Below are 60,130 nucleotides of genomic sequence, written 5' to 3' on the forward strand. Positions count from 1 at the left end.
GCTGGCTTTTGTCCATCAATCAGGCCAAAGGCAATCCACGTGTTCTGGCGCATAGATGTCCTTTGGTTCACAGTCACATCCTTGGCCATTAGTCACGGAGGCGGACGAACGGGCGAAGTCCTGAGTCATTTGTTATCATGGCTGCCCTGATTTGCGTAGATTTTCCTTCAAAGAACTTAGGCAGTTTTCCCGACTGACCTGCACGTGGCGCGGCCCACCCCCAGCGCTCCACTCGACCCGCAACCCGCCCTGGTGCCCGGTGTTTCCGCTGAACTGCGCGGCATCCCCCTCGGCGCCTGTTCACGGCGCTAATTGTGATTTACCGGCCTGCACGCACCGCGACACATTTACGACACGTCCGAATCATAACCGGACGGCCCGCGTACCCCACTTGGCGCTGAGTTACGACACGGCCCGCCGCGGACACAACACAGCTCCATCGGAGCCGCGCGCAGGCGACAAATAATCCGCGCCCAGGCGGCGGAGTGCTGCCATTGCCACGGGCTGCCATATGGCACGGCGCCAGGACGGTTTGAACTGTGCGACTTTAATGGCGGCGCATGAGAAACGGCCCTGTTTGCCGGCTGCTTGTGGATTTGCGTGAAAAATGGCCAGAATAAATTCAGCGAATGCAAAATCCTGCCCTTTAGAAAGTCATGAGTCGGTCTAGAACTGCTCAGTTAAACCTGGCTAAGTAGATGTTTGGCCTGTCGTGGACTCAGCGAAACGGAAATGCAGAAATGTTGGTGGGAGCGTAAAGGTACGAATGTCGGAAATAAGTTCGTGGCCTAGCCTGTTGGTAGAGCAAAAGGCTGCTCCTGGGACAGGAAGATAACACAAATCAGTAATCTATCGACGAGCACGATTTGACGTTTTAACTGTTACGGTTGATCCACTTTAACTGCGCGCTATCTGACGTCCTGACGCAATAACGCGCGTACCATTTTGGGGTCACGCTCATTCCGGCGAGCTTCATCTGGCGTCTTGTATCATTCGCTGATCGTGCTTGTGCTGCCCGCACGGGGCCGGCGTGATTAAATTATCGATTGGTGGCCGTCGCTGCCGGGCTGCCTTGGATCACGTCCGGACGGACCGCGCCTGCCGATCGGCCGCCATCGACCCGATGGCCGGGCCGGTTTGATTTGCGGCCGCGTTTGACGTTGAGTGGATAAACCGTAGCGCTGAAGCCGTCTCAACAGACATGCAAGGGCTGAAGCGTTGATCTGAAGGGCGGTGGGGCTCTTGAACGGGACGGCGCCGGCTAAAGCGCTGGCTGCACACACTGAGGTGGCTTATCCGCCGTTACAGTTGTCCAATATGAAAGTGTCTCCGTTACGTTTATTCTATCTATCCATATCTATCTATGTATCTCCGTATCTATCTCCGCATCTATCTATCTCCGTATCTATCTCCGCATCTATCTATCTCCGTATCTATCGCCGTCTATCATCGCCTGTTTACTATGTGTGACGCACGTACCCAAGTAACATTAGGGGGTATGTTTGTGACTAAGTTTACTGTTATGCACACTTAATAATGCCTTATGTGGTGCTAGAGCTTTGTGAAACTTTTGTCTTATGCCGTCATAGGAGCAACGCCTTCATGAAATAACTTTTTACATTTCAACATTTGTGACAGATAAATGACGAACGACAGATGAACATTTAGGGAATGAACCTGATTATCTCCAGTTTAAAATGATCATGCAACCAAAACGATACCAATGGCTTCCAAATGTCACGCACCAGTTATTGCAAAATCGCCCAAGAATGGTGCAGTGGCTTGGAGCAAAATATTCAAACGGATACAACGCGCCTGCTATACGACGCGTGCACGCCATGCCACGTGCACGCATGTCAAGCGCGCACGTGCCATACTGAACATGTCTTACCCATATTTCGAAGCTGATGGATCATAGATGGTGTGTTTCCACATCTTTGACCTCTGCTCTGGTCGCAATTTACGCAACCGACAATTGCTCGCGCCGCAGCCAGGGCTGACGCCGAGTGGAAGCGCTGTAATAGTAACGATTGACATGTCCACTACGGCGAGTGAAAATTGCACGAAAAACGTGAGCCAGAGTATGCCCGCAACAGGAATGCGGGGGATATAGGGATGCGGGATATAGGGCCGCGGATGATGGGAAGGGGTATGGAATGGGGAATGGAATGGGGAGGGGAATGGGATGTAAATGATACAACTCGGAGCGCGGTGCTCAAAGGATTGACGCCGCACTTCACGGGCTGCATCAAGGCCGAGGGCAGGCGGGGATCGATGCACGAGTCGAGCAGGTGAGACAAAAAGAACTCCCAACAGATACGCAAAATACCCGATGTTGGTGCGGATCTTCACTGTTCTACGAACTTGGCTGCACTGTTCTTAGCCACTAAACAAAATCTAATTGATGAATACCTTTGTTTCTTCCCTTTTCTCAGAACGTCTAGGATAAAGCTTTATAATGCATTTAAAGCCGCACGATTCGAAAGGACAAATCCATAAGATAAACCTGCACCATCTGATTATTATCACCAGCGAAGCGTCCAGTTATGACGGAAGCGAGATCCAGTCGTTTTTTGTAGCCTTTCGGTGCACGTGATCGGCCAGCACTACTGGGCTGGAATCGCTACGATTCTTTAAGCATGGAGACGCGACCATGTGTATGCGTAAACACCTGAAAAGCATTTACAGAACTGAAATATATCGTAGCGCAAGGAATCGTTTGAACCGCAGTAAAAACAGTCGAATTTTCGTGACACTAGTCGTTCTCAGCTGCGGGGTCCAGTGTTTTTCCTTCTCTGTTTGTCTTGGCCCTAATATATGTATGTATCAACGGGGTCCATGTCGTAGAGATGATCTCAGTATTTTCACTCTTGAGACCACCCTGAGCTGGATAATGCAACAGCGACACTCCCAACGATAATATGGCACCGACGCTTCAAACGCCGCTTTTCAGCCCTCATCTTCGCCCATTCGTGACTGCGGCCAGTGACAGCACAGCCAGGACCTTTCGCGGCAAAAGATTTTCGCGGCATTTCCCACGTCTTCTGAATAACCTGCTGTTGCGGACTGTTTGTGGACACAGCAGCCGTCGCGCGATGCGGACTGTGGAGGTGGCACACGGATGTGAATGCGGACAACCCGATGTAGACTGTGTGGACATCTGCATTTGTGGCACACGCTAGCCGCTGTGTTCCGCGTTCGGCGACTTCGGCGATTTCGCCGCGTGTCGGTGGACGCCGCTCCCACGTCAGCACCCATCTCGCCGATTTCGACGATGCGCGGGCCGCAGACCCATGACCAAATTTGCAATGCAAATCGCGCCGAAAACGCGCCGGCGCGGGCGGCGCGTGGCGCGCTGGTCGCGACAAATGTGGCGCACCGGACGATATGAATACATTTGCATGTGAATGGTACAGCGTACGCGCCTCCGCGGTGGGGAAATGTTCTCCTGAATTGAACTATTCAGGGCGAAGGCGATTGTTATTAGAATGGATGTGAGGGCGATTGAGCCTCGAGGGATAGCGCTAGAAATACAAACGTGCGTGGTGAGACCGTGTGTTTAACCTTTTATCTGGATTGATGTTAGTGACCTGGCGGCTTTCAGGGCAGTGGGAGTCAAGTAGGGAGCTGATCAAACTTCTTGGGCGCCGTGGGGGGAGGGGGGGGGGGGCGGGAGGATGTGTCCCTCTCTACCGTCGGATAGGGGGGGGGGGGGGGTACATTCCCCGCTACCCTAGCAAGCTTCTTGCGGAAAGCTATATTTTTCACACAGATTCTTATCAAATGGCACATATTCCCAATTTTTACCATCATGAAGTTATCACAAATCGGAAAGATTGCATCGCTACAAAGCCAGTACAATGCTACTGGGACTCTAAAGGACCCCTCGGCGATATTTCCCCTATGCTGGGAGAGCACGTTAAATGCCACCCGTGCCTGAGGCTCAAAACCAGATTAGGCAAAAGGGAAACGTGAAAAATAACGTTAAATTGTAGTGGACGTTGTGCTTTGCAATATCCTTGAAACCTGAGGTATGGTTGTTATTTTCATACGCTTTTATTGATCATTTCTCACGTCAAAGACCATCTAATGCTTCCAACACTTCTATCGTGATGCTTTTGCAGAAGTTTAATCAATCAAATGCATACAACCCGGCAGCTTTGTGCATGCTTTCCGTTCATTGCGCATCTTAAAATATTTCGCATACAGGTACTTTGCATGATAGTGCCAGGATTTAATATTTCATATACCTGTTACCCACGGTGCTCTATAGAGCAGGAATAGCAATTCGCACGACAGCTTTAATTAATTTCGCTTTTGAAAATATATCTTAATCCAATATCATTATATCTATGAACAATCGTCTTCGCAACAGCTTTGGTGTGATCAAGTTGCAACTAAGAATTAATACAAGGTCCCGATGGTCAAGGTGTCGATTCCTGAAACTTCTTTCAGTAGTAAAATATAATGGTGAACTTATATGAGTCAATAGCTAAATACATAGAAATGAGAGCATTTTCTGAAGTTGCTTCATTTGATCATGTCATGTCATGTCAATGTCAATAAACTAACTGCGACAAGTATGGCTCGAAAAAGAGCATAGCCCCATAAACCAGGAGTTTTAGCAATATATAGTGGGCGATTTCGCAGGAATTATGTGCAAGCTCTCATGATGTCAGAGGAAGTTTGACATGGCTTCCGTGGGGCAGATTTCGGTACGTGCCTAAGAAAATGGTACTGCAGAATTGGCGGGCATTGCGTCGTTTCACTTTCACGGCTCGCTGGAAAATCGGTAAGGGTCTCAAATGTCCCATACCGGACATGGGCATGGTTTTTTAACGCGTACTACACATGAAACCTACAACTTAAAGGGAATGTTCCACCCTTACATGGGGTTTTGAACTGAAACAGCCATCTTGAGGACCTTTTGATACAGTTCACGGTCATGCCCTTTTTAAGGTCCAAAACCCTCTGGTTCCTGACTTACACGCCCCCAAGTGTGGCAAAAGGTTTATTGAGGGATTGTTTCAAAACCACCTCCACAATGATGATGTCATAGAAACGTCATACAATCGCCATGACATTACAGGCTTTTTTTGCTTATGGTAAAAAGCAGCATGGCCGCTGACCCAGTCGCAAAAGCGATGATGTGGCACATATGATATGGAAGGTGATTGGCTGTTAGTAAGATTTCGCTGCTGAATGCGTGCCGCGAACGTTGGGACGTGAGCATTTCGGGTTGTGCGGCACTCCTCGTCGACGGGATATTTTCCTTATATCTAGGCCATGGGTCAAAGTTATAAAAGAGAACACCACTGTCTGCAAAAAGTACACCGAAAACAGAATGACGCTCTCCCGAATGTTTTAAAAAAGAAGATGCGACGATAAATCTGTCTTTTTTTCTCCTGCTGGCTTTTTTTCTTCTTTTACTCGTATATTTCATACGGACAGCTCGGTTGCTGCCGTGTGCACCGGAGCAAAGAACCTCACACGGTTTTCTGGGTTAGCAAGGCATTATGAAATTTGGGAAACATTAAAGAGAATTTAGACATATATTTCTCTAAATATTTCACACATATGGTACGACAAATTTAAATTTTGAACAAAAAATCTGTGTTTTACAAGAAGACCCTCCTGAGCCTGCATCACCATGAATCCCCGCTGGGACTTTGTTTCGAAGGGAGGTCACGGTGAAGTTCCGTAGCTGTGACTGAAGATCTGTGCGGAAATTGTGAGAAAACCTACAAGTTTGACTAGTACCCGCGAGCTGTAGCAAATGTGAGATCACACTTATTTGACAAAAGAGCTGTGAATCAGGGGCTTGAAATGGGCGTGATCACCGGTAGGTGCGTGCCAGTGGCTTGTACTGATGTTAATGCGATAAGAGTAGTGAAGCTCGTAAACTGGAAGAAACACTAGCACCTATGTTGCAGGGGTGTATGCAAAGGCAAGTTGCTACTTGATTATAATCTTGCCAACGTTTAAACCTATTGAAGCATTACAGCACTGTAATTAATCCATCGCATGCCATTATATTAGCAATTCATTTTCGTCCTGTAGAGGCTGGTCTGCGCAGTCATTGATGCACACGTTTGGTATAAGCTCACTTGATACAGCTTTGCGGAATTGTCTTCCCTTAAGAATTCCGAATTTTGTATGCAGGCAAACATCGCTTGCGAGTCATGAATGTCATAGTCTTATAAGATGATATGATAAGATGATAGATGTGAGGGGTTTAGGGGGCTACTGCATCAAATAACACATCCTTGTAACATGATAAGATGATCAGCAACTTGTGAGATGCTGGGTGCTGAGAAAGGTGGAGAAGTATTGCTGTTGGTTTCTTAGATAGTGCTCGAAAATATTTCTATCATGAGCTTTGTGTGCACTAGCAGCTTTACGGCTTCGATGCATCTTGCATTTGCTCAAATTCGTTGCTCCGCGTGCACGTAGACAGTCGGCCACGTGACCACCGACTGGGTTCGCAAATCTCATAGTGCGCGCGTGACTGCTCGCCGGGCTCACGTGACCTCCTGCCGGGTTCGCACCTGCCCCAGCACGTGGGTCACGTGACTACCTGCCAGCTCACTGTGACTACCTGTTCCAGGCCGTTGTTGCAAAAGCTAGGCTGGGATTTTTCTTTTCCTGTGTGTTTGTACTCTATCACTTCACGTTTGATTCTTTGCCCTTTGTATGTATGCTTGTTGTGGTCTGCCATCTGCTGATAAACTCCTTCGCTTCATGCCGGCAGCATCGCCTGTCTGTTCCCAGCTAACGTAAATCTCTCCAGCCATTTACACCTGTCGGCTCGTCCAGGCCACAGTTATTATACACATCACATCAGAGCGATGTCGGCACGTGAGCCGCCCGTTACGCTCAGCACGTCCGACCGTGAACTCGATCCCGCAATGCCGTCTTAGCCGCTCCGGAATGTTCCCGGGCCCGCACGCGCGAGTGCAGAGGTCACCAAGCAACACCCTCGGGATGTGTAAACTGATGCATGCTGCGTATGTTGCAAACGTGACCCGGCCACGGCCGCGGCTCGTACTCGTTATCGCACACGTACTCGTACTCGTACTCGTACGCGAGCGAACCACGGCTATCTGTGAGTATACCAGTGACTAACTGTGTTATAAGATACAAGTCGATCCTCCTCTCTTTAATGAGCTTTGAGAAGATGAACACGAATATTCGGATAGACGTGTTACATGGGTCACGTGACTGCTTTCCAGGCTCGCACCTGACCCGGCACGTGGGTCACGTGACTGCCTGCCGAGTTCGCACCTGTTCCAGCGCCGTGCACCCCGCGCCTCCCCCCCCCCCCCCCTCTCTCACGAAGCCATGAATGCGGAGGCGATCAACCGACGGTCCCCGGTCCGTTGTGCGCTTATTGGATCAGGATTTGCACGGACCGATGCACCGACGGTAGCTCGGGGGGGGGGGGAAGTGAGAGGGTCGCCGCGGAGTGAGAGGGTCACCGAGGAGGGGAGGGTCGCAGGAGAGGAGAAGGCCACCGGGGAGGAGAGGGTCACCGGGGAGGAGAGGGTCACCGGGGAGGAGAGGGTCGCAGGAGAGGAGAGGGCCACCGGGGAGGAGAGGGTCACCACCGAGGAGAGAGTCACCGCGGAAGAGAGGGTTACCGTGGAGGAGAGGTCACCTTGGAGGAGAGGGTCACCAGGGAGGAGAGAGTCACCGGGGAGTAGAGGGTCACCGTGGAGGAAGAGGGTCACCGGGCAGGAGAGAGTCACCGGGGAGGAGAGGGTCACCGGGGAGGAGAGGGTCGCAGGAGAGGAGAGGGCCACCGGGGAGGAGAGGGTCACCGGGGAGGAGAGGGTCGCAGGAGAGGAGAAGGCCACCGGAGAGGAGAGGGTCCACCGGGGAGGAGAGGGTCGCAGGAGAGGACAGGACCACCGGGGAGGAGAGGGTTACCGTGGAGGAGAGGGTCACCGTGGAGGAGAGGGTTACCGTGGAGGAGAGGGTCACCGGGGAGGAGAGGGTCACTGTGGAGGAGAGGGTCACCACCGAGGAGAGAGTCACCGCGGAGGAGAGGGTTACCGTGGAGGAGAGGGTCGCCGTGGAGGAGAGGGTCACCGGGGAGGAGAGAGTCACCGGGAAGGAGAGGGTCACCGTGGAGGAGAGGGTCACCGTGGAGGGGAGGATCACCGTGGAGGAGAGGGTCGCCGTGGAGGAGAGGGTCACTGGGGAGGAGAGGGTCACGGTGGAGGGGAGGGTCACCGGGGAGGAGAGGGTCAGCGCGGAGGAGAGGGTTACAGTGGAGGAGAGGGTCACCGGGGAGGAGATGGTCACCACAGAGGAGAGCATGGCCGTGGAGGAGAGGGCCGCCATGGACGAGAGGGTCGTTGGGGGAGTACGATGGTCGCCGTGGAAAAAAGGTCGCCATGGAAGAGAGGACCCCTGCGGAGTGAGAGGGCTGCCGCGGAGGAGGGGGCCGCCGTGGAGTGAGAGGGTCACCATAGAGGAGAGGGTCGCCGCGGAGGAGAGTGTCGCCTTCTTTCGAGGAAAACAAACATGCGGAAGTGCTGAATAATGGCTGTCACAAAGACACTATATGTGTGACATACGTCACTCCGCATATACGTCATGCCGCGTTAATGATACAAAATAACGCAAGCTATTCAGATATACAAGGCTGATGTAAATATCTAGTTTTATGTCGTCTGCTTGGGAACACTTTTCGAAAGTTTCGGCACTGTCATCTTCCAACAGCGCAACACGCGCCACTCGTGATAAGATAACTGAAACGAACACAATCCAGATTTACGACGTCGCTCGAACTTTGTAAGAAAATGCAAACAATATCTGCCTCCGACAATGCATGCATAAGTCTTCTTCACATGGGAACAAGCTAGGCGCCATCGACGTTTCTCATGGCGTTCCCAAGCATCGTTCATCCAGTGCTTTCCCGCCTTGTCTTGAGTAGCCCGGCCGGCCCTCCGCGTGCAGATGGGCCCCTGATTGCTGACGCCGCGCGTTTCACGCCCGCTGGACACGCGCGTACGGATGGCCCCTATTTGCCGGGGGCCGATTATTCGATATTCAATCTCGCGGCGCGCCCATAATCAGCCCGTCATCCGTCTTGCGGGTGTTCTGCGGCACGCTCTGCCGCACACAATGGACCCGCATCCGGCGCCTGCGATGGACAGTCCCGTCGAGCGTGGGTGGCCCGGGCGCGCTCGGCCGCAGGGGCGCACCCAGCGGCAGTGAGGCGGCGCGCGCAGGTGCGACCGGTAACGACGATAGTGAACCGTGCATGTGTAAGGGACTTGTATGACCATTTTCCCTGCAAAACTCTTGTTTGTTCGGTCATTTGGAATGTATGCAATCCTCAAGTAAACCAGCTACCAAAGCGGACTAGTTATATAACGCAAAAAATAAATATACGATGCACAATTTTAGCCTTGTGACTAAGACAACGAAGGCATTTGTCCCATCATGTAAGCCGGACAAAACAACAAAAAACGAAATGGTTTTCGAAATTAACGCCAAATACCGCCACTAAATCACTACAAGACGGCAGATCGATCACCTGTGTTGTCGGATGACATTTTTTTAAAGATTTGACCCGAACCCTGTGAATGGATGGACCTCAGGGATCAGAACTCACGCTTAGCAGTGCGTGCTGCGTGAGTCCTGACCCCTACCACCCGATCGCGCAATTCCATGTCAACGGCAGAATTTGGTGGTAAAAGCTTAACGTGCCACAATGCTCGGCACGGTCTGTCCTGCCCTCTGACGTCAAGTGACCTTCATCGCGACCGCTGCTACCGGCCGCAGGCCATCCTGGTCAGGGCCAAGTAGCGAGAGCCTAAAGCGCCTCGAGCACACCCGGCCACGGGTGGGTGAATCGAAAGACAGGCACTCTAACCAACTGAGCCACTGGGACGAACATGCATTTAAATTTACTTTCATTGAAACAACTGGCAACATTGAACATTGAAAAAGCGTCGCCGAGATTCGAACTCGCGGTCTTATGTTTACTTGGCATGCATTTTGACCAACTTAGCCATGGCCCCAGCCATCACCGCCAAACACGCGACTGCGAAAAAGTCCCGTGCGTAACTGGCAGCCTATTAGCGCTGCCTTGTGAGGCACCAGATACGTGCTCTTTATGCGGATCGGCCTTCAGGGACACCACCTGTGTGCTTATTGGGTGGTACATTCTGAAACGCCGGATTGATGACTTGGGGGAGCCGCCATCTGAAATCACAGATCTTTTATCTGTGTTGATAAGTGATTTTTTTCTCTCGATCACGTATCTGCGTAATAACAACCGGCGCCATGGCTTAGTTGGTTAAAGCGCCTGTCTAGTAAACAGGAGATCCCGAGTTCGAATCTCGGTGGTGCCTGTTTTCAATGCTATATGGCAATGCAGATAATGATTCTGTTGCCATCGACGAGATGAAGTGAGATGAATCATATTACCCTGATAACCGTATGGAATGGCAGGAAGCGTTTTAAAATCTGCGTTTTCGAAATCAACAGCCACAACGGCATCTCGAACACTACAGCACTCGTCAGTAGTGACAGGTTTATTATTTGCTATCGTATTGCATCAAAAAGGCACCACCGAGATTCGAACTCGGGATCTCCTGTTTACTAGACAGGCGCTTTAACCAACTAAGCCATGGCGCCGGCTGTCGCCTTTGAAACACGTTATCACGAAAAATTCCTCACGTAACTGGCAGCCTATGGGTGCTGCCTTCTGAGCCGCCAAATATGTGGATAGATAACGGTGGTCATGCACACACGTTACACACAATACCACATATACACTACATTGAAATATGTTCTTTTCAATCCAGCGAAAAGACCACCATCATCCGGTTAAGGACATCAGTAGCGAGTGCTCAAAATTGTACAAATTGGTGTTGTAGCTTTTGGAACCGGGTGAGATGCGACACGGCAGTATTACTCCAACTAACGGCACGGCACTCAGCCAAAGATCGTGCATAATCGCTGGAGGCATAAAGCGAAGCCTCATGATTACACGATTCGCTGCGCTGGGCGTGAGCACGGCGGTATTTACACGAGAAAGCCCAGCATCCTGTGTCTTTCGACACGGACGTCTATGTGATAAGCACAAGTTAGAATGGTCCCCAGAAGTACTCCAGATTGCGAAGTGATCTGAAGCTACTTAAGAGTAGGCCGTCTTTTGCATACTAGTAGTGCAACGATGATTTTTTTGTACTAGTAGTGCAACGATGAAAACTTTTGTTTTCAACTTCGGAGCTTTGTAATATGGTGACTATGTGTTTCCATTTGGGATTGGTAGTAAGATAGGGAACCGCTGTGGGAAAAAAAAACAAAAAAAAACACTCCTTTCAAAACAGTGTTTTGAAAGGAGTGTTCCATAAAGCACTTCACGGATTGATTGAATCCGCAGGTCAGATTGGACCGGATCAGAAATTCCTACCAACACTTGGATTGGGACCCGACCGGATTTTCAAATTTGCTAGCTATTGCGATTGATCGGACTGAAAACCAATCAACTGAAAATCATTACTCTATAATTCCTAAACGTTCAATAAACACAACAACTCAGAAAAGTCGACTTAGACCAAAAAATGCTGTACTTTCCAATCCTAACAATGCACAAACAGGCTACATAGAAAATAATTCAGCCACATATTCCTCATGTACGTTTTTTGACCAACAGATCACGTCGGTAAATTGGTATGAATGAGTGGTACTTAGATATGCTGTTATGGAGGAAAAAACCACACACCTTTCAAGGTAACTTGAATATTTACTGATCTCATTTCACGAGCTTATTATAGCATGGCAAACATACCTTCTGACATTGTCAGCAATCCCATTTGACCCCATTGGCAAGCTCTGCATTTAAGAGTTCAAAAAGGAGTGCATGGTGCATGCTTTCTTGGTAAAAAGCACACCACGAAGTTTTTAAGTACGAGCTCCTGTCCGCCAAAAAATAGAAAGATTAGCCCCATATTAACTCCAGCTGACATAAGCCGGTTTAACGTAACTCTTTGCCTGGCCTTCAGCCAGAAGTAAGTTTCCTCACCCCCAGCTATGACTCCAGGTCGCTGGGACAGGATAAAAAAAGCTTTATAACAGCACTACACTTCTGTCCCTGCAGTCACAACCATTGTCGTCATGACCCCCACCGTGTGCACCTCTACTGGTACGAATAAATGACGTTTGCGATTGGCCCAGCGGCAAGGGCCTGTTACCGAGGAGGACACTGGTGAAAGTCTGAACCAGAGCGCCACATGGGTCATGTGATACTGGCATTCCCAAAGTCAATGTGTGCCTCAAAAAGAGCCTCTGTGATTAGAGTCATAGGGTGGAAATCAAAGGCGAAGTAAAGCGTTTCGCTGTATTCGGGTGATTATAGCTCCAGGCTCGCATATCTTATTGCCAATCATTTAAGCCTTCATAGCATTTAACATACCAACGTTTGGACACATTTCTGTGTTTCAAAACATCGCATAACTCAAATGTTGGAAAAAGCAAGGCGAATGAATGGTATTGCCTTCAAAGTGGTGAGCAGGGTGTCAAATGATATGTATGCCAAGGGATCGGTTACATGAAATCGAAATTCTGAACTTTTCAGAGCGATTTCAAGAAAACTGATATTACTGATCAAATCGCACGCTTCTGGTGTAACCATGAGTGACAAGCATAAAGAAGAGAAGATGCTCCCCTTAAGATCTTTTTGCCAACAGTTCCATCGGGTTGTTATGGGCGAGGGCCTGACCATGTTCTCAGAAGGCACCCTCCACAGTTTGCATATGTGGCGCATGAACAGGTAGCGCCCCCAGAGCATGTATATTTTGCCTCAGAAGGCACCACCCATAGATCACATATCTTGTGTCTCAAAAGACAGCGCCCACAGACCACACATCTTGTGTCTCAGAAAGCAGCACCCACAGGTTGCCAGTCAAGAAAGTAATTTTTGTCGGTCACGTGTTTCGACAACGATTAGCCGGCGCCATGGCTTAGTTGGTTAAAGTGCTTGTCTAGTAAACAGGAGATCCCGAGTTCGAATCTCGGTGGTGCCTGTTTATGGTGTCTTACGATAACACTATAATGAATCTGTCGCCATCGATGACATGAGGAGAGGTGAATGATGTCGACGTCAGCGTTTACGGAATCAGCGACAAAACTATTTTAAACACCACGAAACGCGCTGATGGTCACAGATTGAGCATGTGTTATCAGATTGCATTCACGAAAAGGCACCACCGAGATTCGAACTCGGGATCTCCTGTTTACTAGACAGGCGCTTTAACCAACTAAGCCATGGCGCCATCAATGATATTCACAACACTTGACCACGAAAAAAATCCGCGGTGTAACCGGCGGCTTGTGGGCGCTGTGTTCTGAGACACTAGACATGCAAATGAGAAAAAACGGGTTACACATACACATTACATGAAATAAAAAATTTGCCCAACTCTCAAAAAACAACGCGCATGAAATGAACGCTCCACGAGTACCGGCAAACCTGAACAATCTGGAGTGGAATGAATTATTTGACTGGAAAAAGGTTGGTTGAGGCAGAGTGCAAGGAAAAACAATTGTAGGCGAAGGGAAGGCAGGTGAAAAATATGCTCTATCAATGATGACCGTTGGCAAGGGCTCATGGGAAAAGGCCGGTGTGCCGAGAGCGCCGGTTAAGTATGGTCTGACCAAACTGTGATATCAGGCAAACACAGCCAGTCCTCTGATGTCGAACATTGCATTAACACATTGTGTCGGACTAAGTAAAAGGTATCTTGACAAGTTTCTTCAACTAAGCGAGAAGTCATCACCTGGTGAAAGACAACAGGAGCGAGTCCTCAAGCTTGACCACATCACAGATTTGTTAAATGCTGTTATGGAAAACTAGAACTCCCATTCCTTCCAAGGTAACTCAAACTTCTAATGTTCTAATACCCTTACTTATCAAAGCACAGCAGCCACTCTTCCCGATATTGTCAGAAATTTTATTTAACGCCATTGGCAGACACTGCACTTCAGAGTTTAAAAACGGGTTAGGTGTATGCCTGTTTAGCAAAAAGCACACCACGGAGTTTTCAAATGCGAGCTCCTGTCCGCAAACATTAGAACTATTAATTCCATATTAATTCAAGCTGACATAAGCCGGTTTAACGTACTTTTTTGTCTTGCCTATAGCCAGAAGTAAGTTCGTACAGACCCAGCTATGACTTCAGGTCTCTGGAACAAACCAAAAAAGTTTTGTGACGGCAATATGCTTCCTTTCTGCAGTCGCGACCGTTGTTGTCATGGCAACCAGTGCGTACACCTCTGCTGGTGCGAGTAAACGATGTTTGCGATTGCCCCTGCTGACAAGGGGCCTGTTACCGAGCAGCACACTGGTGGAAAGTCTGAACCAGTGCGTCACGTGGATCATGCGATACTTCCATTCCCAAAGTCAATGTGCGCCTCAATACAGCCACTGTAACTAGACCTATAGGATGAAAATCAAAGGCATAGTAAAACGCTTGGTTGGATTCGTGGAATTATAGCGTCATATTCGTATATACATTTTTGCCAAACCTTCGAACTTTCCTTGCTTTTAATATACTGACATTTGGACACCTTAGTACGAATCAAACATCACATAACATGCATGTTTTAAAAAGCAAGGCAAATGCAACGTGTTAATGGTAAGCAGGGAGTCAAAGAAGATTTCTTTCAAGGGATCGGCTATTGAAATCGAAATTCTGAACTTTTCAGAGGGCTTTCAAGAAAACTGATGTTGCTGATCAAGTCGCATGCGTCTGTTGTAACTATAAGTGACAAGTACAAAACAGATGGGTGCTGCTTTTGAGGCTTTTTAACAAAAATGTCATCGGTTGATGTGGGCGTCGGCCCGACGATGCTCTCGGAAGCCATCTTCCACAGTTCACATATCTGGTGAATGGACAGGCGGCACCCCTAGAGTGCATACCTTTTGTCCCAGCAAGCAGCACCCACAGATCACATATTGTGTGTCTTGTAAGGTAGCACCCACAGCGCACACATATGGTGTCTTAAAAGACAGCACCCAGAGGTTACCAATTAGGAAAAGTGAATTTTCGGTCACGTGTTGAGGAACCGGGATTAGGCGCCGTGACTTAGTTGGTTAAAGCACCTGTGCAGTAAACAGAAGATCCCGTGTACGAATCTCGGTGGTGATTCTTAAAGCTTTTCGATAGCACGACAATAAATCTGTCGCCATCGACGAGATGAGGTGGGATGAATCATATAATCGTGGTAACCGGATGGAATAGCAGTAGATGTTTTGAAATAAGCGTTTCCAAAGTCAACAACTTCAACTACATTTTGGATAGCACAACATGCGATGATGGTGATGGATTGACTACCTTTGTTATCGTATTGCATTAAACAGAGGCACCACCGAGATTCGAACTCGGGATCTCCTGTTTACTAGACAGGCGCTTTAACCAACTAAGCCATGGCGCCGGCCCTCGCCCTCCAAACATGTGAACACGAAAAAAAAATCATGTAATGGCACCCCGTAGGCGCTGCCTTCTGAACTACCGAATAAGTGAATGGGTAAATCTGGTTATACATACGCATTACACAATCACACATGTCCCCACATCCAGGCACATGGCTCATTAAAGAAGCGCATTACGAGTACCTGAAACCTAAACAATTTGAAGTTGAACGAAAATTTGACTGGGAAAAGGTTGATTGAGGCTAGCTGCAGCATAAAATGATCGTAAGGGAGGGACACGTGAAGAATCCAATTTTGACAGAGCTGACTGAGACAGTTGTAGTGTGACTAAACTCAATCGTAAGACAGTCAGTCCTCTGATGTCACGCATTTTGTAACATTGTGTCGGACGGAACGAAAGGCATCCTGAAAGATATTGTTTTCAATCAAGCCAGAACACCACCATTACTCGGTAAAAGGCATTGAAAGCAAGTGCTCAAATTTAAACCTATTACAAATCGGTGTTGTATTTCTTGGAACAGGTTGAGATGCGACAAGGCGGCATCACTCCAAATAACGGCCGACACTCAAACAATGGTCGTACATAATCGTTGAAGACACGAACTAAAGCCTCATCATTGAACCACGCTTGATGTGAGCACGGCGGTATTTTTACGCTTCGGACGAGAAAGCTCAGCGTCCTGCTGCTTTCGGGACTCACGTCTATTTGTTACGCAAAGGTGAGAATGGTTTCCAAGGGGCGCGAAATCGCGAAATGGTCTGCAGCTATTTAAAAGTAGGCCACCTTGTGCTTGGCAGTAGTATGACGGTGGTGGACGGACAGCAAATACGAAGATATTGCGCCTAGCTGGGTGCATTGTCAGTATCCAATCTTTCGATCATTGACAGAGCCAATCCCAGTCCTCTTGACTGGTGAAATAAGCTGCATTTGTATATATGCTTTGGCATATTTATGCTTCATAACAGTACACAATGCAGTCACTTATAACACGGTTGAAAATATCGGTCAGAAAGCAGGCGAGCAGCCAGGTCCTGGGATTCTGCCTTGTGAAACACTAAATGTGTGATCTGTGGGTACTGCCTTCTGAGACAAGAGACACGTCATATTTGGGTGCTGCCTTCGGAGGCATCAAGTATGTGCTCGGTGGATCCAGCGGTCTGAGACACAGCATATGTGATCTGTGGACTCTACCTTCTGAGACACCAGCTATGTGATTTGTTGGTACTGCCTTTTGAGACACCAGATCTGTGCTCAATAAATGCGGTCTTCTGGGACACGAGATCTGTGATCCTTGGGTGCTGCCATCTGAAATACAAGATTTGTGATCTGCGAGTGCTGCGTTCTGAGATAACAGCTACGTGATCTGTGCGTGCTGCCTTCTGAGACATCAGATATGTGGTCTTTATACTGTGCAGCCTTCTGAGGTGCCGCCTATGTGCTCTGTGGCGGCTGCATTCTCGCACACCGGATTTGTGATCTAAGGGCTCTGCCTTCTGAGAAACTAGACGTGTGCTCTGTTGGTGCTGCCTCTGCGGGTGGTTACGATGAGAGTCAGTCTCACTGGGTTGCCATGTGCGTGTTGAGTCAGATCAGATCAGTCAGAGTGAGGCAGATCAAATAGCAGCCAACAACCGACGACTCAGAAGACAGCACTCACAGAACACGATTGGTGTCTCAGAAGGCAGCGCCCATAGCTCACAGATCTAGTGTTTCAGAGGGCAGCACCCGCGGGATCAGGTTTTTGCTCCAGTTCGATAAGGAATTTTTTGATGGCCACGTATTTGACATGGCTTGCCGGCGCCATGGCTTAGTTGGTTAAAGCGCCTGTCTAGTAAACAGGAGATCCCGAATTTGAATCTCGGTGGTGCCTGTTTTCGACAGACAGCGATAGCAAAGATAATCAATTTGACACTATCAACGCGTCTCAAGCTGTATGATATGTGGTTGTTGTCACTGAGTGCGGAAACGGTGAATTCGAAATGTGCAGTCCTATTTTATCCTGTTTCCATGATTATACTGTACGCATCACTAAGCCGGTCGATTTTCACCGATTCATTATTAGTGTTATCGTGTAACATTTAAACGAGGCACCACCGAGATTCGAACTCGGGATCTCCTGTTTACTAGACAGGCGCTTTAACCAACTAAGCCATGGCGCCGGCTGTCGTCCTCTAAACACGTGAACACCAAAAAAGTCATCTAGTAGCAGCCCGTGGACGCTGCCTTCTGAACTACCGAATAAGTGAATGGATAAAACTAGTTATACATACGCATTACACAATCACACATGTACCCACATCCAGGCACATGGCTCATTAAAGAAGCGCTTCACGAGTACCTGAAACGTAAACAATTTGAAGTTGAACGAAAATTTGACTGGGGAAGGGTTGATGGAGCCTGCAGGAGAAAATGATCGCAGAGGTGGGACACGTGCAAAATCCTATTTTGACAGAGCTGACTGTGGCAGTTGTGGTGTGACCAAACTCAATCGTAAGGCAGATCCAGTCAGTCCTCCGATGTCACGCATTCTGTAACATTTTGTCAGACGGAACGAAAGGTATCTTGAAAGACGTTGCTTTCAATCAAGCCAGAACACCACCATTACTCGGTGAAAGGCACCGACAGCAAATTTGCGCTTTGGACGAGAAAGTCCAGCGTCCTGTTGCTTTCGAGACTCACGTCTATTTGTTACGCAAAGGTGAGAATGGTATCCAGGAGACGCGAAATCGCGAATTGGTCGGCAGCTGTTTAAAAGTAGGCCACCTTGTGGTTGGCGGTAGTATGACGGTGGTGGACGGACAGCAAATACGATGATGTTGCGCCTAGCTGGGTGCATTGTCAGTATCCAGACTTTCGATCATTGACAGAGTTAATCTTAGTCCTCTTGACGTGCGAAAAAAGCTGCATTTTATCTTTTCTTTGATATACTTCTGCTTCATAACAGTACACAATGCAGTCACTTATGACATGATTATAAGTGATTACAATACAATATCGGTCAGAAAGCAGGCGGATTTCAATATGAGATTACTATGTCGGTCAGAAAGCAGGCGAGCAGCCAGGTCCTGGGATTCCGCCTTGTGAAACACTAAATGTGTAATCTGTGGGTGCTGCCTTCTGATACACGAGACACGTCATATTTGGGTGCTGTCTTCTGAGACACGAGACACGTCATATTTGGGTACTGCCTTCTGAGACACGAGACACGTCATATTTGGGTGCTGCCTTCTGAGACACGAGACACGTCATATTTGGGCGCTGCCTTCTGAGACACGAGACACGTCATATTTGGGTGCTGCCTTCTGAGACACGAGATACGTCATATTTGGGTGCTGCCTTCTGAGACACTAAGTATGTGCTCGGTGGATGCAGCGGTCTGAGACACAGCATATGTGATCTGTGGACTCTACCTTCTGAGACGCCAGATATGTGATCTGTTGGGACTTCTTTTGAGACACCAGATCTGTGCTCAATAAATGCGGTCTTCTGGGACACGAGATCTGTGATCCTTGGGTGCTGCCATCTGAAATACAAGATTTGTGATCTGCGAGTGCTGCGTTCTGAGATAACAGCTACGTGATCTGTGCGTGCTGCCTTCTGAGACATCAGATATGTGGTCTTTATACTGTGCAGCCTTCTGAGGCGCCGCCCATGTGCTCTGTGGCGGCTGCATTCTCGAACACCGGATTTGTGATCTAAGGGCTCTGCCTTCTGAGAAACTAGACGTGTGCTCTGTTGGTGCTGCCTCTGTGGGTGCCAATGAGAGTCAGTCTCAGTGGGTTGTCATGCGCGTGTTGAGTCAGATCAGATCAGTCAGAGTGAGGCAGATCAAATAGCAGCCAACAACCGACGACTCAGAAGACAGCATTCACAGAACACGATTGGTGTCTCAGAAGGCAGCACCCATAGCTCACAGATCTAGTGTTTCAGAGGGCAGCACCCACGGGATCAGGTTTTTGCTCCAGTTCGATAAGGAATTTTTTGATGGCCACGTATTTAACATGGCTTGCCGGCGCCATGGCTTAGTTGGTTAAAGCGCCTGTCTAGTAAACAGGAGATCTCGAGTTCGGATCTCGGTGGTGCCTGTTTTCGACAGACAGCGATAGCAAAGATAATCAATTTGACACTATCAACGCGTCTCAAGCTGTATGATATGTGGTTGTTGTTACTGAGTGCGGAAACGGTGATTTCGAAATGTGCAGTGCTATTTTATCCTGTTTCCATGATTATACTGTACGCGTCACTAAGCCCGTCGATTTTCACCGATTCATTATTAGTGTTATCGTATAACATTTAAACGAGGCACCACCGAGATTCGAACTCGGGATCTCCTGTTTACTAGACAGGCGCTTTAACCAACTAAGCCATGGCGCCGGCTGTCGTCCTCTAAACACGTAAACACGAAAAAAAGTCATCTAGTAGCAGCCCGTGGACGCTGCCTTCTGAACTACCGAATAAGTGAATGGATAAAACTGGTTATACATACGCATTACACAATCACACATGTACCCACATCCAGGCACATGGCTCATTAAAGAAGCGCTTCACCAGTACCTGAAACGTAAACAATTTGAAGTTGAACGAAAATTTGACTGGGGAAGGGTTGATGGAGCCTGCAGGAGAAAATGATCGCAGAGGTGGGACACGTGCAAAATCCAATTTTGACAGAGCTGACTGTGGCAGTTGTGGTGTGACCAAACTCAATCGTAAGGCAGATCCAGTCAGTCCTCCGATGTCACGCATTCTGTAACATTTTGTCGGACAGAACGAAAGGCATCTTGAAAGACGTTGCTTTCAATCAAGCCAGAACACCACCATTACTCGGTGAAAGGCATCGAAAGCAAGTTTGCGCTTTGGACGAGAAAGTCCAGCGTCCTGTTGCTTTCGAGACTCACGTCTATTTGTTACACAAAGGTGAGAATGGTATCCAGGAGACGCGAAATCGCGAATTGGTCGGCAGCTGTTTAAAAGTAGGCCACCTTGTGCTTGGCAGTAGCATGACGGTGGTGGACCGACAGCAAATACGATGATGTTGCACCTAGCTGGGTTCATTGTCAGTCCCCAGACTTTCCATCATTGATAGAGTCAATCTTAGTCCTCTTGACTTGCGAAAAAAGCTGCATTTTTATCTTTTCTTTGATATATTTCTGCTTCATAACAGTACACAATGCAGTCACTTATGACATGATTATAAGTGATTACAATACAATATCGGTCAGAAGGCAGGCGGATTTCAATATGAGATTACTTTGTCGGTCAGAAAGCAGGCGAGCAGCCAGGTCCTGGGATTCCGCCTTGTGAAACACTAAATGTGTGATCTGTGGGTACTGTCTTCTGAGACACGAGATACGTCATATTTGGGTGCTGCCTTCCGAGGCACCAAGTATGTGCTCGGTGGATCCAGCGGTCTGAGACACAGCATATGTGATCTGTGGACTCTACCTTCTGAGACGCCAGATATGTGATCTGTTGGTACTTCTTTTGAGACACCAGATCTGTGCTCAATAAATGCGGTCTTCTGGGGCACGAGATCTGTGATCTGTGGGTGTTACCATCTGAAATACAAGATTTGTGATCTGCGAGTGCTGCGTTCTGAGACAACAGCTACGTGATCTGTGCGGGCTGCCTTCTGAGACATCAGATATGTGGTCTTCATACGGTGCAGCCTTCTGAGGCGCCGCCTATGTGCTCTGTGGCGGCTGCATTCTCGGACACCGGATTGTGATCGAAGGGCTCTGCCTTCTGAGACACTAGACGTGTGCTCTGTTGGTGCTGCCTCTGCGGGTGCTTACGATGAGAGTGAATCTTACTGGGTTGTCATGTGCGTGTTGAGTCAGATCAGATCAGTCAGAGTGAGGCAGATCAAATAGCAGCCAACAACCGACGACTCAGAAGACAGCACTCACAGAACACGATTGGTGTCTCAGAAGGTAGCACCCATAGCTCACATATCTAGTGTTTCAGAGGGTAGCACCCACGAGATCAGGTTTTTTGTTCCAGTTCGATCAGGAATTTTTTTGATGGCCACGTATTTGACGTTGGTAGCCGGCGCCATGGCTTAGTTGGTTAAAGCGCCTGTCTAGTAAACAGGAGATCCCGAGTTCGAATCTCGGTGGTGCCTCCTTTCAATACACAGCGATGACAAAGATCATCAGTTTATCACTATCAACACGTCGCACGCTGTTTAAGATGTGGTTGTGGTTACTGAATTCAAAACGGGTACTTCGAAATGTTTAGTGCTATTTTATCCGGTCTCCATGATTATATTGTACGCCTCACTCAGCCCGTCGATTTTAACAGATTCATTGCTAGTGTTACCGTATAACACTTAAACGAGGCACCACCGAGATTCGAACTCGGGATCTCCTGTTTACTAGACAGGCGCTTTAACCAACCAAGCCATGGCGCCGGCTGCCGTCCTCTAAACACGTAAACACGAAAAAAAGTCATCTAGTAGCAGCCCGTGGACGCTGCCTTCTGAACTACCGAATAAGTGAATGGATAAAACTGGTTATACATACGCATTACACAATCACACATGTACCCACATCCAGGCACATGGCTCATTGAAGAAGCGCTTTACGAGTACCTGAAACGTAAACAATTTGAAGTTGAACGAAAATTTGACTGGGGAAGGGTTGATGGAGCCTGCAGGAGAAAATGATCGCAGAGGTGGGACACGTGCAAAATCCTATTTTGACAGAGCTGACTGTGGCAGTTGTGGTGTGACCAAACTCAATCGCAAGACAGATCCAGTCAGTCCTCCGATGTCACGCATTCTGTAACATTTTGTCGGACGGAACGAAAGGCATCTTGAAAGACGTTGCATTCAATCAAGCCAGAACACCACCATTACTCGGTGAAAGGCATCGACAGCAAGTTTGCGCTTTGGACGAGAAAGTCCAGCGTCCTGTTGCTTTCGAGACTCACGTCTATTTGTTACGCAAAGGTGAGAATGGTATCCAGGAGACGCGAAATCGCGAATTGGTCGGCAGCTGTTTAAAAGTAGGCCACCTTGTGCTTGGCAGTAGCATGACGGTGGTGGACCGACAGCAAATACGATGATGTTGCACCTAGCTGGGTTCATTGTCAGTCCCCAGACTTTCGATCATTGATAGAGTCAATCTTAGTCCTCTTGACTTGCGAAAAAAGCTGCATTTTTATCTTTTCTTTGATATATTTCTGCTTCATAACAGTACACAATGCAGTCACTTATGACATGATTATAAGTGATTACAATACAATATCGGTCAGAAAGCAGGCGGATTTCAATATGAGATTACTATGTCGGTCAGAAAGCAGGCGAGCAGCCAGGTCCTGGGATTCCGCCTTGTGAAACACTAAATGTGTAATCTGTGGGTGCTGCCTTCTGATACACGAGACACGTCATATTTGGGCGCTGCCTTCTGAGACACGAGACACGTCATATTTGGGCGCTGCCTTCTGATACACGAGACACGTCATATTTGGGTGCTGTCTTCTGAGACACGAGACACGTCATATTTGGGTGCTGCCTTCTGATACACGAGACACGTCATATTTGGGCGCTGCCTTCTGAGACACGAGATACGTCATATTTGGGTACTGTCTTCTGAGACACGAGATACGTCATATTTGGGCGCTGCCTTCTGAGACACGAGACACGTCATATTTGGGTGCTGTCTTCTGAGACACGAGACACGTCATATTTGGGTGCTGCCTTCTGATACACGAGACACGTCATATTTGGGTGCTGTCTTCTGAGACACGAGACACGTCATATTTGGGCGCTGCCTTCTGAGACACGAGATACGTCATATTTGGGGCGCTGCCTTCTGAGGCACCAAGTATGTGCTCGGTGGATCCAGCGGTCTGAGACACAACATATGTGATCTGTGGACTCTACCTTCTGAGACACCAGATATGTGATCTGTTGGTACTTCTTTTGAGACACCAGATCTGTGCTCAATAAATTCGGTCTTCTGGGGCACGAGATCTGTGATCTGTGGGTGTTGCCATCTGAAGTACAGGATTTATGATCTGCGGGTGCTGCGTTCTAAGACAACAGCTACGTGATCTGTGCGTGCTGCCTTCTGAGACATCAGATATGTGGTCTTCATACGGTGCAGCCTTCTGAGGCGCCGCCCATGTGCTCTGTGGCGGCTGCATTCTCGGACACCGGATTTGTGATCTAAGGGCTCTGCCTTCTGAGAAACTAGACGTGTGCTCTGTTGGTGCTGCCTCTGCGGGTGCTTACGATGAGAGTGAATCTTTACTGGGCTGTCATGTGCGTGTTGAGTCAGATCAGATCAGTCAGAGTGAGGCAGATCAAATAGCAGCCAACAACCGACGACTCAGAAGACAGCATTCACAGAACACGATTGGTGTCTCAGAAGGCAGCACCCATAGCTCACAGATCTAGTGTTTCAGAGGGCAGCACCCACGGGATCAGGTTTTTGCTCCAGTTCGATAAGGAATTTTTTGATGGCCACGTATTTAACATGGCTTGCCGGCGCCATGGCTTAGTTGGTTAAAGCGCCTGTCTAGTAAACAGGAGATCCCGAATTCGAATCTCGGTGGTGCCTGTTTTAGACAGACAGCGATAGCAAAGATAATCAATTTGACACTATCAACGCGTCTCAAGCTGTATGATATGTGGTTGTTGTTACTGAGTGCGGAAACGGTGATTTCGAAATGTGCAGTGCTATTTTATCCTGTTTCCATGATTATACTGTACGCATCACTAAGCCCGTCGATTTTCACAGATTCATTATTAGTGTTATCGTATAACATTTAAACGAGGCACCACCGAGATTCGAACTCGGGATCTCCTGTTTACTAGACAGGCGCTTTAACCAACTAAGCCATGGCGCCGGCTGTCGTCCTCTAAACACGTAAACACGAAAAAGTCATCTAGTAGCAGCCCGTGGACGCTGCCTTCTGAACTACCGAATAAGTGAATGGATAAAACTGGTTATACATGCACATTACACAATCATACATGTACCCACATCCAGGCACATGGCTCATTAAAGAAGCGCTTCACGAGTACCTGAAACATAAACAATTTGAAGTTGAACGAAAATTTGACTGGGGAAGGGTTGGTGGAGCCTGCAGGAGAAAATGATTGCAGAGGTGGGACACGTGCAAAATCCAATTTTGACAGAGCTGACTGTGGCAGTTGTGGTGTGGCCAAACTCAATCGTAAGGCAGATCCAGTCAGTCCTCCGATGTCACGCATTCTGTAACATTTTGTCGGACGGAACGGAAGGCATCTTGAAAGACGTTGCTTTCAATCAAGCCAGAACACCACCATTACTCGGTGAAAGGCATCGACAGCAAGTTTGCGCTTTGGACGAGAAAGTCCAGCGTCCTGTTGCTTTCGAGACTCACGTCTATTTGTTACGCAAAGGTGAGAATGGTATCCAGGAGACGCGAAATCGCGAATTGGTCGGCAGCTGTTTAAAAGTAGGCCACCTTGTGCTTGGCAGTAGCATGACGGTGGTGGACCGACAGCAAATACGATGATGTTGCACCTAGCTGGGTTCATTGTCAGTCCCCAGACTTTCGATCATTGATAGAGTCAATCTTAGTCCTCTTGACTTGCGAAAAAGCTGCATTTTTATCTTTTCTTTGATATATTTCTGCTTCATAACAGTACACAATGCAGTCACTTATGACATGATTATAAGTGATTACAATACAATATCGGTCAGAAAGCAGGCGGATTTCAATATGAGATTACTATGTCGGTCAGAAAGCAGGCGAGCAGCCAGGTCCTGGGGTTCCGCCTTGTGCAGCACTAAATGTGTGATCTGTGGGTACTGTCTTCTGAGACACGAGACACGTCATATTTGGGTGCTGCCTTCTGAGACACCAAGTATGTGCTCGGTGGATCCAGCGGTCTGAGACACAGCATATGTGATCTGTGGACTCTACCTTCTGAGACGCCAGATATGTGATCTGTTGGTACTGCCTTTTGAGACACCAGATCTGTGCTCAATAAATGCGGTCTTCTGGAACACGAGATCTGTGATCTGTGGGTGTTACCATCTGAAATATAAGATTTATGATCTGCGGGTGCCGCGTTCTGAGACAAGTGCCACGTGATCTGTGCGTGCTGCCTTCTGAGACATTAGATATGTGGTCTTTATACTGTGCAGCCTTCTGAGGCGCCGCCCATGTGCTCTGTGGCGGCTGCATTCTCGAACACCGGATTTGTGATCTAAGGGCTCTGCCTTCTGAGAAACTAGACGTGTGCTCTGTTGGTGCTGCCTCTGCGGGTGCTTACGATGAGAGTGAATCTTACTGGGCTGTCATGTGCGTGTTGAGTCAGATCAGATCAGTCAGAGTGAGGCAGATCAAATAGCAGCCAACAACCGACGACTCAGAAGACAGCACTCACAGAACACGATTGGTGTCTCAGAAGGCAGCACCCATAGCTCACATATCTAGTGTTTCAGAGGGTAGCACCCACGAGATCAGGTTTTTTGTTCCAGTTCGATCAGGAATTTTTTTGATGGCCACGTATTTGACGTTGGTAGCCGGCGCCATGGCTTAGTTGGTTAAAGCGCCTGTCTAGTAAACAGGAGATCCCGAGTTCGAATCTCGGTGGTGCCTCTTTTCAATACACAGCGATGACAAAGATCATCAGTTTATCACTATCAACACGTCGCATGCTGTTTAAGATGTGGTTGTGGTTACTGAATTCAAAACGGGTACTTCGAAATGTTTAGTGCTATTTTATCCGGTCTCCATGATTATATTGTACGCCTCACTCAGCCCGTCGATTTTAACAGATTCATTGCTAGTGTTATCGTATAACATTTAAACGAGGCACCACCGAGATTCGAACTCGGGATCTCCTGTTTACTAGACAGGCGCTTTAACCAACTAAGCCATGGCGCCGGACGCGCTATAGCACACACCTGACCTAAGAAAATATTGTTTATATCACTGCCAATCTGTGGGTGCTGCATTCCAAGACAACAGACATATGCTCTCGGAGTACCGCCTGTTCATATACCAATATGTTATCTGTGGTGGTGCCTTCTAAAACTATCGTCAAACCGCCGCCAATAGCAACCGATGGTGCTGTCAATAAAAAATCTCAGACAGTATCCCACCCCTTTTGTGCTTGCCAGCTATAGTCAGATCGGACGCGTACGGTATGATCAGAAAATCGTTTTTCCTGGAATTCTTCTGAATAGTTAAGAATTTGTAATTTAAGAAGCCGATTCTGCGGGAAAATATCATTAAATTCCATGTCAACCACTCTGAAAGCAACACACTCCATTTGCCATGCTCTTTCCAACGTGTGTTTTTGGTAATGTCCGTAGCGCAATAATGTGTCAAAATGTTAGCGCATTAGATGCTTTGAAAACTAGAATCTTATATCATAACGCAATTAATCAATTTATCACAATCGACAGCATGAAGTGAGATGATTTACCTTATCATGGAAACCAAATGTATTAGCGGAAAATGTGCTGTTTTCGAAATCAACAACCACAACTACATCTAGAACATCACAAGACGCGTCAAGTAAAGGGACAGAGCTTGTGTGGGCCAGCTGGGAATCCTAAGTTTGTTAATGACGAGGTTAGGTGCAGTTTTACCGAATGATATAGACAAAGTATTGATATTGCGGATGGAGTAATTGCTCGTCCAATCATCCACGTCTATTGTGTTGGTGTGCACGCAATGTTTCGGGCAGTTAATTTTCCGGCCGTTGTAAGGTGTTAATAAATCCTGGAAAGGACGGGATAGTATTCTATTTTCAGCCATGCACGAGCATAAACCCAAATGTCCTTCTCGGAGTTGCAGGGACTGCAGCAGGGGCCTCTGAATATGAGTCCAGCGTGCTGTAATTTAGGAAATCGGGAAGAACATACATGCATACCGGATAAAATTACAGCAATTCAAGGGATAGAATTCAGGTTATGACATGCACCCGGCTGCCAGAGCTGACAGCTGAACACCATCCAGTCCTTCTCAGGACTCAATGATACCTAATGACGGTCAGAGAATTAGGTGGAGTAATCCACATTTGTAAAGGCTTCTGAACTGAAACAGCCACCTTGAAGATCTTTCGGTGCAGTTTGCAGCCCTGTCCTTCAACCATTCTAGTTTCTGAGCTACACGCCCGCCAAGATGTAAAGAGTATTTCGTGCAGACTTTTTGAGGCTCATCCAGGCATGCATGACGTCATAATAACGTCATTCAAGCCCTGCCATTCCATTGGCCACGCGGCGATCAAGGCCAAGAAAAGTGGCATTGTCGAGTCATTACAATGCAAGTGGCGTTTGTGAGCGCCATTTCAGATCCAACGGCCATCAACTGGCGCTAATGAGTTTTGTGCGAAGTACGATGACGCAATCAAACAAAGACGCATTGAGGAGCATATTTGCTAAGCAAAGAACTTGTAGTGTTTAGAGGAGCTTTTCCACTACGTCGGATAGCACCTTTTCAAGTCAAAACCAATATCAAAGCAGAAATTCGACAGGAAAATGCTATCAAACACCCACAACAATGAGATGTAGTGTCATGTACAAACTCAGCTTCCATCGCAACCTATTTCATAAGTGGTGGCGAAGAACGCCGCAAAACTAAGTTTGGTGCACAGCGCATGAAAAATCGTGCTAGCGTACCCTGTAATATGTCACTGGCTTTCCTGAAAGACAATGTCGATGTTGGGACTGCTGCGATCGCTCACACCAGGGTGACCGCTGGCCACGGCGTCACGTGACTGCTGGTCACGGCAGCGAAGAAGGCGGCACGCACAAACAGCACGGCAACCTGCGGCGGAAGGAGGTCACCACAGACTGCGGACGCTGACGAAAGCGAAACGGCTGGCTGCGTGTCGAGCTTCAGACTCGGAGACTGGGGTCGTATCCGCGTGTGGCGTGTTTCACCCACCGCAACAGCCGCGGGGAGCCTTCGACGCCAGTGGCATGCAGCAGTTGGAGGCGCCGACACATAGTCTATGCCGGGCCCAAGTTACCCCCCCCCCCCCCAACCATCCCCGGTCGATTTAAAAATCTCGTAGGCTGAGTTGGCGCTTTAAGTGGCATCAAATCACTTTTGGCACATTTTACTTTAACAATGATGTCAATGTCGGACTTAAGGCGCAAAACAAAGAGGTAAAACAGACTAATGTCGAATATTTGGTGGATGTGGGCAGCCCGATATCCAGAAGATGATTCAAGGGCCTAAGTATAACGCACATGAACTGGTTTTCGTGTCATCAGCAGATGATTTCGTGTCCCAGAATATGATTCAAGGGCCTGAGTATAACGCACATAAACTGGTTTTCGTGACACCAGCGGATGATTTCGTGTCCCAGAAGATGATTCAAGGACCTAAGTATAACGTACTTAAACTGGTTTTCGTGTCACCAGCCGATGCAAGGAGGAATAAGGGAGTATTCACGCCTGGCGTGCTGGTTGCGCGACAGAAATTTTCACGGTTTGAATTGAACCTAGGTTTTTGGAGGGGCACTCTGCTCCGAAATGTCACCTTTAACAGCTCGAAATACGCCGGTAAAAACATGGCATATTCATTGGAAACGAACACAGGGTTGGAGATAAGCTCTGAAAATTACTTCCTTGATTGACAAAATAGGGCCTCAAAACAACTCTTCTGATGTTATAAGGAAACATCAGGGGTGGTACGACAGTTACAAAAATATTCATATAGGATAGAGTCAACTATGAAAGCCTGTTTTAATTGTTTCCAGCTCTAGTTATGAAGTGCATTCTATCGCGCATTCCTCCTTGCATGAGTCCAATGATAGCACCTGTATTAAAAAGCAGCGCAGTATATAGTGTGTGGCAAAGAACACCAAGTAAATTTGAGAATTTGTTTCCTCCGAGAACATTTTACTCTAAATAAATGCTCGCGCATAAGGAGAATGTCTTGGGATATTCCTCGAACCTCATACACGCACATATTTATAAGGTGTGATAACCATTAATATTAATTACATGATTAGTGGACCGGTCCAAACATATGAAACCTGCCGTCAGTCCTCTCGGAAGAGCAGACAAAAACGGAAGCGGCCGCCTTGGCGTGAGGTGATCCATCAGCCCGACACGCACGTCAGCTGACCCTCGATCTGCGGCTGCCGGATCACAGCGGGCGATCGGCTGCCCACGTCAGCTGCGCCAGGATCGTCCATTACCGGGCGGTGCGCATCGATTGTCGCAGCGCGGCAATTACCGGTGTCACTGGCACCGGAAGCGGCGGAAATCGGCGTGATCAGGACCCGTCTCCGTGTCCCCACACCGCAACCCCCCCCCCCCCCCCTCCCCTCCCTATCCGATCAGGACTCTCCGTGCCTCCTCCTCCCGGAGCCCCCCCCCCCCCCCTCCCCTCTCGGATAACTATCTAATCTTCTTGGATGATGGTATACCGCAGCCTACCGCTAGGAGACGCATCACTGCACAGTTTGCCGGCAATACAGGTGGCAGCGTCATGTGTGATTGAGAAGCGAACGGCGCAAGGCCTTTGTAGTAATGCACCCCCACCTCAGCTGGGACGAGCTGCATTGTTGCACTGGATGGGCGGATGTCTTCCACGGATGTACTTATTCGCATGTTTTGTACGTCGGGCAGCCGACTAAAATACATAGGGTCTAAATTGCAACCCAATTGCAACAATGGATACGTTTCTGCATTGCTGCGTTTTGCGTTCGTTTTCATTCAGGTGGTTCCGGCCTGTTGCATGGTGCAATGAGCAACTCAACACAACGCCATCAGTGGTACCGCTATACCGCTCTAGCACCCGCAGGCCCAAACATCGCGTCTGCCCCGAAACACCCCCACATCGGCTGTCCTTGCGCTGTTCGCTGAGCGCCCTCCCCGAGAGCTAATCGCACGCGTCGTCCCGCACCTCCGGCTAATTGGCGTGGGACGAGGCGGCGCGGCGACGGCCGCTTCCGGGCGAGGGGCCTCGTTTTTGCCGGCCGCCGAGGAGCGAGGGAGAACGCCAGGTGCAGGGCGGCGCTGGCGAGGCCAGGGCCGCCCAGGAGGCGCCGGAGGGTCGGGTGGCGTGACATCGAGGAGCTCGTGGCCGACTGGATGGGACGCCTGAGAAGGCGGAGCGTCACTCCACTTGTTCGAAACGCGGCAGACGAGATGCTACAGGTGACGTTCGGAGGCACCGCTTGTAGTGGCGACGGTGAACAGCTGTCTCGAGGTCAAGATATGTGGGATTGAAGCCTGTTCTCAGCAAAAAGACCCACATCAGTTGTTTCATTTTGCTCTGCCTGGCGTGCCTCATGTTGGCGTGTTTTGATCGTGGTTAGAAGGGCACCTGCCCTATACACGAGCTTGCACATTATTATTTATGTGTGTAGGTAATTTAATTTTAGGAGGGTGAAATACCCGTGCACCTTGCGAAACCCACCTACCTACCCACTTACCCGTGAAATAAAAGATCGTATGCCTCTGCATTTCGTAGATGGTTGAGTCCTATCCGCCTGAAAAATGTATTTGTTTGCGGCTGACCGCCTCTTTCCACGCAGGACATTTACGCACAGTTTGCTCAAGTATGGGCTGTATAGGGTACAAAGAGCGAACGCACTGTTGGCGACACGGCGCTGCGGAGTGGCGTTCTTGTCACTTATAATGCAGTGAACCGAAACCGTCACCACACTGGCCCCAGTTTAACCACTTTGTATTCACTGCTTATGCGGAGCCGTAAGTCTTAAATCCGACATGAGGCATGGCTTCCAGTCCCCAGAAACAGGAACATATTCGCGTCACGGTTACCCGATGTACTCATACGAAACATGGCTGTTTGTTCCAGTGTCTAGCGAATTTGTGCAAAGTGGGCCCAAGATAGCCAATGCGTAAATTTCATGTCCTGGGATGGAAAATTGTAGCCTCGTCCTGCACGGATAAAACCATTTATGTTTTCCCACCTAAGAATATTTTGGTCCCTATAACAACATTCACTGTACCATTTATTTCTGGAAGAAACGATTCCTGATGTTGTGCCGGTCAAGCTTTGATCTGAATGTCCATTCATCTCGATTTTCAAGCACGACCTAATTCATCGCAATAGCATCAAGGTTCTCGCTTGCGACCCCAATGGAGCCTGCAGGAAGCCCGAGCACGGGTCACGTGATACGGTGCTCGGAGTAATTATCCCGGCCTCGCCCCCAGCCTCCAAGCCGGCGTCTTGAGCTATCCGGTGACTGATTAAGGCGGTAGCCGGTTTACCTCAAGTGACTTATATTAAGCACAGGATAGCAGCGTGATAGGTGGAGTACAGCACACGAAGCAATTACCAGATACGGTGCTGCAGACGGGTTTCTTGGAAGCCAGAGAGTGACGGCGCTGTTTTCGTGCGGGATCAATGCCTTTTCAATTAGCGCTGTCACTTAAACCATAAAATATAATGATTTTGTACGCATAGTGCAAAAAAGCCTGCATTGTATTAATTGTGAATGGTGTGATTGCGTTGCTAGTCAGCAGCAGCCCTCACCCGCCCAATGTCAGCGAGAAGCCGAAGTACAGCGGGCATGTCTTCAGCCCTTGACTTCTTGACCAAGACGTATACCAAACTCGAGGACTGCTGCACCTACCGCTTGTCTTGATACAAATCACCGCCGAAAAACATAATTTCGTATTCATGTTGTTAAGATCGCTAGCGTGGAGGAATGACGCCAAACAAAGCGCGCAAGCAGTCATGTTGTAGCAGACCACGTGCAGTGTTTCCAAGGCACCACCATTGCCTATAAGCTAGATTCAACGACGCAGCCTGACCCATAACAACGGGCAATAAATGGCTTTAGACGCCACGTCCGCCTCCGGGCTATCGGAATGTGATCGGCCTGGCTGAACCAAGACACCGGCAATCAGGGCTCAAGCGTCCGGGACCTAGACTAAGCCCACGCCACACGAATCTCCTGAGTATGCCTTAAGTTTTGACTTTGAAGATCTTCTAGTTGTTCCGTGCCGCTGATCTGGTGTTTAGAAATGCGGCCTCATCCCAGAGGCTGGTGCCAGATGTCATAGGTGGCCACAGCACCGCTTGGGATCGTTTCGTACGAGAGATGGTTTTTTTGCCGGCGATGAGGAAGATCGTGATGTTCCGGAAAACCCTGAATGACCCAGTTAAGGTCAAGGTCAGGCTCAAAAGTTTTCTTAATTCAGGTACTGATGCAACTGCTACCCATTGTTGACTAGAAATATGCTTAATACATTACTAATAAGATGTCATGAATGATACCGTCAATAAATCCATTGTAATGCAATGTGGAAATTTGAAAGACGCTATTATGGCGTCGAAGGTGTCTGGGTGACCTTGAAATAGACTCTCCGAAATAGACTGCTCATCTTCGCGGACGCGTAGCTCAGAAACTGGACGGTTTTTGGTCCTAAGAAGGGAAGGATTGTGAACTGCATCGACTTGTCTTCAAGATTGCCATGTCAGTTCAAAAGCCGACGCAAGTGTGAGGACACACCCTTTCATAATCTGCCCGTTTTAAATCGTCCATACCGAAATCTGAACTATCATCCCCACAATACCGTTACTTCGATCCATCACTGCCACCTTATTAACTCACCTGCACAACATGTGTGCACTTGGTATGGAGCATGTGATCGCTATAATAAAACATCACATGATATCGTCATATATTATCATATAAACATCATGCAAAAATAGCTAGCCGATCAAGCTACAAAGTATGAACTAACGGGTTATGACGACCGCGATTTGTTCTCACATGCCCCCCCCCCCCCCCATGAATTATGACTGGGGCAGCGGGCGGCAATATGGGGTCCTCAGTTTGTCAGTCTCTGCAGAACTGGTGGTTAGAAGAAGTCATGGGGTTTCATCACTTTAGGTGGAGAGGTATGGCAATGGTATAAGGGTAGGTGTCGGTAGCGCGGCGATTTAACTGCACGCCTGGGAAACTAAAGGTACGGGGATCGATTCCCCGCCGTGCCCGCCTTCTTGCCAGGGTGAGAAACAGGTGACACCATATAGCCCCATCTCCCGAGAACGCTGCAAATCTGCAGCTCCCGGACAACAACAGATAGGAAAACCAGAAGTCGGCCGAATAATATCCATAATCAATGATATCCATGATAATTAGATACATATATCCACAATAATAATAATATTCATAAAAATAACAAGTGATTTAATGATATCCATGATAACAAAGAGAACTGGACCCGCGCCATAAATGGGATTAACATTTTGAGAAAAATAACGGCAACGGCTACAGTGATCAGTCATCAGTGTTTGTGGTCCGCTGCACAACTTGTATCAATTTGCTGTGGTCAGATTTAGATCATTTTCCTGACCTCGAACAGCCAGTGATGTAAATTTCAGCAGAAGTCTGTCACGCTTGCTGACTTTCATTTTATGTTCTTTCCGTTGAGATTTCTGCAACGAACTTCCTCAAAAACACAAGCACTCTGCCCTTTGATATGCTAAGTAAATTACTCGCCCGAACTGACTGATGGCTATTTCCATATCAAACAAAATTAGGTTCGGAGTACGGAAAAAGCATTGCTCATTTACATTAAAAATAGGCGGAAATGTCTGCAGTTCCTGTCAGGCCGGCGAGTTCCGGCTGCCGCCCCAGAATAAGCTGACATCGGAGAGAGTAGCGGAGGGACTCAGGAGCCTCGCGCTGGCCTGAAAAACTGGTAACCCCCGCGGGGGTCGTAGATAAGTTACTTTGTACACAATGAAACAAGTGTTCCGACGTCCATCCGTAACAAGTAATCATTCTACGAGCTTCGCGCAGTGACGGGTCTGATGATGGATGCTGGGGTAGCGCCTTTGATTGCCCGTAGAGGTCTTTGGATGAGGTTTCCTTTGCGTGATGCACTCGCCTCCCATGGGGTGGTGTTATTAAGGTCGTAGCTTTTCGATCCGTCATCTCGTCACATCTGACTCACAAGAGCTCGCGAGCTTTTGACCGGGTTGTGGCCAGACGAGGCGGACCTTTGTGCGTCCAAATTCAGGCAAGCAATATGATGCCTTTTTGCTGATATTTCGGCTTTGAGCACTTCCAGGAAATAGCGCGCTGTCAAACACAATGCAGTTATAAAGTACGGTACAGGAGGCTGACATTTTGTACAGCCTGGAGGTACAGAACGCCGACATTTTGCACAGCCTGGAGGTACAGGAGGCTGACATTTTGTACAGTCTAGAGGTACAGGAGGCTGACATTTTGTACAGCCTGGAGGTACAGGAGGCTGACATTTTGTACAGCCTGGAGGTACAGGAGGCTGACATTTTGTACAGCCTGGAGGTGCAGGAGGCTGACATTTGGGAAAAAGTTCCGTCTCTAGACTGGCCGTATTGACCTTTACTGTCAACGGCAACCCCCAAAGTGGAAGTGCTAGAGTTGCCAGTAACCGACTGACACGGTTCCTGCCAGCCGGTTTGGACCGTTTCCAACGGTCCAACTAACAGGCAGAAGCTACTTGTGGAAAAAACTGACAAAAAAATGGCCAACAGGTAAATATGTAGAGCTGGATATGGGTCACATGGCGATTTTCTTCTCGGTCGCGTGTCTAACAACATATTATCGGCGCCATGGTTTAGTTGGTTAAAGCGCCTGTCTAGTAAACAGGAGATCCCGAGTTCGAATCTCGGTGGTGCCTGCATTTAAGTCTATTTCATAAAGCAGATAGGCAAAACGCATCCATCTCAGAGTTATTCTGATAAGTTCAATTTAGCTTTGTGCGTTAATTTCGAAAGCAAACATTTGCTTGTACCACACTCAGCGTTCGTCGTAAGCTGCGTGACTAATATGTGTTAAGATAACGTAAATGCATATTGAGACAAAATACGGACAGATTAAAGTAGCACAGCACGGAGGAAAGTGAGCTAAAGATGCATACAAATAGCATACAGATGAATAACGATAATATCAAGATATATTAGTATATCAATATGGGCAAAGATGCGATGGATGTGATAAGATACATGATCTATGCATGCATGGATGAATGTTGATGCGTCTATATCTGCTGACCTTCAGGGCAAATGGCGATCTCCGGTAAAGCACTAAACGGATTGGATCAATCCGCGGATTGCGGATGAATCCTCTGGGAGGATTCATCCGCAATCCATGCTATTCAGGAGAACTGGAATCAGAAAATTGGATTTAAAAAATTTGGGCAGCTGATCCGGCAGGTCACCACCTGCGTCATATCAGTGGACAATTGCGCGCGTTGTTTGTAGTTTTGACGCAGCAGGTTATGTAGCGGGAAATAACGGTCGCAGTTGAGGTCGTTTCAAAATTTGGTGTGTCCGAGAAAGGTCACACACACATGAATTACCATATACGAAGTGCGGGGGTCGTTTTATTTATTCAGAGAGCGCGCTAGGTGGCCGTCATCCTGAGCTTGTGAACTAGTTACTGCTGACACTGTCGAGTGGTATGTGAAGACATGTTTCATTTGACCTGGAGTCTGAAATTATTAGACAATGCGCTGATGCATTTTGTGTTATTGAGACCAGAAGCAACTCTGGCGCCTGCATTGTAGTGGTGCCTGTGAATCATTGGTCAAGATACTGGTGATATTATTAATAATTTAATGAAACTTGCTTGTTTTGATGTTCATGCAACATTGCAATCCCAACAGACAACAAGCTGTTTTAAGTATCTTAGCTTCCACTGGCTTACAGCAACCTTTTGCACATGATGTCCAATGAAAATAAGCAACTAAGGAAATTTAAGGTGTTGAAATGAACCAAACTTACTACTGAAATTTAAAAAGTCCGCTCAGTGGAAGCAAAATGGGACGTGTGGACTTGAGAAAATATTCTGCTAAGCGGGACCGAACCGGACTGGGTTGAACAATCTGAGAAAAGCAGGTAGACTGGCGGTTGGATTTGATATGGACTAGCTGGACTGGACTGGACCGCTTTCTGAAAATGAAATCCGTCAAGTACCCTGGTGGCAGGTTCGCTGTATTTTCCCCAGCTGGCTGCTGGACACTGTCATCACGTTGCTGTGCACGGAAGGAATCAACCTGCACTGCCCGCACTGAGCGCCCTATCGAGGCGAGGCCCTATCTTGTCAGGGTTTCAATGCGCTCTCACAGCTCCCGATCCTTTTCGAAGCGCCACTACGCATCGGCAACGGCCACAGCTCCTACTGGTTCAATAATGTCGAGCAACAACAGCACACCTGTCTCATTAATATTCCCGCCGAGTGTAAGGACTTAGGAATCCGGGCAGCCAACCGGCCGTCCGGCTCGTCGTCCGAATTTATAATGACCAACAGCAGACAGCGACGGCTTTATTTGAAGCGGGAGCCCACAAAGGCACTAATTAATAGCTTCTGAATCATGCACGGCGGAAACGTCCGAGCCTCAAGTTGCATTGGAGGGCAAAGCTCAAAGAGACAGGGCGAAGCGAGTCATCGTCACGAAAAGACCATAACCTGAGTCGGCGGGGCTATCGTGTTACCTGATCACCGGAATAGACAAGAAGCATGGACCGCGCGTTCCAGGACCGCAGATGGTGGGCGAGTGGACACGAGGAGAAGCAAACCTTCGTATGATATTGTTGGCGTTCACATGCGCATCACTGTGGTCCTATGTCGCCATTTCATCAATCCACTGTTAAACAGTGAGACTTCATCTTATACCGCATCACGAAACAATTTATGGATGAATTGAACGGCAAGTTCGATCACCATGACTGACGCTTAGTCCTCAAGTGAACAGGATAGACGAAAGACACTTTTCGCGTTGTGTCCTACTGGACAGCACTCTGTTGTATCACAGTGAGCAGAGGGCTTTTGCCAGCCTTAACCTCATAGGCTCGGAAACAGCCCTTTTCACGGAAGCATGCGACCTCATTCCTGCTGGATATTCTGGAGCGTCATGCAACGCTCGCACGGCCGCTCCCAACTGTAACTACGACGCCGTCCACGTCCCTCCCCTCTCCACTACACCTCCGTGCCAGGCACCACAGGGGAGGGGGGAGGGGTGATGAGGTGATGACGATGGAGCCTGTTGGCCGACCCCAACTCTGCGGCCCGGTGGCCGGCAGCCGGGGTCGCACAAAACTGAGGCGTTGATGACAACTAATTATGCTCAGGTCCGGACGCTGCAGGCCAGAGCCAGTCAACTCAGGCCTGGCGAGACTCAAGCTCATGAAAGTAGATGAAACGGTCTGTTCGACTGGACTGGTGGAAGCAAAAGCTGTGCAAAGGCTCTCATGAGTGAGTATGCCGAGGGTCCGCCTTCTTCCCAGTCGTAGACGCCGGCTGTGGAATGTCGCGGCAACAAAACTTTGACAACAAAACAACACCCATGTGCATCGGTCCCTTGCGTTCATGAATAGCCTACCGACATTCCGACCTACCTACCTGAGGTCACACCGACCTACCGACCCCTACGGGTGGCTCACACCCCCTGACGTCCGCACGGAGTTGACGCACCGGCCGCCATCCACCTGAGGCACACCACTTCGCTGTTACACAAGAGCAAGGCGCTTTTACATCGTTCGCCAGCTTACCACACTTTTCGCTGCGTTTCATCTGACTGGTCACAGTTATTAGGTTTTCCGCTGGAACGTCCTATCGCTGCCGTCAGCAGCATCGCCGCACCTTACTGAACCCGCACAGTTTCCGTGGAAGTTCTGAGACGGGAATCGAGCCCGCAGCCCCTCGATCTGGAGTTCATCTGTCCGACGCGCCGTGCGGCCCGCGCCCATCCTTCAGCGTCGGGGCGAGGAGCAGCACCCCTGCCACCCCCTTGTCACTCTGACGCCGCTGCACAAACAGCCGTCCGTCGTCAGCCAGCGGATCCTCTCGGCCGCCCGTGCCGCGCGTAAACGGTAATCAATGCTGGCTGGCGCCATTACACAAACAGGCCGGCCGGGCGGCGGTAAAACCGGGCATCATCCATCACAGGCCTGATCCGCTGCCAAACGGCATCTCACACGGGTGGAGCGGGGGGGAGGGGGGGGGGCAGGTGGTGCGGAGGCGGTGCGGTCCGGCTGCTGCGGTCTACCACGGCCAGACGGCTGCTGAGCTGCTGCTCGTTCCCCGTCAGGACGAGACGGTCCGTAGGCATTCTTCCAGGCTGTAGCGATCAATTCATAAAAAGCGAAAATTATTTGAGGTAAACCCATGAAGGCCGGACCGACGGCCTGAATGGGCCGAAATTATTCAAGCTTGCAAGCTATTGGGGGACAAGACAGCAGCGACACGCTGATTGGCGGCACATCGCAGAGCTCCCTCAAACATCCCCACCCGTTCGGTGTCCAAAATATCGCATCTGCAGCCTGGCCGCTCCAGTAGTACGTGCTTGTCCGGTAGTGCAGCCCGATCAGTGACGCATCCTTGCCGCATCGCGATGCCACGAGATGTGTTCGCCTCCGGCGAATTCGGCTGCGATAGCGACATCTACCGTATCAGCCACTCTATCCAGCACCTCGATATAGCCCGATGGCATTCCCCTGTCGGGCGCACTTGTCGGCAACCGGCACCACCCTCTGGCGCGCGGCGTCGCGGCCTGTCAGCGGAACAGCCTGGACAGCGTCGCCTGCCATGTAGGCCGTCCCGCCACGCATCTGCCGGCTCCGTGATCGATGGCGGCTGGACGACGGACCACCCGGGACCGGCCGTCACAGGTGACAGATGACGGTGACGCGCCACGTGACACCGTCATCAGACACGCCGCCTCTGATGACGACGCCGCCGGGCGGCGGTTGAGCACCGCAGCCAGATGAGTGGGCGCGGGGAGGGGGAGGGGGCACGGGTCTCCAGCCGGCTCGGCCAGCCGGCGGCGCTGAATGGTGCGCGCGGCTTTTGTAAAGCCAGAATACAAACCAGAAAAATTGGATCAGTAACGGGGTAACGTGTGGGTGTACCATTGTCTACACACCCATAACGTGTGGGCCTTGGTCATATTTGTGTGTGTCCATTTGCACTCGTCACCTCCAACTAAAACTCCTTAAAAGGTAACAACTTACTTTCTGCTAGAGCTCCAGCTAGGTACAGGGATGATTCGCTGTTTTTGTTGACAATGCAAAACGAGCTACGCATCTTCAAGTGTGTGTTGCATACCACACACCACGATGGCACAGGAATTCAAACGAGGTCACGTACTTAAAACGACTGACGTGCCTTCTACGGCTGTGGACGTGGGCGCACGAATGTACTTCTACGCACATAGCATATCAATGACGTTTGAGCACTAGGCATATCGTGCTCATCACAGCACATCGTCACATGATACCGAATCACCACCACGTCAGAAACGAACCACGCCAATCCTATCGAAGCTCGATGCGGCTGTCAGCTCCGGTGCGATCAGCCGCTCCCCCTGCGGCCGCCGCCGCGTCGTGCCGTGCCACCCGAGCCGCGCTGGTCGGCACTGTCAGGTGGCAGGCGGCCGCCCGGGCTGGCCCCGACACAAACAGGCTCAGATTGATGGCGTGTGACCGCGGCCCGGCGACCCCCCTCCCCCCCCCCCCCCCCGGCGGCGGCGGCGGTGGCGGCGGCTTCGCCACGTAATCAATGCAGGGGCGGCGGTGTGTGCGGCGCAGGGGGACGCCGCTGACAGTGTGGAGTCGGCTGTCTAGTCGGGGACGCAGGAGAGGGGTGTGTGTTCGTGGGTCCGGCCGTCGAGGCGGGGACGAGAGAGGGACCGTGTTCGTGGGTCCGTCTGTCGAGGCGGGGACGGGAGAGAGGTGTACTTGTGGGTCCGTCTGTCGAAGCGGGGGCGGGAGATGGGTGTGCTTGTGGGCCCGGCTGTCGAGACGGGGACGGGAGATAGAGGTGTGCTTGTGGGTCCGACTGTCGAGGCGAGGACGGTAGAGAGGGGTGTGCGTGTGGGTTTGGCTGTCGAGGCGAGGACGGGAGAGACGGGAGAGAGGGTCCGTGCTTATGGGTCCGAGTGAATATTCGCGTCCGTGGCGGATAACGGGCATTGTTGCCGACGAGGCGATAAGGCACTACGGTCAGGGCCAAGATGTGCATTTCCTACCACGAAGGGCGAATCAATAGACCCGAGACATATGGAATATTGCAAGGGATACGGGCAGAGTCGCAAACTGCGAAAATAACTTATTCACAGCATTCACAGCTCAGGAACATGCTAAATACCGCAGAGTGGTAAACGAGACTGTGATAATGAGACTTTTGACTGATAAAAAGGCCATTCGGAAGGATCACGTCATCATCAGAGTACAATGAAAGATGGATGAGAGAATATGTCAGATCGTCAAATGATCGCATGGCAGCACTGGCGCAGACGACAGGGGCCAGTTCACGTGGCTCTTCGTTATTAGGCGTTCCCATCACAAAATCTGCCGCCTGTCCATGTTCTCTCATAGCGGTCCGCTTCTCTGCTTTTTCGTTTTCTTCACGATTTGGCGTGTAAAAAATCCTGATGGCACATTTTGCATGGTACAATGTTTGAGAGATCGATGTTGATGCATTATCGGGAAAAGCGATCGATGTCATTGTTGTTTTATGTCATTTATTCTCCTTGAATATATCTATAGACTACTTTATCCAGTCATGCAGAGGATGGAATTGGCAATATGTGGCCTGTTCTACGCATTTACAGCAGCGATACCCCCACAGGATGATGCTAATTTATGATCTAAACAAAAACTGGAAGGGACAAACGTTGAGAGATGATATTTGCTCCCAGTTGTTGTCAATTCTTTGCCTATTCCAACTTTTATTTGATAAAAGTTGGTTAGTCAAAGTACTTTGAACGAGTCGACCATTTTTACAAAAACAGTTCCACGATTATTGGCTTCGCATCCTTCCGCAGCTCCTCCCCTTCCGTTGCATTGACGCGTTCACCGCGCGGCGCGACAGAAACAGCTGCCCCTGCGGGATGTACGCTGTGCCGCCGCGTTTCGCCTGCAACGCGGCGCAGCACGTGCGTCAAACTCAGACTTTGCGCGTACGCGCAGGCACGGATCACACACAAATCAGAAAGTCCGCAGCAACGCATAAAAGGTCGCCAACCTAAAAACGAGAGTTCGCTCAGAAAAAAATACATGAAAAACCTAGACGTCTACCGGGGTAAAGCATGTCACCATGAGCCCAGGGTGTCCAGATCTATAGAATCTTATCAGAGGCAAGGCTGTGATATCATCAGCGACAAGGTCGTATGCTTCAAACGCACCGCGGTTAACTTCTAACACGTGCTCGCAGCACTTGCATTACTGGCATGACTAAGCATGAGCAACATTTCGCTTTTTGTGCTGTTGCGAGGCGTGAGTGATGTCACTTGGGTGACATCATTGACATCAATGACATCAACAGGGCATTTTTGGGTGCAACATTATTGATATCCTTGTCATCCTTGTTCGTAGATCATAACTGCTGCGGCGACGGTGGTCCTGAGGGGAAGCACCGACAGCGATAAAGGGAAACGTGGATCATTCCAGAGCTGTCATGCAGTATTCATTCCGTGCTGTGGCATGGGGTATCTACTTACGGGCGGCAAACAACATGTGAGAGTCTGCATTTACTTTTGAATGTGGGTTGCAGTATTAAGGCTATTGCGACGCATTTGAATGATATCGGCTAGGTAGAGAGAAAATGTTGATTTTAGTGGCAGTGTCACATACCAAATGTCTCCACTTTCCTTGTACTCTGTTATTGTGCTCGTTTACAGCATACTGAACTGACGAAAATTCCTACGATTTGAAATATCCAGCATTTCTCTTCGTCAGTGCAAAGTCATCAGTTAATGTTGGCAAGTTTGAAAGCCTGGCCTGTTGTTTCTGAGACCAGGCACTAGAGCGAAAACACTGGTACGTTTTGGTGAGTAACCATGTTAATCCGACGCTCTTCCTTCCCATTTGTTGTCAGAAACTGTCATCACAGTGTTTAAGATATCATTTAGTGCTATAGAACCTTCAAAGGCCAGGTGCGGTGCTCTAAGCAACATTCCTGGTCCAAGGTAAGCAGAGCTGCGCATCAGGTGGCACTGATGTGCATGCACATTTTGTCTATAGGTCTAAAATTTATAAAGATGCAAGCTAGAGATTGCATAAGAGCTGATGATTTCGGGTTAGTTCACGGTCAGGATGTGGGCTTTTACGGACTTTTGCTCTGCTGGGTCCTTACCTGCTCTGGGCGGGCCGGGCTGCGGCCTGACATTTTGGAAGAGCTCGTGTCTTTAGCTGCTAAAGAAGTAATGCTAATATATCTTACAGGCATAGCTTAGCCGCGCCTGCGCCGGCACCTCAAAAGGCAACAAACATTCCGACTTTCATGACATCCACGATGACTGTGTCACGCAAGTTGTGAACTTCTGCCCCCCCCCCCCCCCAGAGAAGTTCACAGATCGTCCCGTGGAAGTCCCCACCCCCGCTCACCTCAGCCAATGTTCCTCATTGAGGATACGCCGACCATCACCAGGGATTTGCCAAGATCCTGACAGAGATTCGGTGTGTCTGTCAATTACTGATGATAGATCGACTGCCTGGCACCGTTGCTGAGGCTCCAAATCTGTTCCATGTGCTAATGAGAATGGCCGGCAGGCGCCAGGAGGTGGGGAGGGGTAGGGAGGTGAGAACGACGCAAATGGTCGTCGAGCCTCGTTCCCATCGACGCTGTTCGGCCGTTATCAAATTATCATCGTAGGCTGAGGGAATGCATCTTCTTCTTCGTCTTCTTTATTTAAGAAAAAGCCGGCGCCCTGTAGTAAGCAGCAGTCGCAATTTGGCTTGCCAGAGCATGACGTACAGATTCGCCAATGGGTCAAAAAAGAATTCATTCCTGAATGTCCAAGGATACTGCAGCACGCACAGTTATGGCCTTTGGACCTCGACCCTCAAGGTGACGGCATTGTAAATGAAAAATATGCGGAGTTGTAGCAATGCAAGCAAGTGCACGTAAAACACGAGCCTGTTCGTCTTGCAGTGATCTTCCGGCTACCCGCTGATGTTATTCGGATTCTTTTTATTTATGCGATAAAAGACTGAGATGAGCGTGGTATGCCTGACCTGCCTGGCAGGTAGTACCACTGCAGTCGGTACTGGTGAGATGTGGAGGTCGGTGCCAACTGAGGAACCTTGTCCAGTAACCATTGCCAAGTGCCCGGTAAATACATGATTGGACGTGTTCCTGACCAGCACTCCAATCGAACGGATGGTATTCGAAGTGTAGTTTAGTTACCCTGATACAGCACCAGTCACACTTAAGCGATGTCATCGAGCCTATCAACGCAATCATCAGGGTACCTTGAAATATTTGGTAGCATATGAATTGTCCGGTGATGCAATGCTAAAAAAACTTTTTAAACAAAGTTTAAAAAGACCACTAAGGTTGAAGCGAAAGCGCAAGCAACGAGCCTTGCCTTGCGGTGAGCGTCTACAAATGAGTTATTCTTTTGTCTGTTAAATCAGCCACAGTTTATTGCGAGACCAATGGGAGTTTCAAACTTTGCCATTGTACCAGTGAGTTATTGAGGCTGCTGTGTGTTATCGTACTGTAACAGGTAGGCAGCTTCAAAGCTCAAGCCTTCACCAAAAACCATAACACATTCTTAGCAAAATAGCAACTGTCTCGCAACAAACGTCCAAATCTTGAAACATTGAGCTGTCCAACATCAGCGAACGCGTTTCCGGAAAATTTCAAGCATCATTTTTGGTCAACGGAAGGAATGTAAGAGGTTCTGTACTCCGCATGCGTGTAAAGTAGTCCAGCAATCCATTCCATATCGTTAGGGCCGCCGCTCGCTCCCCGTCACTTGTAAACCTCTCTCTGCTGTCCCGTTTATCTTCCTGGGGACAGATGCCATCATTCACATTGCGCAACCACGCGGTCCCACCCGCGCACGCATCTCCGCAAGCGAGGTGCCCGATGTCCGGCGAGCACGTGCGAGTGCATCTCAGCTGCTGCCGACAGTGCCATCGTCGAGTAATCGCGTGCTTGGTGACGTCAGGGCTAGGTTTTGAAGGGAGAGGGGGGGGGGGGGGGCGTCACCAGATTGGCTTAATATCGCACTACCGGCGTTGTGCAGGCCAAGAACTCCCCAAGAGCTCCCTACAAAAATGAACGTGAGGACCGTGGGGAAGCGAAATATTCGGGACTCAAAAAGCTCTCTTCCTCCCTTCCCTTTATCCTCCCGCTCCGAAGTGGTCAGACGCTTACCGCCAGGGTTTGAGTGATGATCTGAGGATTCCAAACCGGTATCTTGGAGAGGAAGGGTGCAAAACCGAAGATTTGGGCGCCCATACTCCGTAAAGCAACATGATTGGCCCTGTCGCCAGGAGGGAGGGGGCACAGGCACTGGCGATGGTCATCCGGAGCTCAGACCCTGGGAGACCATGGACGCACTGGTGAGATGACAACTCCGACATGTGCACAACGGTACCTACCGATAAGCTAGCCCATCCCCACTAGCCTATGCTCGTCGACCTGACCTTTTTTAGTTCAGAACCGAGTGTGTCCTCGGTTCTGAGCTAGTGAGTGTGTCCTCGGCTCTGAGAGAAGGGAGTGTGTACATAGTGTTCTCGTTAACTGGGCTGGGCCATTCTGCGGGAAGAGGGCGCACGCCATAGCGTCCACGCCCTGTACCTCAGCGGCGAAGACGACCACGATACAGTCCGCTTCATCCCAGGGGATACGGCAAGCTCTGAGCAGTCTGACCAGCAGTCATCTGAACAGTCTGATGAGCAATCCTCTGAGCCGTCTGGCGAGCGTCTCTGAACAGTCGGACGAATAGTCTGACAAGTCGTCATATGAGCAGTCTGACGAACAGTCCTCTGAGCAGCCTGACAGGCGGCCCTCTGAGCAGACCTCTGAGCAGACCTCTGAGCAGTCCTCTGAGCCGTGTTCTGAGCCGTGTTCTGAACAGCCCCACGTGCAGCTCGAGCCGCACCAGCCACCGCGCATCGCCAGCAGGACCTCAGCCGGCTCTTGTGCGGCGAGGCGTACGCTGATTTACGCCCGGCGCGAGGCCACGGCCGCCGCAGACAACGACGCCAGCAGAAGAGCTTCGGGGGCACTGTCAAGCTTTGGCTTTGCGTAAATCCCGTGTTTGCGCTCATAAACAACCACGATCTGGCAGTGGGCTGATGCGATCGGCTGGGGAACCGGCTTGAAATTGAGAGTAACGGGCCAATGGCAGAAGATATTGACGGGAAATGGGTTTAGTTGGACGCTAAGGACGGCGGATAAACAATATCCCAAGTCGAGCTTGAATGGGAGGTTGATGTACTGAAGTGTGCAAAAATACGATAATTGTTTTCGAGATAACCGGTGTCGTGAATAGTGACCATAAACAGTTTTAAATCGTGGATGTTTTGCTCGGTTTAGAAACGCTCAAGCCTATTTACATTTTAAGTACGGTGTGCGTGCTATCGAGATGATTAGAAATCACTCTAAGCTATTAATTTGTTATCTTCAATTTCTTCCGAAGGGTTTTCATGGGTGGTTTTGGGCATCGAGTGCTATGCATGGCTTGTCGCGTGTATCTTGAACCTACCACCTAAGTCGTGCCATCTAGTTCAACGGATGATGTCGTCTTCGCCGTTTCGCCAGACTGGAACACGGAGGGCTTTACGTGCCGCGCAATGCTGCGGCGCGGCCGCCCCGGGCCTGGGTTGACCCTCGTTGATCAGTTGCCAGGTGACCTTTACATTTCGGCTGGGCCAAGCAATGCGCTCGCCCTGGAGCTCGCACATGGTGCCGCTGGATTACGAATTTTTACGAAAAAAAAATTCAGTATAATTCTCCCACACCGAGGAGGCGGCATTGACAACTTGATAACTGACAACCTGACGTCATGGACAACCGGTTAACGACAGCATCGCTTCCTGGAAAACAATATACCCACGCCAATTGCTCAACTCATTTGACCTGTTTCACCGTAGCCTTGTCCCACCCTCCTGAAAAAGCACAAAGACGACACCTATCTTGCCGGAAGCAAGACACTGCCGGGCAACCGGCCGGGGAACTGAGAAGCGCGATAGAAATGATCAAACCAAAATGCAACGTCAGATCTATCCGCTGATTTCAACCAATCTTCTCCCCGCCCCACACCCGACGCCAATTTAAAACACCATCGCAGTCCGTTTCAAAAAGAGAAGTTACGATTTGCTTTGTTGTAAATTGAAATGTGCGTAATTTGGGCCGGAAACCACTGTTGAGTTCACCCATTTCTCCTAGTCATCAGAAAAAGGGAGATATATTTGCAACGTTTGCTTACATGTGCTTGTTCTGCACGATCTGCCACAGGATAGGTCTTGTGTCTCGTTGCCCGCACTCCAGGCGACGTGGTTTTAAAACGGCGTACGTCTTACCTTTCCTTTACTAAACTGACATCTGATCACAACGCGCAATCATTCGTAGCTGACCAAGACGCGGCACCGTGACGCGTATATCGGACAGCCCTGCTGGCGCCCTGGCTGAGCCCTGCCTGCCGCCGTGCGAGGATCGGACGCCGCTGGCCGCTGCCGCAGCTGCCGCCGCTCGCGCCGCGCACGCCGCCCCCGTCGGCGCCGTCGGCGGCGCGACGCCAGTGTGCCGTCGGTGTCGGCGGCGGACGGGGGCGGCGCGCTGGCGATCTCGAAGCGACACCTAGCGCTCTCGGAGCGACGCCTGACGCTCTCGGAGCGATGCCGGACCGCTGAGGACGCGGTCGGACGCCGCCGAGTCACCCAGGTGAGACGGTCCGCTGACATTTCTGTGGGGTCAGCGATGTGAAGTGTAGACGCATTGGCAGTTTTCATGACGGATTACAGTGCAAAACTTTTTAAACCTTATCAAGACTTTTCAGCACTTATTTTCTAACCCCACACCTGCTCTTAGCGATTTTCAGCGAAAAGGTTCGCAGAAATTTTAAAAAACGTATCTGTAAAGACGCATGATTTGATGAAATTGCGGTTAGCTGGCTACAAGGAAGATCATGTTTTTATAGGCAGGTGCGATGCCAGACCTCCTGCTACCGAACGTTTTTAGAATCCAAACCAAAATAAAACTGAAAACATTCGTCCATATCCTACAAACTCCTGTCCTCCTATATCCTCATGAAGCTCCCTGTTCATAGGCATGCAGTACTTACAGAGCTCACTTGTGGTACTTGTAGAGATTGCTCACGGTACTTACCGAGCTTACGGTCTACAAACCTTAGCATGACCCAAGATGAATGATCCTTGAATAAAATAATCCTCACAGCCCACCTTGGTCCACACAGCATCAATGTACACAATAATGGGCAGCCGGCACCCAACGTCTTCGACCGATGCACATTGCTGATTGACAAACATGAAATTGTCTTATAACTTGGGTGAACTAAAGGCTTGGGCTGGATAAATGTCCATGAAAGGTCTTGTTCAATATAAAAAACTTATTCTTAGCTGGACACATGTGGGTTTACTTACAGTGTGTTAATAGAATTCCACGAAAACAATACTTTCCTAGTCAGAGTATTAAGTACATACTATACATCCAAAGGCACATTTTGAAAAATTTTCGGTGGCTTATCGCATCATAAAAGCGTCTGACGTGAAGACGTGTCATTTTCTGGGAGGTTGTGTTGGGCATGTATTCCGAGAAATTGAAGTGCATGTTTTTTATCACTGAAGTCCCCGAGAGCTAGACATGTATTCGCACGCAGCGAAACGGAAACAGCATGCGTAATTTCTCCAAGGTTACCAGGCAATGTGCCTTAATGCAGTAAAAATGAATGGTGTAATTTTTTTCAAATCGGATTATCTATTTATGTCTCTGGACCGAGTGGAAAAGATCTTATGACGGTCAAATTTGTTTCTGCCCTTATGCAGTACCACTCGTGAACCTTGTTTTGATGCAGGGCCAACGTTCTTATACCGGATTATAAGATAAATCACTTAGCCATGATTTTTATCATGATGGCATTACAATCTACGATTGCAATTGGAAACGTGTATTAATTTTCGGATACTCGGCGTTGTGGGCGCTCTCGGGCTGGAAACTCAACAACGCTTAGCCGAACATAAGCGGTACTTCTCACCGGTGCTTGCAATATCAAACTTGTTGAAAACCCTTCAGCCTCATTTGTGTATGGACTTCTCAGCTCACTGTTCCAGCAATCATCAGAGAGTGTTCACCATGGAGCAGATGGCTCATGTGATGATAACGGCTTAACGAGTGTCGTCGTGATCTGGTAGTTTCTTATCTCCGTCACATATGCTGTGATGTTTATTCTGACCTCGCAGTATTGACATGAATGAGCCGTTGCTAAGCAACAGTTAATTTTATGTTACACTGCCGATATTTAAACGGCAACACCTTCATTAATTTTATTCCTGGTTCCTTTATAAGCTCTATAATAAAGTGAAATGTCCTATCACGGACGAAAACAGCTTCTGTCATTTTGGAAGAAACTCACGCTGTATTTTGCTTTAGCATATATTGTTTACAGTGCATGTAAGTGTTATTATAAGCCTAGATGAATCCGACCGTACGATTTTCGCCTAAACGCTTGCTGTGGAATTACGTATATCGCAGGTCTCTAAACAGTGGTTTAAAGCACGGCAAGCTACAAATTCCTGGTCGCATTCGCGCCGAGATCAATAAAGAGCGCGGCGCTGCCGCACCGCGAGCGCGGGCCATTCCGATGCTAAGTTGCGACAGTGCTGATCTCGCCAAATGAACAGGTGCAGCACCTGACGAATATATAGGCGCCGTGCTGAATTGATGGCGGTGTTTGTGTGCCGGCGCGCGGGCCGGTGGCAGCCCTGCGTTTGGTGGCGCCGCGTCGCTGCAGCGGGCCGGCGATTTGCTCGGCGGCGACATCGGGTCCGGACGTAATGACTTACGCTGCAGCCGGGTTAGGTTTAAAGCGGGTCAGCTTCACCAGTGGAATGACGGGATCGGAGAAGAAGTTTTGCGTACTTGCCAGTGTGTTGCTGTCTTGCGATAGGAGGGGGGGGGGGGGGGGGGGAAGAAGGCGCAAGTCGATTGATAGTTGTCATTCTTACGTCAGGTAGTGGAATTGAGCAAGCTTTGAACACAAAACTAGCTTGCATTGTTGCGGAAACTCTCGTTTGAGAACATTTGCCTTTTTGTGGCAAGTGAGATGGAAATATCAGGCATCGGAAAGCGCTCATGGATGCCACAAACACAAAACATCCTATCTGCTTCGTGAACCCCCCCCCCCCCCCCCCTCCCCCTGAAAGACAAGCAAACTGTCACCGGTGACGTAAGCGGAGGATATCATATGAAGCAGGTTAAAGAGCAGCACAAGGAGAATAACAACCAAAAGGATATCAAAACACAGCTACGTAGCCCTGTGCACCGTAGCACAGGTATAATAAGCCGCCCATCGCAGCCATGTGTTATCAGACGTCGTAAAGCTAGCGTGCAATCTTCGTTTCTGTAGAATATCGTAAGAGCGATATCCCGCTCGCGACATTCCATAAACTCAGAGATATTCTTATTCTTAACATATTTATAGCCCCGTAAGTATCGTCTCACTCGGTTTCCTCTCCAAGTTTGTCGCTCATATAAAGCAACTGGAAAGTTTCCAACCAGACAAACTTGCAGCCGATGTGTTCCGCTCGGATGCGGATTCTTGTCAATCGGCACCGCCGGACGAGACTAACGCGATACCTATTCAGGCTGCAATAGGTAGCCTGCGGGTCTCATGTACAGCACGCTGAGAGTATGCCTGCATGGTGCGCGAGGTGTATCTTAGTGTATCTTAGGTGTCTTAGTGTATCTTAGTGCATCCACGCTGGTGCTTTTCAAGCACGACAACAGCTGAGGCTGCGCGGACTTCTATGGACGTGCCCTGGGCTGTCACATGAGATTCCCCGGAGGATGGCGGGGGGGGGGAGGGATGGGGGGATGGGGGGGGGGGGGGCGGGAGGGACGTACACGCTCTGACCGCTATCTTTACACACGGTGACCCTTTTCCATAGGATGATACCGGGTTCATGATCTTTTGAATGCTACGCCACAGTATCCATTGGTATTAGTTCAATAGTTGAGGATAATGTAGGGTCAAGCGAGGTCAGCAATCAAAAATCAACGTCGGTTGTTAACCACAATCAAACATTCGATATTAAAGTCAAACACACACTCATGCCGACGTCAGTTATGCTAACTTTAAGCAGTTAAGTGTGCAACGCATGCAACATGCAAATTGCTGCATAAGTAGCCTCGCCCCGACCCGCTGTTTTCATGACGCGGACTGATAGGGACTAGGAGCGCGGATTGTTACGATACGCCTACTCCTAAAACAAAGATGAAGCCCGGCAGAAAATTAGTGAATTGGTCATAACAAGACCTCCTGATTGGCCATTAGTTGTTATGTGCTAGTCCAAATACTCATTCCTTTATGCCCGGCCAAGGGTCTTTTTTCGTGGGGATTGAATAATTTTAGCTTTAATCGCAATATCCATGTAATGTTATGTAGCAATGTGAAAATTATACAGACGTGTACCTTGCGTAATTTTTAGTACATTGACCTGTAGTTGTGTGTGTTTTGAGAGCATATCTATATGGTGGGGTTCCTTTAAAGTAGCAGCGTTGACCCGCCGCACACGTTCGGCAGGTTCGTCCGCTGACACTGCCGCCCGCCTCGGACGTGGACCGCCACGATGTCCCTAAAAGACCGTCGCTACGCAGAAACCAGAAAGGCTAGATATGTGCTGTTAGCGTCAAAGCACGCGCAGTGCATGTCGGTTAGACTACCAAAAATTTGGACGCGATTGCACGAAATGTCAGGGAGATGTCCCAAGAACACCTTGGGGAGTTTCATTCCCGTCCTATCAAGGGGAGGGTTGAAAATCCTTGCAGGGATTCAAGGTAAAACAAGATTAACTTGGACCGTAGTCAATGCCAGTTTCAGGGTGTGGTGAGACGGCCCAACTGATGCCGCTCGTCTCCAAAGCAGCGTTTGTGCTCGGGCTCTATACTTGCATTGAACTCGAAGGGAACGATAAACGAGCTTAAGCTAAAGGCTATCAATTTTAACATAATGCACACAATACAGAGAGGTTAGCTCCGAAATAGCACGATGAACATAGCTATCAGCCAAAACTTTATTTTGTAGTCAAAGGGTTTGTATAATGACTGCCAGGGTCATATGTAGTAATCAGGCCGAGAAAGGATACAAATCGCCCGGCATAAGTAATTGCCTACTCGTCGAATTACATTTGCCTCCGCATAAATGCATTACATCCGGCATTCCCGTACGTACCCAAAATTACAGAGCTAACGCCGCCTGGACGAGTGAAGCTTCCATGTGCCTGAGCTGTAAATCAGAAGTCACAAATGTATGACATTTTTGCGGCTCTGGTTTTGTTTCTATCCTTATCGTACCCGCTAATGCTCTGTTTCCAACAGCCTCTTGCCCCCTGGTGTTTCGCTTTCAGCAGCCTCTTGCCCTCTGGTGTTCCGCTTCCAACAGTCCCTTGAACCCTGGTGTTCCGCTTTCAACAGCCTCTTGCTTTCTGGCATTCCGCTTCCAGTAGTCCCTTGACCCCTGGTGTTTCGCTTTCAACAGTCCCTTGCCTCCTGGTGTTCCGCTTCCAACAGCCCCTTGCCCCCTGGTGTTCCGTTTCCAACAGCCCCTTGCCCCCTGGTGTTCCGCCTCCAACAGCCCCCCGTCCTCTGGTGTTCCGCTCCCAACAGCCCCCCGTCCTATAGTGTTCCGCTCCCAGCAGCCCCCCGTTCTCTGGTGCTCCGTTTCCAACAGCCCCCGTCCTCTGGTTTTCCGCTCCCAACAGCCCCATCTGGTAGGTCATTACGTGGTATGGTGGTGTTCAAGGCCGAGATGAGCAAAAGGCTCGTTCATTGACAAAATCATTATAAGAAAAATGCGTCGTAAATGGACGTTGTGCGGCCCGAGCATGTCTTCGTGCGAAGGAGCAGTTCCCATGGCGCGGACGCTCGTGTGTCGAAGCGGTCGGTCGGCGGGCGTGGTACACGGGTGCTCTGACTTTGCTAGGCGGTAACTACAGAACGTTTCAGAAGATCGTGAACGTCATCAAAAGCACTGTATTTTAGTTTCTTCGACGCCTTTTGGTTTCGCGGTTGGTTTGGGGTGCTCTGACTTTGCTAGGCGGTAACTGCAGAACGTTTCAGTAGATCATGGATATCATTAAAAACACTGCATTTTGGTTTTTTGACGTCTAATTCACCTGTCATAAGAAACGTTTAATCTATTTTCTAAAAAGGCTTGAAAGTTCAGTTTTGACGTTACTTAATAAAAAAACCGTGCGGGCGGGGCGTGTATAGTATCCTTATCCGTCCAGCGTACCTTTTAAACCACGAAATAAGAACGTCTATCAGCGATTCAAGCAAAGGCGCTGTGTGGAAATATTTAAGAAAGCGGGCATGTGGAAATATGTTAGTCCTCATGCAGCTGACATTACAACTCTACAGCTGTTTGCACCACATCATATTCATTTTGAGATGTTGCAACACGTCCGAAGCTTTACTAATTTATGGTGTGGCTAATTGATCGATTCATTGATCACTTGTGATTCATGTGCCATTGATCCTTGCATGTAAAATAGCAGCACTAATCCACCAGTCGTGTTTATCACCTAAATACTAATCGCCACCCCGCGCTTCATTGGAAAAGTTTCGTTTACTTGTGTTATCGAGCGCTGTTTTTGGTTCCGTAGAGTCGGTTGTGCTATGAAAAAAGTTCCTAAACATGCGAACCACTTCAAGCGATTTTATTTTATCATTTTCGCACGCTAGCAATATGACTGGCAAATTATAGAAGCCTGCATTGATAAGAATAACGACTAGGACTATACAACAAGGTAGGACGCGTGCAGTGTGTTTTAAGGCATCTTTAAATGCATCACAGGATGCTGCACTACAGGATGCATCAAACAGCTGCAGCTCTGGCCATCAGTGCTTGAGGCAGAAACCTCTTAAGGAAGCTCCTTCATAGATGAGGCCCGAAACAGCAAGACATCTATGTCACTGGATCTGGCAACAACCAGCCATAATCGCTTTATATCTGGCAGCGCCCAGGTGTGGCACTGCCGAGTGTATGCCGCCGAGAAGCTGCATCCCCTCGCCGACCAAGCTCAAACCGCGCGGGGCAACGGCGATGCCCAGCCAGCGGCCGGGCAGGCTCGGCGGCGCTCGCCGGCCCGAGGATGTGAATTTTTAACGGGCGACGTTTCCGAGCCTCGCTCCGAAAATATGGCCCCCGGGTGCGGTGATTTCCTGCTCACTGTGGCCCTCCGTCATTCGTGGCGGATAGCATAGCCCGGGGGCACGATTCATTCCGGTAGTTGACACAAGGTGGCGGTGGGCACGCACCAGCGGTAACCGCACCCCAGTGGCTGCGGACACGGCCTCTGGCGTGATGAACAGCAAGGCTGGGCAATCCGTTTAATTGATTATTACCCAGAGCAGTATATGTCTGGCAGCTAACTGCCCGCGGAAAAATCTGGACGAGTGTTACGAGGCGGGATAAGTGATGGAGAGGGTAACTGTCATGCAGACTTGAAATATACCACAAGACTAGTGACTTTAGATGCTCATGTTGCTGCTTGTAGGTTGACATATACAAGAGAACAAATGATATGGGGCTGGTTATATCCCGGCACAGGAATGCTATATGCGAGTTTGCATAAAGGCCAAATGGCCCGGTCACTGGCTCTTCATTTCACCACGTGCAAGCCGTCCAAATGTACGCCACGGCTTGAATAAATCCAAGGACACCAGTGTTGTGGCGGGCGCTGGCGTAGCAGTTGACGTATGACATATTCTCATGGTAATTACGGACATTCTAATCACTGCCTTGCGTTGGAGGCCACACTTAGTCTTCACTCAAAGCAAGCACGAAGCATGCAACCACGCGACTCTAATTGCATTCAGAGATTTCCCACCGTTTTCATGTACTGGCCGTGTTTCTCATTTCCTTGCTCCCATTGGCTGAAGAGTCGTCACGTGACCGGCCGCGGCACAACTCCGCAGGTGACGGCCCCAGGCCCCATATATATATATATATATATATATATATATATATATATATATATATATATATATATATATATATATCTATCTATCTATCTATCTATCTATCTATCTATCTATCTATCTATCTATATCTATATATATCTATATATATATCTATATATATATATCTATCTATCTATATATGTATATATATATATATATATATATATATATATATATATATACAATGATGCACCGCGCGGCGATAAAACATCTGGACACCTCGCACCGATGGTGCATGTAAGCCTCAGGACATGCGAAGGACACATCAGCTGTACTTGAGTCTTGCGTCCCGATGCGTCGCAGGGCATCACAGCGTTGTTGCCTGGACCTGGTGTCCGCTGTCACGGGTGTCCGCTGTTGCCTAGACCTGGTGTCCGCTGTCACGGGTGTACGCTGTTGCCTAGACCTGGTGTCCGCTGTCACGGGTGGCATTCGGCTGACACTCGTGCTGGGATTTGAGTTGGGACTTCTGGCGATGCTTCTCTGGGGCCTGCGCTGGGACTGGTGCTGGGAATGGCGCTGGGATTGGTGCTGGGAATGGCGCTGGGACTGGTGCTGGGAATGGCGCTGGGACTAGTGCTGAGAATGGCGCTGGGATTGGTGCTTGGAATGGCGCTGGGACTGGTGCTGGGAATGGCGCTGGGACTGGTGCTGGGAATGGCGCTGGGGCTGGTGCTGGGAATGGTGCTGGGACTGGTACTGGTAATGGCGCTGGGATTGGTGCTGGGAATGGTGCTGCGACTGGTGCTGGGAATGGCGCTGGGACTAGTGCTGGGAATGGCGCTGGGACTGATGCCGGGAATGGCGCTGGGACTGGTGCTGGGAATGGCGCTGGGATTGGTGCTGGGAATGGTGCTGCGACTGGTGCTGGGAATGGCGCTGGGATTGGTGCTGGGAATGGTGCTGCGACTGGTGCTGGGGATGGCGCTGGGACTGGTGCTGGGGATGGCGCTGGGTCACATGCTGGTACTTTGTGTGACGCGAAGTCCGATGGTAGGACACCTGTACCCGCCACTTCTTTATCTGTCACCTTGTTTTTCCCGCCACCTGTCCTGCGTTGTGAGCGTAGTATACCTGAAAGTAATTGAATCATCCCATCAGACTGGAGTAACTCCACAGCAAGGTCACAAAAGACACCGACTCCTGCTGTCGCGCTCCAGCCGAACGCTAACGTGGCTCTGAGCGATGCCACTCAGGTTGTTGTGGGCCTCATACTGGCCACCGGTACGTTAAGGCCGGTATCTGCAACTGCCACTACCCGTAACGGCTGCTTTTCAGCCGGTGTAGCGGTGTGCACTTCAGGTTGCGTCGGTTTGGCATTAAAGCAGGGCTGCAGAAGCCGGGCTCAAAACAAAGCGAACAGGAGCAGGCTGGCCCCGTGCAAAGACGGCCAATGTAAGTCGGCGTCACATTCAGCTTTGTCGCGTGACTGAGCTCAATCGCTTAGGATGAGGTTCGTGATGTACTCATACAAAGTTGTCTTCGAACACTGTCGTGCCGAGGTACTGGTAGGCGGGGCAAAAAACAAAACGGCACCATCACTGTATGCGTCGGGTACGGGAACCTTGACCCGGCCTAGGATCCTCCAGAGCTCGACATTTCCTGCCCCTCCCCGCTCGCCCCCCGTGGGCGGCTTATTGTCCCTGAGTGCGTTGCTCCTGATGACGTCACGGGCCCCTCGTTCCGTCTGTCGACGCACTGGAGGGCCGTTGGGCCCGGCGAATGCTTCTTGTTAATGTCCGCTTCGGCTGCGGCCGTCGGCCGGTGGCGCTCGGCGGCGTGATGGACAAGCCGGCCCTGTAATGGCTCCGAGGAACGGCCTGTCGACGCCCCAGGCGCCTATAGCCGCCGACTGCAGTCGCGACGCCGGCAGGGGCGCACGCAGGGATCTCAGAGTGGGAGGCGGGCAAGTCCGACGCCAGTGCAGTGGGGGGCGGGTCAGCTGAGCTCGCGGTACTGTCAAATATGGTCAACACGCGGTCTTGTTAAGCCGTCTGCATGATTTTCTTAATGAAAGCCACAGATTTTAATGTCAAGCCCATTCATAGCTTAAATGTAATGCTTGGATAGAAAAAATGATGGCTTTATTCTAAGCTCCGTGCAGCCGGTGGAGGCGGGGTGCTGTTTTCGGTCGCAAAGGCATGCCCGGGTCGGTTCTTGCAAGAGTCACCCCCGGACCTGCTCAGATTTGACCTGGTAAGCTGACACGTTGGCTGCGGGCGGACCGAAGTAGCCATGTGGGTGGGTATTGATTCATACGCGGAATACCAGATCAGATTTGGAACTGAGTGATGGACCTGATAAAATTTGTGTCTCAAAAATGGCTTTGGAAAAGAAACTTACCGTATAGCAAACCTAGAGCTATATTTCCACACATGCGATGAAATACAGCTCATAAGTTTTTTTTATCTGTTTGAAAGATAGAACCTGCCTCACAGTAACAAGTGTACCAACAAAATAACCATGGTTAGAAACCCAAGCAGGATGTGGTGAAAAAATATAGTTACGATTGCAGAATAATTGTTCAATATGGTTCATTTGTCCTGTGCCATGTTCCGTTTCTTCTTGTAATTCGGACATATAGCTTAGGGAAGACCACAGTTATTTTCTAATTAATCAATGGATTACGAAAGACGTGGTTTCATCTGGTTACTTTTGAATCATAGGTTTTTTTCAAATTTTCACCAATATGTATATATATATATATATATATATATATATCCGCTTTCTATCATTATCACCAATCTTTTTCTGCAATGCTACGAGTTTTGGTATTTGGGAACTAAAATTGTGTGCGTAAGTCAAGCAGCAATAATTAAGATGTGGGATAGAACTAGGGCACTAGTACTAACTAAGCCGTTCTTTCAAAATGAGCCGACTGATTCTACGATTGAGTCAACTGATTCCAACCTAACCAGAACTAAACCATCCAGGGATTGAGTGCAGCTCTAGATTGGTAATATTTTGCAGTTCTAGTGGGTCTGTGGCGAAAAGGAATCGTTTTGTTATCGGCGTATGATTAACAGGTTATTCTTGAACTTATACGGGCAATTCGTTTGCATATATCAAGAGCAGGAATCGACTCTAATATTCATCATTGTGGAACACCAATGTTAACGCGTCATGCCGATGTTTCTGCGTCATCAATCACGAGCGATCACCTCAATCATTCTTGACCATAATGCGTGCATGCGTTATGTGTGCTTGACCATCAGTTGTGCATATTGTGTTTCTGAAAACTGCCACAATATTTTCAGCATAGAGCTTGACGAGAAGCGTGATAAACCTTGGACATTGACGGATTATTCATAGATGATGTCATATTGTATCTTTGGTATCCTTGTTCTGGTCAGATGGTTGGGGCTAAAGGTGAATAAATCTTAAATGGATAACGAGCCCGGGCGCGCCATTCTACTCCCGTGCGTGGATCGATTGCTGCATGTTGTCTATTTGATCGAGCGTGTTAACGCAGCTAAGCCCAGAACTAAGTTTGCCTCTTGCACGCTCACCAACACTCTCTAACAATGAAGGCACGGAATACAAATAAACCTACACGGGGAATACGGGCTCTAATTAGCCTGTTTTCTCCGACACGTGTGGAAATCCTGCGCAAGGGATCACAGCAGACCAGTGGAGGCAGACACGGCTGTCGTTCCTACAGCAGAATGCTCAAAATACACTAGCAAACTCAACCCATAATTCAAAAACATGACATAAGATCGAACTGCTACGGTTTGGTTACGACATCTACCATCACCCGGTTTGTGTTTTCTCAGGCGCTTCATAAAACTAGAACAGGATCTGTTTCCGTTTTGACGATTTCAATGAGCCGCCCCTTTCTCCAGTTCTGGGCCTGTGTCACCTGAAAGATTCGGAAGGCCCGTCCACTGCTCTGCGTTCCCCACTCCCGCACAGTTTTAATCAGCCGACCCTGTCAGCCTCGCTAGTGAGCTGTTCGTCAGTAGTTTCTGTTAGCCGCCTCCCCATCCCTTGTCTGTCTCCCCCCTTCTCGGGGGTTTTAACCGTCGTGCTCTGCCCCCTGTCAGCAGAACGTTGCTCCTACATTTCGCCGGGATGCCTGCCCTGTCCCGAACTGCCGCCGCCCCTGCCACGTTCTCTCACCGGGCGTCACGTGTTGTGAGGCTAATCAGCGCAGCTCGCGCTCCCGCGTGACTAGCGGCGGCAGCTGGTCGCTCGGGCGGCCAGATTTTGGTCACGGTGCCGCCATCAACTGACAGGAGGCGGCACGCGTGTTGGCCGGGGTGACGTTGCACGAATCTGGATGTGAACAAACATTTACTGCTGGCAGCCGCCAAGGAACAGTGCATCAGGGGCTCGGAGCGGTGTTCGGAGGAGCGCCTCGGTTGAGAGCGCTGCTGTTTGGTGTTCTGCGTCTTTCATTCGGCGGTGTTTGATAAGCTATTTCAAGCTGCTGAGAATTGGGACGGTGCGAGGACTACTCGCTGCTGGAATGCATGTTATTGGATGTGTGCGATATTGGGCAGCTGCCGTAAACGGATCCTCATCTGTAAACAACAGGGCGGCTTCTGAAGTTTCCGGCGCTGGGAGCAGGCTCAAATCCAGCTGAACGGATGCGGAACGGAAACCGATTCGTGGACAGGACCATAGATTATCGCTGTCGCAGACAGCCATAGAAGACAGGTCATACATAGCACGTGTGACGCTTTCGTGTTCGACTGGAAGGGTGGTCATCAGGGTAGGCGGCTGTCAGGGAGGGGCGACTTTTTGGAGATGGTGGCTATCAGGGAGGGTGGCTGTCAGGGAGGGCGGCTGTCAGCAGGGGCGACTTTTTGGAGATGGTGGCTATCAGGGAGGGTGGCTGTCAGGGAGGGCGGCTGTCAGCAGGGGCGACTTTTTGGAGATGGTGGCTATCAGGGAGGGTGGCTGTCAGGGAGGGCGGCTGTCAGGGAAGGCGGCTGTTAGGAGGGTGACTGCCAGGGAGGGCGGCTGTCAGGGAGGGTGCCTGTCAGGGAGGGCGACTGTCAGGGAGGGTGGCTGTCAGAGAGTGGCTGTCAGAGAAGGCGGCTGTCAGGAGGGAGGCGTCTGTAGGGGGGTGACTGTCAAGGAGGACGGCTGCCAGGGAGGGCTGCTGTCAGAGAGGACGGCTGTCGGGGAGAGCGGTTGACAGGGAGGGTGACTGTCACGGAAGGGCGACTGTCAGGGAGGGTGGCTGTCAGAGAGTGGCTGTTAGAGAAGGCGGCTGTCAGGGAGGGCGGCTGTCAGGGAGGGTGACTGTCAGGGAGGGCGGCTGTCAGGGGGGTGACTGCCAGGGAGGGCGGGTCAGGGAGGGTGACTGCCAGGGAGTGCGGCTGTCAAGCAGGGCGTCGCCATAATGTGCCTCCCAATAAGTCCTGCGTGCGCCACTGGAAATACTGCGTGGCGGTCTTTTACGAAGTGCGGCCACGTTTTACGGGCTTCCATTTTCCTCACTGGCTTGTTTTTCGGTGGATTTTCGTCTTTGATAGCACTCAGCGCGGGCGGCAAGCAGCTGGATACTGACGGCCTGCGGAAGCTCGTGCAATTATCTTCGTAGCGCATGCGGCAAAAAGGTCGCGGTCGGACTAATTAGATTAGAGCCGCGAAGTAAACACTGGTGATGGACAGATTCAATATAAACCGCTCTGATCAGCACGCTGAAAGCTAGTGCTCGTTTTAGAAGCGCTCTAATGCACCTTAACCTGAGACGGCGATCATCCCTATAATGTTCACTACACAGCGC

At 49.5% G+C, this 60,130-nt stretch overlaps 14 non-coding genes across 14 annotated transcripts; 6 read left to right on the top strand and 8 right to left on the bottom strand.

The window, feature by feature from the left end:
- Positions 1-10,293: 10,293 nt before the first annotated feature.
- On the top strand, positions 10,294-10,367 carry TRNAT-AGU (transfer RNA threonine (anticodon AGU)). Its single transcript has one exon. It is a non-coding gene; the product is annotated as a tRNA-Thr (tRNA).
- A 212-nt stretch (positions 10,368-10,579) lies between these two features.
- TRNAT-AGU (transfer RNA threonine (anticodon AGU)) lies at positions 10,580-10,653 on the bottom strand. Its single transcript has one exon. It is a non-coding gene; the product is annotated as a tRNA-Thr (tRNA).
- Positions 10,654-12,972: 2,319 nt separating this feature from the next.
- TRNAT-AGU (transfer RNA threonine (anticodon AGU)) lies at positions 12,973-13,046 on the top strand. Its single transcript has one exon. It is a non-coding gene; the product is annotated as a tRNA-Thr (tRNA).
- A 175-nt stretch (positions 13,047-13,221) lies between these two features.
- TRNAT-AGU (transfer RNA threonine (anticodon AGU)) lies at positions 13,222-13,295 on the bottom strand. Its single transcript has one exon. It is a non-coding gene; the product is annotated as a tRNA-Thr (tRNA).
- A 2,087-nt stretch (positions 13,296-15,382) lies between these two features.
- Positions 15,383-15,456, bottom strand: TRNAT-AGU (transfer RNA threonine (anticodon AGU)). Its single transcript has one exon. It is a non-coding gene; the product is annotated as a tRNA-Thr (tRNA).
- Positions 15,457-17,540: 2,084 nt separating this feature from the next.
- On the bottom strand, positions 17,541-17,614 carry TRNAT-AGU (transfer RNA threonine (anticodon AGU)). Its single transcript has one exon. It is a non-coding gene; the product is annotated as a tRNA-Thr (tRNA).
- Positions 17,615-19,755: 2,141 nt separating this feature from the next.
- Positions 19,756-19,829, bottom strand: TRNAT-AGU (transfer RNA threonine (anticodon AGU)). The gene has a single exon. It is a non-coding gene; the product is annotated as a tRNA-Thr (tRNA).
- Positions 19,830-21,502: 1,673 nt separating this feature from the next.
- On the top strand, positions 21,503-21,576 carry TRNAT-AGU (transfer RNA threonine (anticodon AGU)). Its single transcript has one exon. It is a non-coding gene; the product is annotated as a tRNA-Thr (tRNA).
- Positions 21,577-21,790: 214 nt separating this feature from the next.
- On the bottom strand, positions 21,791-21,864 carry TRNAT-AGU (transfer RNA threonine (anticodon AGU)). Its single transcript has one exon. It is a non-coding gene; the product is annotated as a tRNA-Thr (tRNA).
- Positions 21,865-23,945: 2,081 nt separating this feature from the next.
- TRNAT-AGU (transfer RNA threonine (anticodon AGU)) lies at positions 23,946-24,019 on the top strand. The gene has a single exon. It is a non-coding gene; the product is annotated as a tRNA-Thr (tRNA).
- Positions 24,020-24,234: 215 nt separating this feature from the next.
- On the bottom strand, positions 24,235-24,308 carry TRNAT-AGU (transfer RNA threonine (anticodon AGU)). The gene has a single exon. It is a non-coding gene; the product is annotated as a tRNA-Thr (tRNA).
- Positions 24,309-25,980: 1,672 nt separating this feature from the next.
- TRNAT-AGU (transfer RNA threonine (anticodon AGU)) lies at positions 25,981-26,054 on the top strand. Its single transcript has one exon. It is a non-coding gene; the product is annotated as a tRNA-Thr (tRNA).
- Positions 26,055-26,268: 214 nt separating this feature from the next.
- On the bottom strand, positions 26,269-26,342 carry TRNAT-AGU (transfer RNA threonine (anticodon AGU)). The gene has a single exon. It is a non-coding gene; the product is annotated as a tRNA-Thr (tRNA).
- Positions 26,343-34,997: 8,655 nt separating this feature from the next.
- On the top strand, positions 34,998-35,071 carry TRNAT-AGU (transfer RNA threonine (anticodon AGU)). The gene has a single exon. It is a non-coding gene; the product is annotated as a tRNA-Thr (tRNA).
- Positions 35,072-60,130: the final 25,059 nt, after the last annotated feature.

The sequence above is a fragment of the Pollicipes pollicipes genome, unplaced genomic scaffold (assembly GCF_011947565.3).
Source record: "Pollicipes pollicipes isolate AB1234 unplaced genomic scaffold, Ppol_2.1 Scaffold_7262;HRSCAF=8765_pilon_pilon_pilon, whole genome shotgun sequence".
Taxonomy (NCBI): Eukaryota; Metazoa; Arthropoda; class Thecostraca; order Pollicipedomorpha; family Pollicipedidae; genus Pollicipes; species Pollicipes pollicipes.